General features: G+C 35.6%; 2 protein-coding genes across 2 annotated transcripts; both read right to left on the bottom strand.

Annotated features, from left to right (window-relative positions):
- Positions 1 to 33,285: 33,285 nt before the first annotated feature.
- Positions 33,286 to 50,654, bottom strand: LOC132188755 (uncharacterized). Its single transcript, XM_059603290.2, has 6 exons — positions 50,528 to 50,654; positions 50,264 to 50,410; positions 42,357 to 42,449; positions 41,895 to 42,017; positions 41,313 to 41,399; positions 33,286 to 33,518 (listed from the first exon to the last, which is right to left on the bottom strand). The coding sequence occupies exons 1-6, from the start codon at positions 50,652 to 50,654 to the stop codon at positions 33,433 to 33,435; spliced, it is 663 nt and encodes a 220-aa protein (XP_059459273.2). The 3' UTR covers positions 33,286 to 33,432.
- Positions 50,655 to 52,969: 2,315 nt separating this feature from the next.
- Positions 52,970 to 61,012, bottom strand: ERH3 (P-loop containing nucleoside triphosphate hydrolases superfamily protein). The gene is made up of 7 exons (XM_059601790.2): positions 60,710 to 61,012; positions 59,535 to 60,003; positions 57,897 to 58,094; positions 55,008 to 55,252; positions 54,369 to 54,527; positions 54,071 to 54,158; positions 52,970 to 53,537 (listed from the first exon to the last, which is right to left on the bottom strand). The coding sequence occupies exons 1-7, from the start codon at positions 60,829 to 60,831 to the stop codon at positions 53,256 to 53,258; spliced, it is 1,563 nt and encodes a 520-aa protein (XP_059457773.1). The 5' UTR covers positions 60,832 to 61,012; the 3' UTR covers positions 52,970 to 53,255.
- Between the last annotated feature and the right edge of the window lie 11,077 nt (positions 61,013 to 72,089).

Below are 72,089 nucleotides of genomic sequence, written 5' to 3'. Positions count from 1 at the left end.
AACACAAAAAGGAATTAAAATGGCCTAATTAACTACAACCAAAGGATTAAAACATGTAAGATAAGGGCTGAAAATATGAATATTTTAGCACTTATCACATATGTTGATTAAGCAAACACATATGAGGAATTCATGAAAACAAGAATTAATCAAGTTAAATATCACAATATGATCATCACGAAGATGCTAATATTGAAATATTAAATAAACATAATTAAGGCTTCAATCTAACCCTACTAACAAATTTAGTTACACATGAATTTGATGTTAAACATCTTCGTAAAATAAAATAGAAAGGAAAAGAATAAACCCGAAACTTGAGCTTGAAGAGCTTCAATTCTTTTTCTTGCAAATTATGTGTCTATTCTAGAGGTTTAAGGGTCAATTTGTAGGCCTTAGGAATACTCTATAAACCCTAAAAACGTAGGGTTTGAGCCCTAGTTCGCACAAGGCTTCAATACCTTAAAAGAAACAATTTTCATAACAAGGCTTGCAGCTAGCTTGCTCCTCACGCACGGGTGCGCTCGATTGCAGCCCTTGTACGATCAATCGCAGGACTGCGATTGATCATTTGTGTTGGGTGCTCGATCGTAGGTGCGATCGAGGCGGCTTCTTGTGCGCATGAGCGCACGCCTTTCGCTTGTCTTGGTCCTTGCCTGCAGTGCGCTCGATCGCAGCTCCACTGCGATCGATCGCACTACCAGAGCATCTAGCTTTTGATAAAAATAGCTCTTTCAGTACGAAACTTCCAAAATTGCTTCCTTTTCTTCCAAAAGCCTATAAAAACGAAGAAAGCACATAAAAGAACTAAAATGGCATAAATTAATCAAAATTAAAGGATTAACAAATATAATTTAAGGGCTAAAATATGAATATTTTGGCACTTAACACTTATGGAGTAGACACCCATACCCTCAGGTTGGCAAACATTAAGTATTCATAATATCATTGGATCATTGGCATATTGTTATATTATCTAAGTATGATTAGTGGTCAATATCAATGCCCTACCTTTTATTTATCTTTTCATCTTTTCATAATATCAATATCGTGACAATTTTGATATTTTAATTAATTCTAAATAAAATTAACAATCTCCGTGGGATCGATCTCGTACTTGCTGCACTATACTATCGTTTGATCTTGTGCACTTGCGAGAAAAACGTACCAAGTATTTGCCTATTAATTTAGGTGGGTATTTAGCACAAGTTTTTGGCGCCTTTGCCGAGGATTGTTTAATTTTGTTTTGAATTTTTTTTCCCTAAGTTTATTTCTGTTTTAATTTTTGTATTTTTCTAAAGCTTTTCCCAGTTATTGTTCTACCTCCGAAGGTGCGCTCGAGCGCCCATCCAAGCCGATCAAGCTCACCAGTGCGATCGAGCTCATCAGTGCGATCGAGCTCACCAGTGCGATCGAGCACACCTCACAGCAAGATTGTAGATCTGATTTTTTTTTTTCTTTTATTTCATGCAGGGTCAGTTGAGTCTGCATCTTCGTAAGTTTTATTTTTAATTTTGCTTTTATTTTCCCTTTTAATTTTAACTTTTTGTTATTTTATTTTTAATTTCACACATGTGGGGAGGCAATCCGACACCCCATGGACCATGTTTATTATGTTATGACCCTTATCACCATCTTAGAGAATGTCCTACAATGAGACAAATTTCTAACAAAATTATTGGGCATAAGAACACATCGTTCTCTAGATCGGGGAATGACAACTATCTTGATTCCTTCAACCCAACCTGGAGCCAATAGTGAAATTTCCCATGGCAAGCTCAAGCTCCTAGAAATCATACCCCACAATTTAATGAGCTGCTTCATCATTTAGATCCGCAATTCTATGATCAGATGGCTGCCATGCAAAAGACATTAAATATGATTCTGAACTCCATGACAACTCAAAACATCTCTCCCATTTAGCCAGCCACCCAACTCCAGGTATATGCCATATGTTCTCATTCTGATCATTCTATTGAAACTTGTCCTTTGTATTCATCTTCAAATCAGGAGCAAGAGTCAAAGCTGGATAACCTGGAGAGTATACTACACACCCTAGTAACTTCGCAATAGCAATTTACGACTAATCAAAAACAAATCAATACAAGGTCCAATCAAGCTATTCAAGACTGGAAGTACAAATGGGATAATTGGCCAAGGAGCTGAGTGCATCTCCTATCAATTGGCCTCAACAATACCAAGAAGAAGAGTGTCAAAGTCAATTGATGGAAAACCCCAATGGACAGCACATGGAAGAAGAGTTCACCTACTATCATGCGCAAGCTGTCACACTAAGGAGTGAAGAGGTGGTTGAAAATCCAGTGGAAGAGGGGAAGAAGGAGCAAACCGAGGTTCCACAAGAGCCACATCAGGAAAAAGAAGAGATTACTGTGATTTCTTCAACATTAGCTCTTATTCTTGAAACACCAAAAGGCCAGGAGAGAAGTCTGTTAGAGCTAACACGTGAACAAATTGAGGACATCAAGATAGAAAAGCTCCCTGAGTTTTCTTCCTACTTTATTGCAGTTCATGATTCCCCACCGGATGATAAACTATTTGAGAAAACTCAAAATGGTCCTCCCTGATCTATAGCATTTGGAATCACCTTGCAACAGAAAAGATTCATTCCCTTTGATGCAACAACAGGAAAGATTGGTGCTTCAAGTTTAAAATGCCACAATTTGACTGAAGACGTTAAACTTAGCGCTCATGGGAGGCAACCCACAGCGTATCCTTTTTATTTCCTTGTTTATTTGGTTTTATTTTACATTTATTTCTATTTTTAGTTCTTTTTGTTTTCCATTGTTATTTTAGTATTTTGTTTTGCAGGGACAAGTGTGCTTCAATTCAAGTTTGGGGGTATGCTATGAGCCATGCTATTCCAGACAGTTTCGTCCATTTCCCGGGTAAGATCTTTCCATGTTGTACACACATTGGGGACAATGTGTAATTTAAGTTTGGGAGTATGAAAGACACTTTACACACACCTTGTCCCATTTTTTTTTAATATATAGATATAAGACAAACATGAACATGCATATATATATATATATATATATATATATATATATATATATATATATATATATATATATGCATGTTCATGTTTGTCTTAAAATTTTGGTTGATCTTAAAAATTGTGATTTGATTTTCGTTGGTGAGCTTAAAATTTTGAACACATGATCTGATGATAGGATTTTTCAGTTTGGTTACTTGCTTATGGCAATTGAGAATTCACATGTTGATCTGTTCTTACACAAGCACAATAGCACATAATTTGTGGGGTATGACATGAAAGTCTAATGTGTATGTTTCTGTTTCTTGGCTGAAACTGGATGACTTATTAGATGGATACTTTGGCATATATATGTGTGTGTGTGTGTGTGTGTGTGTGTGATAAAAATAAAAAAATAAAAAAATAAGTGAAAAGCTTTTCACTAAGTAACTGAACCTCTTGCCTCAAAGCATTGAATGTTCACGTCAAAAGGTGAAGAGTTTTGATTTGGTTAAAGTCATGGTTAGTTGGTTTTGTAGCCTTTTTGACTCGAGTTAGTAAGTCCTTATGTAACATCCCGATATTTATCTTCTTTTATCTTGTAGATAAACTCGAATGTTACGCTGAAATAATCTCATATAACAGAAAAACTGTAATTATCAATACAAAACAATACTTGTTAAAATACTTTTCTTTATACAAGAATACCCAAAGCTATGTCGTACAAGGCATTTATACAAATCTATCCGACAGTCTAAACTCTAGACAAAACTTAACCAACTTGGAATCTCTGTACATCTCCATATGAATCTCTAATCATAACTGCATTATTACCTTGATTTTCCATTCTTGCAAGCACTACAAAAAACTGTGAAGTAGTGAGTTAATTGATTTCTGACAATATAAATCATTGTTGAATCATATATATCAAAATCCCAAACAAGTTATAAAACCACAAAAATCCGTATTATTGGATATCAATATCATACTCAGTAAGTCAGAATACTTACAATGGATTACATGAATGGATCATCAAAGGTAATTACTTGAAACCCGTTCTGCTGCAGTTGGTCCTTACCCATAACAATCCCTTCACTGACTTTCTCTCTCTCTCTCTCTCTATCGCCTAAACTCTCTTTCCTCCTCTTCAGCTCTCTTTCTTAATTTCCCGTCTCACTCTCGGTGTCTCTCCTCTCTTTTGTATGAATGAGGCTTTTAAATAAGGAAAAGGAAGGACTAAAAGAGAAAGAAGAAAAGTGGAAGGGCAGTACTGTCGGCAAAGGGAGAAAAGAAAGAAAATAATAGAAAAGAAGAATAAAAAGGAATAAGAAAGAAAGAATGGGAGCAGGTGAGAAAATTGGGAAAGTAGGCATGAATTTCACTCCAATGTATTAAAAACAAATCTAATAAAATCTCCCATATTATTTTCACCTAATTTCCCTTAATAATCTGAATCCCACAAATTCCTCACTCTTAAAGTCAATCACCAATTATTACAATCATACTCCAAATTATATCAATCAATCATCAATTATCATATTTTTTAAATCTCCCAATAAAATAATCAACATCATGATATAATAACTTCAAATCAATATTCATTCCAATAATATTCATAAGATCTAATAAATTCCTCAAGAATAAATATTATTACCTAATATCATCAATAAATATCTCCACCTCAAAAGAAATATCATTACCTAATATGAATAATATATCATCAAATAAATATCTCTAAAATAAGACTTTAAAAATCTGGGACACTACACCTTAGGGGTGTTTTACACCTAATGCCCTAAAACCACTTGGTTTGGGAGTCATTGGCCTAACACTCGCTACATGGATCAATTAGAAAGCTTAAGGGAACCAAACATTGGACAGCCAGACCAAAAAAAAAAAAAAAAAAAAGTTATACCATAGATATTCATTCTAATAGGGATTTCAATGGACTTTGAGATATTGAGACATTGCACATTGGAAATAATTTGAAGCTTCATATTTGTGTGCTAGTTCACTTTACACTATTTCGAACATGTGATGCCTTAGCTTGTCTTTTGTAAGTGATTAGACATTAAAATTCTGAATTCATTATGAAGATGGAGTTTATCTTTTTAAGCTTGCTAATGATGAGAATCATGGCTTTGTGTGATACCTTAAGTTTTGGACAACATGAACTCTTGCATGATATTTGTGGGTAACATTCCTAGAAAACCCTCACGAGACTTCACTTGTCCTCTAGGGAATTCATTTGGATTTAAAAGGCTTGTTGCATATGCTAAATGCAATCATACATCCAATGAAAGATGCATTTATCTTTTTGTTTTAGGTTTTTCCATTTTTTTAGTTTCGTATTGCTAAGGGACTAGCAATATGTAAGTTTGGGAGTGTGTTAAATGCCAAAATACTCATATTTTAGCCCTTAAACTTATATGTGTTAATTCCTTAGTGTTGTTACTTTGTGCTATTTTACTTCATTTTCGTATTTTCTTTGTTTTATAGGTTTTTGGAAGAAAAGAAAGCATTCTTGGAAGTATCAGGCTTAAAGGATAAAATTCGAAAAAAGCTAGAAGACTTGAAACAAGCAAAAGCACTCTGGTAGCGCGATCGATCACAGGAGACCAACAATCGAGCGCACTTCCAGAGAAGTCCAGACAAGCAAGTGCAAGGCGTGCGCTCATGCATACAAGAGAAGACTTGATCGCATTACGATCAAGCGCAGAAGACATATGATCAATCGTAGAGGTGCGATCGAGCGCACCCGTTCGTTGGAGAATTTCAGAAGCTGTGGCCAGACTCCCTTTGCTTTCCATATTAGGGTTTTTCTAGTCCTGGTTGCACTAAGACTAAACCCTACTAGTTTACTAGGGTTTCTAGGCTTTCTAGAGTATTCCTAAGCCTATAAATAGACGTCTAAACCTTGAGAATAAGTATCCTGGAATAGACACAATTTTCAAGGAGAATAATTGGAGCTCTACAAGTTCAAGTTTCGGGTTTATTCTTTTCGTTTCTATTTTATTTTATGAAGATGTTTAACATCAAACTTATGTGTAACTAAATTACTTAGTAGGGCTATATTGAAGCCCTAATTATGTTTATTTAATATTTCAATATTGGCGCCTTTGTGATAATCATATTGTGTTGCTTAACTTGATTAATTCATGTTTTCTTGAATTCCTCATATGTATGTGATTGGCCATTATATGCATGTGGTATGGATTAGTTAATTGAATCAATTTAGATGATCAAGTCCTGGGTTTAATAAGAGTAACAAAAGAAATCTACACCGGGTTCTTGGGTTAATCAACATGGGGAACCGGGAGTCGACACTCATGCCCTAAGCCTCATGTGTTTGTCGATTTCCACAAATTTATACTTTCTTAAAGAACAACTTAGTAGACACCCATGCTAAATCCTTTAAGAAAGAAAAGAATTAGAGTAGACACCCATGCCTAATTCGTTTCTTAGGGAAATCAATAGCTTATGGAGTAGACACCCATACCCTTAGGTTGGCAAAATTAAGTATTCATAATATGATTGGATCATTGGCATATTGTTATATTATGTAAGTATGATTAGTGGTGGATATCAATGCCCTACCTTTTATTTATCTTTTAATCTTTTCATAATATCAATATCGTGACAATTTTGATATTTTAATTAATTCTAAATAAAATCAACAATCTCCGTAGGATCGATCTCGTACTTGATGCACTATACTATCGTTTGATCTTGTGCACTTGCGAGTAAAACGTACCAAATATTTGCCTATTAATTTAGGTGGGTATTTGGCACAATAGCAGGTAAGCTGAATCCCAGATTAAAATATAGCTAAAGGATTAATAGATGTAAATTAAGGGACAAGTGAAGTCTCGTGAGGGTTTAATAGGAATGATACCCACAAACATTGTAGCACTATGTTGTTGAAGAATGAAATTTCACACAAACAATGGTTCTTACTCATGAGCAAACCTAAAAAGATAAACACCATCATCACAATCATTAGGGCATCAAAATCAAATAACACATAAATGGGCAGTCAAGACAACACATGTTCCGATAAGTGCAAAGTGAAAATAGCATATAATCATGAGGCTTCAATTTAACCAGAAACCGCACCTCAATATCCATGGGAATTCCTATCAAATGAAACAATCCAAGGCTTAATTATTAACAAGATATGAACATATTTGTTTCTCTTTTTTATTTTTTATTTTTTTTGTGTAGGCTGTGCAATGCTTAGCTCCCTTAAGCTTTCTAATTGACTCATGTTATGAGTGTTAGGCCAATGCAAGCCAAATGGCTTTAGGGCACTAGACGTGGAAATATCCCTAAAGGCTTATTAACTCAAGTCAAAAAGGTTACGAAGCCAAGTTAGCCATGCCATCAATCAACTTAAACTTCATAGCTTTTGACGCAAACACTCAATACTTAATGAGGCAAGAGGTTTGGTTACTCAGTGAAAAACTCAAAATGATTTTTTCTTTTTCTTTTTATTTTTTTAAACAAGCCAAGGTAATTCATCAATAAGTCCTCCAACAAATCTCAAGATCAACGTTATTTAGTTCAAATTTCATACCTCACAGACTATATGCTAATGTACTCATGATGATTCTACTCAAAAACAAATGAAGTCTCTTTTGCCCAAAAATATGTCAAAGGACTCAGATTCCTAATGAAATGATCATGTGTTCAACACTTTAAGCAAGCCAATGAAATGCAAACCATAGTTACAGTTTAACTCAAACTTAACAACAACCTAGCACATTTTTTTTTTTTTAGAACAATCAGACAGATAAAAATAAACAAATAAAAACAAACAAACAAACAAACAAACAGACAGAATGTCTTTTCATACCCCCAAACTTGAATTACACATTACCCTCAATGTGTAGTATAGAAATACATTACCGGAAGTAAGGAAATATCTGAGTGTGAAAAAGGCCAGGGCGTCCCCCAAACTTAAACACTAGAACACTTGTAAAAAACTTACAGCAATATGTTCTCACAGAAATAGGCATCATAAGATTAATTGCTATTAGAAACAAAAATAAAATGAGAAGAAATAAAATGAAAAAGGAAAGAAAGAAAATGTGTCGAAAATAAAATGGAAAAGAAAATTTACCGTACTTTCCCCGATCATTCGGATGTCCAACCAATCCTTTCCACCCTTTCCTCTTTAGAATTTCATAGCACTCTGGAAGGATGTTTTGCCATCTTAGGTAGCCAACTTGTTGCTTTGAAAGACCTTCTTAGGAAGATGATTCCTAGATTTGTGTGCATAAGTCCTTGAAGATCTTGACATAAGATGGCTTTTTTAGACATTGAAGAGATGAAGGTTTGGGTTCATGTTGTGTCTCAAGAGGGACTATAAAGAAGGAAGGAGCTTCAGTACTCAATTCCTTGTCCTTGGAAAAACTTGTATCTGTTGGGGACTCAATTTGCTCTGGGTGCTCCACTTGTTCCTCATTTTCTTCCTCCTCATGGTTATCCACAATTTCCTCACTCCCAAGTGTGGTGGAAAAATAAGCTTTGACACGCTCCTGATAAGAATTACTAGCATAATCCTCATCAATCATATAGTATCTAATGAATTGACACTTTCTTGCATAGTGATAAGGATTAAAACAATATGAACATGACTTATGTGGTGCGTAAGTAAGAGGAAACTGGGCATGGGCAAACTTGGCTACCATGAGTTGGTTTGCTCTCCTAGCTAAGTCATCGATGTGAGCAGTTGGAAAATGCTCCCCACCACTAGTGGAATCATGTTGCACCCAATCAATAGAATGGTTGTTCTAGTTCGGATTGTAAAAATTGAAATTTGATTTAAACCCTGGGCTGGAGGATTTGGTCTTCATTTGTTCACAAAATCATGATATGGTCTTAAACAAGATGAACCTAGTTCATGTGAGTTGAAAATGTGAGTCGTTGGTAGGAGCAAGTGTCCTATAACTAGGCGAAGCATGTTGTACTGAAAAAATTGTTAAACTCATCAAACGGAAAATCCATGCTTGTTGTGCCAAATACCCACCTAAATTAATAGGCAAATACTTGGTACATTTTACTCGCAAGAACACAAGATCAAAAGATAGTACAGCATGCAAATACGAGATCATTCTCACGAGGATTGGCAAATTATGTTTAGAAGTAATTTCCTATTTAATTAACAGATAAAATTCAATTGTCATGATTGAATTAAAATAAAGAAATAAAATAAAAGATAAACTACAACTAAAAAGGATTAGGGTTTTGATATCCACCACTAATCAGACTAATTAAGATAACAATATGTCAATGCGCCAATCATACAAGTATATTTAATGTTTGTCAACCGAAGGGCATGGGTGTATACTCCTTAAGCTATAGATTTCCCTAAGCAACGAATTAGGCATGGGTGTACACTCTAATTCTTTTCTTTCTTAAAGGATTTAGCATGGGTGTATACTCTAATTCTTTTCTATCTTAAAGGATTTAGCATGAGTGTATATTAAGTTGTTCTTTAAGAAAGCATAAATCTGTGAAAATCGACAAACACTGAGGCCAAGGGCATGGGTGTATACTCCTGGTTTCCCATGTTGATTAACCCAAGAACTCGGTGTGAGATTCTTTTGTTACTCTATTAAACACAGGACTCGGTCATCCAAATTGATTTAATTAACTAATCCATACCACATGCATCTGTTGATCAGGCAAACACATATGAGGAATTCAATAAAACAAGAATTAATCAAGTTAAGTACACCAAAATATAATTGTAGCAAAGGTGCCAATATTGAAATCCTAAAAAGACATAATTAGGGCTTCAATCTAGCTCCAATTAAAATATAAACTACATAACAAAAATAAAAGGTTGAAGAGAAGAAAAACCCAAACTCCTCTTGATCTAGCCTTCAGTTCCTTTCCAGAGCTTGTGCCTCTTTCTCCACCCCTTTCCCTAGAAGCTAAGAGGTCTATTTATAGGCCTCTAGAAGTCCTTGAAACACTAGTAAACCTAAAAAATTTGTAGTGTTTAGTCCTATTACAAGTGTGACTTGGAATACCCTAATATGGAAGGAAAGGGCATTCTAGCCGCAGCTCACTGTTCTCCAGTGCACGGGTGCGATCGATCGCAGCCCGTGTGCATTTGATCGCACGTCTACGATCGAGTCTCCTTGTGTACGCACGAGTGCACACCTTGCGTTTGTTTGGTCACTCCGCTTGTAGTGCACTCGATCGCAAGTCTCCTGCGATCCATCGCACTACCAGAGCCTTCAGCTTTCCCAAATTTGCTCTTTAAGCCCAATACTTCCAGATTTGCTTCATTTTCTTCCGAAGGCCAACAAAAACATAGAAAATACAAAAAGGAAATAAAATGGCATAAACTAACAATAGTAAGGAATTAACACATATAAGTTTAAGGGATAAAATATGAATATTTTGGTACTTAACATACCCCCAAACTTACATATTGCTAGTCCCTTAGCAATACGATACTAAAAACTAAATGAAAAAACATAAAATAAAAAGATAAATCCATCTTTCGTCGGATGTACGATTGCATTTAGCATATGCAACCAACCTTTCAAACCCCTAGGAATTCCCTAGAGGATGAGTGAAGTCTCGTGAGGGTTTTTCAGGAATGTTACTCACAAACATCGTGCAAGAGTTCATGTTATTCAAAAATTAAGGTATCACTCAAAGCCATGATTTTCATTCATTAGCAAGCTTAAAAGGATAAACTCCATCTTCACAATAAATTGGAATTCTAAAGTCTAATTACTTACAAAAGACAAGCTAAGGTATCACAAGTTCAAATCAGTGTAAAGTGGACTAGCACACAAATAGAAGCTTTTCAATTATTTCCAATGTGCAATGTCTCAATATATCAAAGTTCACTGAAATCCCCATTAGAATGAATAACTATGGCATAACTTTTTCTTCTTTTTTTTTCTTTTTGGTCAGGCTGTGCAATGTTTGGTTCCCTTAAGCTTTCTAATTGACCCATGTAGCGAGTGTTAGGCCAATGATTCCCAAACCAGATGGTTTTAGGGCATTAGGTGTAAAACACTCCTAAGGACTTCCTAACTCGAGTCAAAAAGGCTATGAAACCAACTAACCATGACTTTAACCAAATCGAAAGTCTTCACCTTTTGATGTGAACACTCAATGCTTTGAGGCAAGAGGTCCAGTTACTTAGTGAAAAGCTTATCAATGATCATTTTTTTTTTTTTACATATATATATGCCAAAGTATCCATCTAATAGATCATCCAGTTTCACCCAAGACATAGAAACACACACATTAGACTTTCATATCATACCCCACAAATTATATGCTAATGTGCTTGTGTAAGATCAGATAAAACATGTGAATTCTCAACTGTCCTGAGCAAGTAACCAAACTGAAAAATTCAATTCTCAGATCATGTGTTCAACATTTTAAGCTCACCAATGAAATCAAATCATAATTCTTCAGATCAACCAAAATTTGAAGATAACATGAACATGCATAAATTTTTCTATTTTTTTTTTTTTTTTTTTTTTTTTTTTTTTTTTACAAACAACAAAGATGAAAACAAAATAAAACTGGGACAAAGTGTGTGTAAAGTGTGTCCCATGCCCCCAAACTTAAATTACACATTGTCCCCAATGTGTCTATAACATGGAAAGAATTTACCCAGGACATAAACGAAACTGTCTGGAATAGCATTGCTCATAGCACACCCCCAAACTTGAATTGAAGCACACTTGTCTCTACGAAACAAAACATTCAAACAAATAAAAAGAAAACAAAAACAAAAACAAAAATAAAACTAACGATAAACATAAAAATAAATTGAAAAACACACAGAAAAATAACAGGATAAACTATGGGGTGCCTCCTATGAGCGCTAAGTTTAACGTCTTCAGCCAAACTTTTGTTCTCCTTTTATTCTCTTATTTATGTCCCAAAGAAGATGCTCCTGGATTGGGTATTGTTTGGGATGGAAATCCACCCTGTTTTCTTTCACTCAGCTCCTTAGCCAATTGCCCCATTTGTTCTTCTAGTCTTTGCATAGCTTGCTCGGTTTTTTGCATCATTTGATCGGTTTTTGCATTGATTTGTCTTTGATCATTCATGAATTCCCATTGCGTAGTTGCCAAGGTGCATACCATACTCTCTAGGTCATTCTGCATTGATTCTTGCATTGGTTGGCTTGCTTGTTGGTCGTTCCTCTGCAACCCTTGATGGTTCAGAGCATTCTAATTATTACTCCATGAGAAATTAGGGTGGTTTCGCCACCCTGGATTGTAGGTGTTGGAGTATGGATTATTCTTGGGAGGATAATTGTTATGTCCCATATAATTTACTTGCTCTTGATCTGTAAATGAATACAGAGGACAAGTCTCAGTAGAGAGATCAAAATGGGAACATATGGCACATACCTCAAGTTGTGTGGCTTGTTGACTAGGCGAGATGTTTTGCGCAGACATGGCTAGCTTTCTTTCCACAACAGCCATCTGATTTGGAGGTCCACCACTCAAGTTCACTTCATATGTGCCCTTGCTCTTTACTCCTTGCCTCTCTTTGGACGAGAATTGTTGGGAGTGTTCACTCAATGTCTCAAAGAGCTCTATGGCTTCCACACTGCTCTTTTCCATCAGCACACCTCCACAAGCTGAATCAACAATACCCTTGTTAATATCATTTAAACCTTCATAAAAAGCTTGTACCTGATCATCGTTAGGCATATTGTGATGTGGGCACTTGAGAAGTAGCGTATTGAAGTGGTCCCACACTTCAAAGAAAAGATCTCCGTCTCTTTGTTGCAACAATTGAAGCTCCCTTGTAAGTTTCCTTGTCTTTTGAGCTGGGAAGAACTTCTTTAGGAACTTACGGGAAAACTCTTCCCAAGTATGAATTGATTTTGCAGGCAAGGAATTATACCACAACTTAGCAATGTCTTTCAAGAAAAAAGGGAATAAGACTAACCTGAGTCTCTCTGGAGTTAGGCCTTGAACGTGCTGAAGCTTGCAGAGATCAAAGAACTCCCTGAGGTGCAAGTTTGGATCCTCAATAGCTGTACCTCTGAAGTGAGTCAAGGCATTGAGTATCTGTGCGGATATATAGTAATTGCCTTTCACCTTCGGTTGATAGGCTATGCAGGATGGCTGGTTGAGGTTTTTCGGGATGAAAGACTACTTTATGGGCCTCTGCACTGGTTGCGGGTTTTCTAGCAGCTCTTCCATTGTTTCCTCAACTTCTTCTTCTTCTTCTTCTCTGTCAGAGTTGTCTCTATGCCCTTGTCGAATGGTCCGCTCAATTTCTAGATCAAGTGGAATGATGGTTGAGGCTTCAGATCAACAACCTTGCATAAGAAGATTTGCCCTTGCAATCACAGCAGCTTCAATACTGCTGTTCTGATGTCCTTTGGAATTGTGCTCGATCGCAGGTTAGTGTGCTCGATCACAATAACAAGATGCAGGATGCCGCAGAGTTGAAACAGAACAGTAACAGAGAAGTAAATAGAAAACGAAAAAAAATATGTTTGATTTTTGATAAAAACATAATTAAAATTAAAAATTAAAATAACCAAACTAAAGGAAAATAATTCTAAACAAAATTTAACACAATCCCCGGCAACGGGGCCAAAAACTTATTGTGACAAATACCCACCTAAATTAATAAAGCAAATACTTGGTACGTTTTACTTGCAAGTGCACAAGATCAAACGATAGTATAGCAAACAAATATGAGATCATTCTCATAAGGATTTGTAAATTATGTTTAGAAGTAACTTCCTATTTAATTAATAGATAAAATTCAATTGTCACGATTGAATTAAAATAAAGAAATAAAATAAAAGATAAGCTAAAACTAAAAAGGATTAGGGTTTTGATATCCATCACTAATCAGACTAATTAAGATAACAATATGCCAATGCGCCAATCATACCCGTATAATTAATGTTTGCCAACCTAAGGGGTCTATTTATAGGCCACTAGAAGTCCTTGAAACACTAGTAAACCTAAAAAATTTGTAGGGTTTAGTCCTATTACAAGTGGGACTTGGAATACCCTAATATGGAAAGAAAGGGCATTCTGGCCGCAGCTCACTGTTCTCCAGCACATGGGTGCAATCGATCGCAACCCATGTACGCTCAATCGTACGTATGCGATCGAGTCTCCTTGTGTGCGCACGAGTGCACGCCTTGCCCTTGTCTGGTCATTCCGCTTGTAGTGCGCTCGATCACAGGTCTCCTACGATCGATCGCACTACCAGAGCCTTCAGCTTTTCCCAAATTGGCTCTTTAAGCCTAATACTTCCAAATTTGCTCCCTTTTCTTCCAAAGGCCTACAAAAACACAGAAAATACAAAAAGAAAATAAAATGGCATAAACTAACACTAAGGAATTAATACATATAAGTTTAAGGGCTAAAATATGAATATTTTGGCACTTAACAATGCTTCACTCTCACTCTCTAGCATGCAAATATCCCACATAAACCATTAACCATTCTCTATTTATTTTTATTTTTTTAAGAAACAAAAATAAGTATTACGAAATAAAAAATGGACAACTAACACAGAGGCATAAAACTAAACAAAAATACCACAAATTAGAATTGAAAAAGTCACAAAAGGGATCAAAATAAATTTTTTGAAAAATTAAGCTATTGCCAGTCTATTGGTGCGCTCGAGCACAGGCTAGATAGGATCGAGTGCAGGCGTGCTGATCCATCAGTGGTGCTGCCTTCAACGTTGGTGCGCTCAAGTTGACGTAGGAAGTTGTCGAGTGCAGGCGTGCTCAACTGGACTAGATGCTGCCTTGGCCACAAATGCACTCGATCGCACTTGCATTGGTGTGCAGAAGGAGCTGTCTGCTGTGCACTGGTCTGTTGACTGGTGCTTCTTGCGATATGAGTGCACTCAAGCATGCTACAGGTGCACTCGATAGCACTCGAGTCAGTGTGCAGATAAAAGTTAGTCAGAAGCTGCCAAACAGGCCAACAAAAAAAAAAAAGAAAAAAAGAAAATCTTTTTTTTTATTAGCGGGATGAATTAAAAAAAATTAAAATTAAAAATTAAAATGCTAACGATAACTAGTAGAAAGATAAAATCAATTTAGAAATAAATTGTTTTCAAAAATCAAACAACTCCCCAGCAACGGCGCTAAAAACTTGTGTCAAAATTTAATACTCGCAGGTACACGAATCGTTTTGCAATATAGTGTGGCAAGTGCGAGGTCGTACCCACACGAAATTGGGTTTTTAAAGAACAAATTATATCTAAACTAATTAAATCCTAACTTAGTTCCAAAATAGATTTGATTTTTGTTTGCAATAAAAAGAAAACATAAACTAAATAAAAGTAAAATAATCAAAAGATAAAGTACTAAGGTTTTGGAATCCACACTCACCAAATCATAGCAACATGTTCCATGTTCATCAATATCATCAAAGTTCTCACAATAAAATCTTATGTATGTTTTACTTTCGCTTCAAAAAGTTAATCAAAACCATCTTATGTATCCATTCTTTTACACAAATCACAAAAGAAATCCAATTTAAACTAAATCATCAAGTGTATTCGTAAATCATAAAAGATATCAAATTTAAATCAAAACATCAAATGTACCCTTGAATCACAAAAGATATCCAAGAATCACTCCACAAATTAATTAGAAGTAAAACACTTAAAATATTAAAACTCAATAAAATTGGATAATATTAACTTACACGAAAACAATGTTGCTCTTCATTGATGAGGCTTCATCCTCAACCTTAGTTGAGAATTTAGCTACACATGAATATAAAAAATAAAACCTAAACCTAAGGAAAAACTAAGCTAAGAGGGGAGAAAAGCTGTGGAATTTCGGACTTGGCCTCCAGCCTCCTTTCCTTGAGGCTTAGCAGTCTATTTATAGAGGTTTCTAGGGCTTTAAACCCTAAAAACGGGGCTGGTGCCAGCTGTCAGATGAGTGCACTCGAGCGCATGGCCAATGTGCTCGATCGCACTCGTGCATGTGTTCTTCCATCTATGATACAGCGCTCACGCGCCGATGACTTGCTAGTGGACGTTGGTGTGCTTGAGCGCAAGATAGTGTGCTCGATAGTACTTCCTCAGATGGCTATTTTCATCTTTCTTCCAAACTCTACATTTTTCGCCTTAAAGCCGCCATTTTGCTTTAGCAACCTACAAAACACTCAAAACACAAAACTAACACAAAACATCAAATTAAAACACAGCAAAAGGATTAAAAGATGTAAATTAAGGGGCTCAACTATGCAATAGTTGACACTCAGCATAACTTTTTTGACTCGAGTGAGTAAGTCTTTAATGTTGTCTTTACACCAAATGTCCTAAAACCAATTGGTTTGGAAGTCATTGGCATAACACTCGATACATAGGTCAATTAGAAAGCTTAAGGGAGCCAAGCATTGCAGAGCTTGCAGAAAAAAAAAAAAAAAAAAAAAAAAAAAAAAGATTATTATGCCTTGGTTGTTTCATCTCATAGGAAGTCCAACAAATTCTAAGATGTTGATTCTAAGATGGGATGGTTTTGATTAACTATTGAAGCATAGTAAAACATATCTAAGATTTTAATTGTGAGAACTTCATATTAATATTGATAAACATGGAAGTATGTTATGATTCGATGAGTGTGAATTCCCAAACCTTAGTACTTTATCTCTTGGTTTATTTTAATTAGCTTATGTTTGTCTTTTAATTTTTAAAACCAAAATTCAAAACCCTTTTGGAACTAGGTTAGGATTTAATTAGTTTAGATTTAAATTGCTCTTTCAAAACATACAATTCTCTGTGGGTTCGACCTCGCACTTGCAATCCATTATATTGGAAACGATTCGTGCACTTGTGAGTATTAAAAGTTGTATCTCAAAATGACATTTGTACGTGACTTGACTTGTGATTTCTTATAATTTTGAAGATGGAGTTTATCTTTTTAAGCTTGCTAATGAATGATAATCATTATTTCTGTGATGCTTCATTCTTCTAAATAACATAATTGATAGAATACAAGGATCGTGTTCTACCCCCAAATCAAACACATAAGCGATTTATATATTAAAATCAAATGCATAAGCGTTTTATATAAGGAAAATAAATATATATGCTTAAGATTAAACCAACACAACAATAAAGAACATACACACAACCACAACACAATATTTGTTGACGAAGTAGAAAACCCTTTGAATCAATTAGGGAAAAATAACTCCGGGGCAGCCAAACCCGAGAAATCACTATATGAAAATTCAAAGCTACAAACTAGACGATACTCACAACCCTGGAGGACCTTTAGACTTAGTAAGAACAACAAGCTCCGTGCTTGTCTCCATCCTTGCCATCTTCATGGAGTGCATCTCCTCACTGACCCTTTGGTAGAGTTCTTTGCGGTTGAATGAGGTGTATGGTGTGGTTTGAAATCAACAATCAAAAAACCCCAAGTGGTGGAAAGCTTCAAGCTTTTTAGGAACTCCACTTGGTACAACAATGGTGAAGCATGGAAGAAAGCTTCACAACCATCAAGTATAGGAAAGCAACGATGGCTTCCAACCCAATCCCTCTTGGATCAACATAGAGAAATAATCAGCCTTCTCTAGAGACTCTCCCTTCTTATTTTCGTGCTTGGAGGTCCAACCTTCCCAAATGAGCATCATTTTCTATATATACAAAAAGAAATGACAAACTTGTCATAAAGCTGAAAAGTCATTTGGAGAACCAAATCAATCAGAGTATCATAGCCATTACTTTTTAACCCGAGCTCCAAATGATAAAAACTCAATGTCCTTGGAAAGCTCTTTCCCTGATCTACAAATTTGTCTTTAATGAGCTTCTTCAAATTCAGACGTTTGCTAGGTTAAAAAACAGCTTTAAACTTTCTGCAGAAACCAGCCGGGTCCTAACGGGAATTCAGCTTCGTTAGGATGGGAATTGTGCAGTAGTTTATTGTTTTCCCGCTAGGAGGCGTGCCATGACGCCCCAGTGACGGGAAAAACATTCCCAAGTGACCCAATCACTTCCAAGTGATGCCCAAGGGATGTCCGGGTGATGTACAGGTACCGAAACATTGTAGAATATTTCTGTAAACACATCCAATGCTTTTCCAAGAGCAATGGGAAGATAAATCATGGAAGAAAACCAAGTTACCATGGAAACTATACCTCACGTCTTGACAGGCATCCAACGGAGACAAAATCCTTCTTCACGTCTTAACGTGGAGAGTAAAACCAACTCAACCTCATTATGAGTCTGTCCTGACAAGGCATCTAATGAGGAACCAGGGAGTTCCTTCTTTAGTTCCATCAAATCCTTGTCCTGACGCCTATCTGATGAGAAATCCGAGAGCTCTTCACTGTGTCTCGTCATGAGCCCGTCCTGACGTGCCATCTAATGCACAAGCTGAGAGCACTTCTCGAAGTCTCGTCATGAGCATATCCTGATGTGCCATCTGATGAGAAGGCAGTGAGTGATGAGTGCCAAATATTGCATATTTGAGCCCCCTACTTTACATTTGTTAATCTTTTAGCTGTGTTATAATCTGATGTTTTGTGCTAGTTCTATTGTTTTAGTGTTTTGTAGGTTGCTAAGGGAAAACTGCAGGTCTAAAGTGAAAAATGCAAACTTTGGGAAAAAGCTACAAACGGAAGTCAGATTGAGTGCACAGCCCTACACTCGAGCGCATCTGCACTCGAGCCCAATAAGGGTGCACTCAACCGCACCCCCATCTATGCCCAAGCAAGCGGCGCCCAAACGCTGCATCGGAGGAGAAGAAATGCATGCTCGAGTGTGATTGAGTGCACCTAGTGAGCAATCGAGCACACTTGTCTGACCTAGCACCATTTTTTAGGTTAAAACCCTAGAAAACCCTAGGCAAAGCCATATAAATAGACCCCTAAGCTTCGAGAAAGAGGGGGAGGCTACAGAGGCTGCTTAGTACGAAATTTCAGAGTAACAATCCCTTTAGTTTAGTTTTTCCTTCATGTTTAGGATTTAGTTTCCCATAACTATATGTTGCTAATTTCTCAACTAAGGTTGAGGGTGAAGCCTCACCAATGAAGAGCAACAATAATTTCATGTAAGTTAATACTATCCGATTTTATGAGTTTTAATATTTCAATTGTTCTACTTCCATTCAATTAGTGGGATGATTCTTAGATATCTCTTGTGATTTACGAATACATGTGATGATTTGAGATGGTTTCATTTCATTGATTGCTTGGGTTTTTCATTTATTACAAACATTGAATATTCATTGTGTTTCATTCTACGGATACATTTGATGATTTGGTTTGAATTAGACATCTTTTGTGATTTACGGATACATTTGATGATTTGGTTTAAATTGGATATCTTTTGTGGTTTGTGCAAAGAACGGATTCATTGAATGATTTAATTAATCTTTGAAGCATAGTAGAACATACATAAGATTTTTATTGTGAGAACTTCGGATATATATTGATTAACATAAGAATATGTTACTATGATTTGGTAGTTGTGGATTCCGAAACCTTAGTGCTTTATCTTTTGATTAATTTAACTTTGTTTAGTTTATGTTTTCTTTTTTATCACAAAAAATCACAAATCTTTCAGAACTAGGTTAAGATTTAATTAGTTTAGATATAATTTCTTTTCATAAACACAATTCCCTGTGGGTTTGACCTAGCACTTGCAACACTATATTGCAAAACGATTCGTGCACTTGCGAGTATATTAAAATTTTACAACAGGGAGCTATCCTTGAGTCCCGTTACATACCCGTTCTGACGCCCCATCCAATGGGAAAGGAAGTGACCTCTATCAAACATCCAATCTTCACCCCGACACTTGAGGAAGAATGGAAAATTACAAACAAATGTTTTGATTATTAAATAAGGCCAAATTAAACCTAACAATAATGCTAACAATGTTTGTGGGTACCATTCCTGTTAAACCCTCAGGAGACTTCACTCATCCTCTAAGGATGCCTAGGAATTTAAAAGGCTTGTTACATACGCTAAATGCAATCATAAATCCCAGAAAGGAAGGATTTAGTTAGTTGTTTTTCAATTTATGTTCTGTTTTGTATTGCTAAGGGACTAGCAATATGTAAGTTTGGGGGGTATGATAAGCTCCGAATGTTGCACATTCAAGCCCCTTAACTTGCGTATGTTAATTCCTTAGCATTGATATCTATTTGATTTTCTAATTTTTTATGTTTTCAGGTTCTTAAAGAAAACTGCAATTAATTTCATTGAATTAGGGCTTAAAATGCATTTCAAGTTATTGTAGCAGGTTACTGTAGTAAGTTACTATAGTTGCGCTTGAGCACACTGTAGCTAGGCTCGAGCGCACTTGTGCTAAAAAGTCCAGAAGATGCTGAAATTGATAAGCAAAGCTTTTTTTAGGTCTCCCAATCTGACCAGGAGACAGAATTACGATTTTTATGGGATTTTTAAGGCTTTTAGGGTTTGTTTTACACCCTATAAATAGGCCTCTAAGCTTTGAAGAGAAGGTGTGCTTGGTTTTAGAGAGATAATTCACACAACGATCTTCTTGGAGGCTTGACGAGTTGAAGAGAAGATGAACATCGCAGGAGGCCATCCCAGGACCAGCATGAGCAACTAATTCTGTAATAGGGTGTTGATGTAGTCCTTTCCAAGTAACAATAATTGTATTTTTAATTTTGGGTTTTTCTATATGCATGATGGTTGTATAACTATGAAAATTGACCTTAATGTTTATATTCAATCATTATTAAATTCTTATCTTGTCTTAGAAAGTCTTTTATATTGATTGAACTCAACCCTTCAAATTTTTTGTGATTATATGAATGATTGTTATACAACATTTTTAATCGATACATGATCAATATAATTTGATAGACCATGCTTAGGGAAAGCAAATTTGTCTACACTCTATTTTAGTGTAATTTAGGTAGACAATTCGTACTAACCTAAGATAAGTTATGCTTATCCATTGATTATGTGTAATTTATTAAGATATTTGATAGTCCATACCTAGGAAAAAGGGATCGTACCGCATCTAGAAATTACGCAGATGGTCTGTGCCAACCGAAGATAGATACTTATTTCTTAATGACAGTATTTTCTTGACTACTCGAGTGAGACGAGCCCTATATCATGCATACTATGAATTTTCCTTGCTAATTTACGATTGTCCATTGTTATGCGGTTAGTGGTGAAATCAACCCCCTATTCTCTCTCTCATCACAATCTACTCTTACTTTTACTTCTATACATTTAGTTTCCAAACAAAAACAAGCAATCATCTTTTAATTAAGTTATATTTAATTTAGAAAAACTTGATAACAATGCATGTTCAGTCCTTGAGGTTCGACACCCTCTATATAGCCCTATCCTATAAGGATTCGTTCTATTGTGAGTGGTATTTTATTATTGATAATTTTTGCACACAAAAAGACCACATCAAGCTATTGCCTCTCTTAAAGTGCTATTGTTGTTGTGACGCCTTGGTATTTGAACCAGCAAAACTGTAAGCAGAAACCTCTGGTTTTCATGTGACATTACTACATTAAAGATATAATCTCAGAGCAGAAAATTTTTTCTATCAATATACTAGGAGTTGAACATATAACACATAAGAGCTTGCTGAAATACCTTAGAATGATATGTACATATAACATGGTTGTATAATACATCACACTAAGTGTACCAAGTAAGTGCCATAGGCGACATGTAACTACCTATGATTATACATAGTTATCAAAGCTAGAGTTTTAGACTTAATACAAACCAGAATAAAATAAAAAATAAAAAAAATAAAAAAATAAAAAAATAAAAAAAAAACTATAAGCAATACAAGCTAGCTCCTCAAAGACTAGTACAAAACACTCAGAAGATGGTTTAGTAACCATAAAAACTAGCGAAAGGACCCTCGCCCTCTGCCTCAAGTCCTGCATCATATTTTATGTAAATATGACATTATTCCCTCTCTTGAAGTGCTATTGTTGTTGTGACGCCTCGGTATTTGAACCAGCAAAATCGTAAGCAGAAACCTCTGGTTTTCATGTGACATTACAACATTAGAGATATAATCTCGCAGCTAAATATTTTTTTCTATCAATATACTAGGAGTTGAACATATAACACATAAGAGCACCTCAGAATGATATGTACATACAACATGGTTGTACAATACATCACACGAAGTGTACCAAGTAAGTGCCATAGGCGGCACGTAACTACCTATAATTATACGTAGTTATCAAAGCTAGAGTTTTAGACATAATACAAACCAGAATATAAAAACTATAAACAATACAAGCTAGCTCCTTAGAGACTAGTACAAAACACTCAGAAGATGCTTTTGTAACCATAAAATCTGGCAAAAGGATCCTCACCCTCTGCCTCAAGTCCTGCATCATATTTTATGTAAATATGACGTTATCATGTTTACACAGACAAACAAGTGAGTCTACTGTCTTCATGAAAAATGAATTAGACTAATAAAACATTAATAAAAAAATATGTATGTATCAATATGCAACGTAGTAGCCATTTAGTTTAGTCCTATAAATCATCTTCTTTAGCACTCCTCTCATATCGAGGCTCCAAGCCCGTTTTGCGTCTGTTGCACCTCCCCCTCTAAAAGGTTTACTTGTTTGCCTGAATCCCTTGGACTCAGCTTGGTTACTTACTGACATAGCGGAAGACTAAGTAACCACAATCAAAAGCGTTTGCGTCTTTTGACCAAAATATAAACTAAGCCAGCATGCTGAAAGAAAGAAAAAAATATGCAAAGTATTTGTGAGAAAATTCTCTGATTTGATAATAATTTAAATTGAGTCTATGTTTTACATTACAAACAACATATATATATATATAGAAGAGAACTACTTGTAGAGAAAGTAAACATAATTCTAGTAGTAATGGTAAACAAATATAAGAAAAAGAAATAATTAAAGCAAATATAATCCTAATAAGGAAAGCAAATATAGTCCTAATAAAAAAAATACGATACTAATAAAATAAAATAAAATCCTAATATCAAATAGAAAATTAATCATATTTAACAATCAGCTAGAATCGTGATAGATATTTCATTTTGTACTCCCATTGTTTGAGAACGGGCAAAATTCTAATCAAACAACGCTGCTCCAATATTATTTTTGACTTTTTTTGTATTTTCATTTTCACCAAAAATATTGGTAAATGTCTTCCTACATCAAACACCCCATCGCCACTTGAAAAAACAAATCATCCTCGTGTTTTCTTTGGGACATGGCACACGCAGCTCATCTGAAGAAGGGTACTTGGAGAAATCTACGTCGATAGCACCAAGACATGATTTTTCCTTTTCGTCTACTTCCACTAAAATTCCTCCAACGATTTCTTCTTGGATGTTATCCTCAACTTTACCATTTTCTTCAAAGGACTCGCTGTTGATCTTTATTTCTGTGGTGATTGTGATGAGTTGCGGATGTGATGGAGGAGGTGGCATATGTTCTTCCACTGATGTTGTTGTTGGAACCAATGGTTGTGGCTGCACATATTTTTTCTCTGACCAACTCTTTTTCAACCAAATTAACAGCCTCCACATCCTTTTACTATAATTAATATTATCTTCATAGACAGGTTGCCTATTCAAAGATTCATGAATACAGTTCTGGACAGATCGAATGCAACTTACGTCATCGTCAAGGAACCTGTCAACATAAGGAAACTGAACAGGTTAAACTTGGATCTTATCATCATCTTGGGCATCATTTTCCATGTGATTACAAATAGGACTCATCTGCATGCGCTCTATCATCTCTTGCAACTGTTGTATCGCTTGTTGTGTTGTCTGTTGGAAATCCCAAAATTCAACTCTCGAAACAATATCTCTCTCACAAACATCATCGTTATAGAAGTTGTTGCAGTAGTACAAGTTGGCCATCAAATTCGAATGACATCGGCTTGAAAGAGCCCCTCCCCTACAAGCAGCGTTGTTGGAAAAGGTCGCCACAGTTGCGCTGATTGGCCATGATCAGGATAATGCCTTGTCTGATACCAATTGATGTAGCGATGTCTTCTGTCCAAAAAATAAAATAAGCCTGCATGCAAAAAAGAAAGAACTCCACAGAGTATTTGAGAGAAAATTCTCTGATTTAATAATAATTTGAATTGAGTCTATGTTTTACATTGCAAACGAACATATATATCGAAGATAACTACTTGTAGAGAAAGTAAACATAATCCTAGTAGTAATAGCAAACCTAATTCTAATAAGAAAATGAAATAATTAAAGCAAATCTAATCCTTATAAGGAAAGGAAATAAAGTCCTAATAAAATAAATAAAATCCTAATAAAATAAAATAAAATCCTAATATCAAATAGAAAATTAAACAAAATTGACAATCATCTTGAATCCTGACAAATATTTCCTTTTGTACTTCCATTGTTTGAGAATGAGTAAAATTCTGATCAAATGGCATTGCTCCAATATTATTTTTGTTTTCTCCAAAAATATTGGTAAATATCGTCCCATGTTACTTATTAGGATCTTTGGACTTGCTAGTGACACTTGCCAGTCCAGTGGCTTGCCATACACCCCCGCAGCAATCACCAGTTTTGTTCATGGCTATCCTTTCAGCCGTCTTTAATATTTAGACACAATATGCATTTCATGAAAAATTATCAATCAAAGTCAATTAAATCAATAGACATAAATAATGAAACCCAGTATCATGTCTCAATAAGTACTTCCACACTTACTCTTTTTAGTGTTGAATCCAACTTCACTTTTGCATATAAATACATCCATAGAATATATGTATCAGCTCATCCTCAAATAATTCATTTGTTTAAAGACCCTCATCGTTTTATATTCATTATTATCTATCACTTCATTTATCTGATATACTCACTTATAATACTCTTTAAAACCAAGATCGATGTTTAAACACTGAAACAAGTTAAAGCCATCTAATAATAACATTTGACTATGAACCCGAAGAGGGTAAGATATGTCATAAGAAAGAAAAGTAATTGCGATCACTTAGGATAATATTAAAACCTTAATTTGTAATTAGTGGTGAGGCTATGATCAATACCGCCAAATACAAATCTTAAAGGTTAAAATATATCATAAGGAATAAAAGTAAATACGATAACTCATGAAAGTCATAAGATCAGTCATGAGGACAGAAAAATAAGACAACCTCTCATAATCATCTTACGGATTGATTATGCGGATAAGTAAAGTAAAGCACGATCAACTCATGCTTCATGAGGAAATTGTAATAAAATGCAATCACTCAATAAATCTCTTAATTAAGGATAATTCAAAGGTGTAACGCCCCGGAAATTAATTAATTGATAATTAATTTCACGGTTCGTCTCACAACCTTATGGCTCGCGGAACAAGACTCAAGGACCTCTACTCCTCAAAAGACAGGATACTAAACAGCGAAAACAAAAAGATTCTATAAACACTAATCATAACAACCAGAGCAGCTACCAAAGATCATCAAGTAACTAAAATCACATTAAACAAGTAATCTTTACAAGGGATTCATGCTATACCTTAATATGCAGTGGAAAACTTTGTAAAAGGTATATTCAAAGTTGATAACTTTTACAATTACATTGGTGTAATATATATACAACTTGACATAAGACACAGCTAACCCTAAAATCAGAATTTGCAATAAATCAATTTACTACAAGGAAAATGAGATCTTCTCATTGGCTAGCTTGGTCTCCAAGTCTTTCAATTCTTGAGCTTCTTTCCTTTTACAAACGATTTGATTACAGCCAGTTGATACTCCCAAACCTACTTTACATGCTGTCATAGGAGGTTGAGGAATATAGAGAATCTTTCCATATTGAGTTTCAGCTTTCCTACAGCTGTGAGATTGCTTTGAACGCCTATCTGCGCTTGATCGCATCAGGCCTGCGATCGATCGCAGATTACCCTGATTCTCAACTGGAGCTTCTAGTACTGCGACCAATCCTGCGATCAATTGCAGATTACCCTGATTCTCAACTGAAGCTTCTGGTACTGCGACCGATCCTGCGATCGATCGCACATGACCTGCGCTCGATCCCCTGAGAGCATTACATGCTTTAACATGCAGGCATGTATAAAAGCTCTAAATCTACAACACAACTCATAAGTACTATTTACCATGAGTGCTCGCCTAAGCTTGCAATAAGTCCTCAAGCATCTCCTAGATCAAATCCTCCACAATAACCGGATGCTTCGCGGTACCCATCTTCTGCTAAACTATCTATAACAGCATAGTTGTTCATATGGAGAACAAAGGGAAATAATACAAGGATAAGTCCGACAACTTAGTGAGTATAAATGCACATTACATACCCGTCATTAAATAATGAACTCAGTTATTTATAAAGCACATGCAACATTAGGAGACAACAGTTTATCATGAATGTGATATAGATATAATTTATGCTTATAATCATGAGTAACAGTAATAGTTCAACTGTATGGTCTACCCGAAATATTAACCCATGCTCAGTAGGGTTGGCGCTATCCCGAGAGACCTGTAATACAACACCAATGCCCCTGATATTGTATGCTACCGTCCATCTCATTAGTGGCACGACCAAGTCCGACCTCGGGTGGCCCACACCACTAATGATGTCTGTCTTATAGTGACCATCCATTAGGGAATGGCAGTGCCTCGTCACGAAACCATTGGATCCAAAGCCCACACACACACACATTTGACCATAAAATAAACCTGTATAGTAAGCCCATGGCCGTTATCCCGCATGTACCAGTGTACCATGTTATACAATGAAATTAACCTTATCAGTCTTTTACATGCATAGTTTTACAAGCGTCATTGTTATCTAATTAATCAACACACATTTTCACAAAAGAGAGTTCACAGTAGTTCCAAAATGTATTTCATGAGAGTTGCAAAATATGCATATTTGATATATATAAAATAGACGTGCAATGCAGGAAAAGTAAAAACAAGCATCCATGTGAGTTTGTACTCACCCAGGTTGTAAGGCTCCTCCATAAAATTTCCTTGACGCTCCCTAACAACAAATACTAAGAAAAGACCTATCATTAGTTCTAAATCCAACTAAAACGAACCTAGAACATGAAAACAGAGGCTATTGGACGACTGGCCAAAGTGGCGTTCACTAGAACACTTCTGACCATACGTCCGGGTCCGTGGCTGTACGTTCTCATGGCCGTACGTCAGCCCAAAAGGTTCAGGTAGAACCTCATTTGGTTCAACTATCCTCCTATCGTCTTAAACTGGTTCTAAAACTACCAAAAGGATTCTTAGGACCTCCTATCTCAAAATAGTGCCTCTATGCAATAAGAAATATGCCCAATAAGAATTAAACGCTAACCCATGCTTCAACCAAGATTAAGGGCAACAACATAACTAGAAGCTACAAACTACCAACTAAGCTAACTATGAAAAACACAATGACTTAAGGAATAAACTAAGCATAGAAGATTACCTCCTTGAAGCAAAACCTCCACGAATCACCTCTCCTTCTCCAAGGACTCACAAAATCTCTCCCAGCCTTATCCATTGTAGAACAAAACTTAGGGACCTCTACTCCTCAAAAGAGAGGATACTAAACAGCGAAAATAAAAAGATTCTATAAACATTAATTATAACAACTACAACATCTACCAAAGATCATCAAGTAGCTAAAATCACACTACACAAGTCATCTTTACAAGGGATTCATGTTATATCTTAATATGCAGACATGCATAAAAGCTCTAAGTCTACAACACAACTCATAAGTACTATTTACCATGAGCACTCGCTTAAGCTTGCAATAAGTCCTCAAGTATCTCCCAGATCGAATCCTCCACAGTGACCAGATGCTTCGTAGTATCTTTCTTCTTCTAAACTATCTATAATAGCATAGTTGTACATATGAAAGAAAAAGGGAAATAATACAAGGGTAAGTCCAACGACTTAGTGAGTATAAATGCACATGACGTACCCATCATTAAATAGTGAATTCAGTTATTTATAAAGCACATGCAACATTATGAGATGACAGTTTATCATGGATGTGATATAGATATAATATATGCTTATAATCATAAGTAACAATAATAGTTCAACCGTATGGTCTACTCGAGATATTATCTATTCTTAGCAGAGTTGGGGCTGTCCCGAAGGACCTATAATACAACATCGGTGCTCTGGATATTGTACACTACCGTCTATCCCATTAGTGGCACGACTGAGTCAGACCTCGGGTGGCCCACACCACCAATGTATCCGTCCTATAGTGACCTTCCACTAGGGAATGATTGCGCCTGGTAACTAAATCATTGGATCCAAAGCCCACACACGCACACATTTCACCATAAAGTTTACCTGTATAGTAAACCCGTGGTCGTTATCCCGCATGTACCGGTGTACCATGTCATATGATGCAATTAATCTTATCAGTCTTTTACATGTATAGTTTTACAAGCCTCATTGTTATCTTATTAATCAATACACATTTTTGCAAAAGATAGTTCACAGTAGTTCCAAAATGTATTTCATGAGAGTTACAAAATATGCATGTTTGATATATATAAAATAGATATGCAATGCGGGAAAAGTAACAATAAGCATCCATGTGAGTTTGTACTCACCTGGGTCGTAAGGCTCCTCCATAAAATTTCCTTAAGGCTCCATAACCTCGAATACTGAGGAAAGATCCATCATTAGTTCTAAATCCAACTAAACCGAACCTAGAATATGAAAACAGAAGCTATCGGACGACTGGCCAAAGTGGCGTTCCCTGACACGCTTATGACCGTAAGTCCGGGCTCGTGACCGTACGTCCACTGAGAAGGCTTGTACGTCCGGTCTCGTGGCCGTACGTCCGCCTAGAAGGTTCAAGTCAAACCTCATTTGGTTCAACCGTCCTTCTATCCTCCCAAAAAAGTTCTAAAGCTACCAAAAGGATTCTTAAGACCTCCTATCTCAAAACAACACCTCCATGCAAAAGGAAATATGCCCAACAAGAATTAAACGATAACCCATGCTTAAGAACTTTTTTTTTGGAGGATAAAAGGGAAACAACATAACCAGAAGCTACAAACTACCAACTAAGCTAACTATGACCTCCTTGAAGCAAAACCTCTCCTTCTCCAAGAACTCACAAAATCCTGACAAAACACTCACAAAGGGGTATCAAAGAGCCTAGGGGTAAGAATGGGCGTGAAAGAGTGAGGGGTAGGGGGTATTTATAGGTGAGAAAAAGCAGAGGGCGCTACCAACTATTCTAAAAAGTAGCAGACATCCAGTACTATTTGAGCGTACGTCTGGTACTGTTTACCCAGCGGTTCAAAGGCTGTAGCATATGTCCAGGTATTATCCAAGGGTTAACCCAAAAGTAGCGTACGTCTAATACTATTAGAGCGTACGTCCATGTACTATTTGCATAGTATGGCGTACTATTGTGAGCGTACGTACGGTGGTCCCTAGGCGTATGTCTAGTCTAAAAGTCTAAAATTCTCAAAATGCCCTTCCAGCTATTCTTAGTTACCCAAAGTCCAAATTAACCCTCTAACTAAGCTACCTAAGCTTAGTTAATTATTTGGGTCACTACAAAAGGACAATGAACTTTAAGCATTATACATCATTACTTATTTTATACCATAAGCTTATTGGGTCTTTAAACAATTAATTGAGAACAAAGAATACAATCAAAAGCTTATTCTAGAATACTATTTTGAAGCTCACTCTTAAACCATATCTTTTGTGTTTTAAAATTTGATATGGTAGAGGTGATTCAAATAGATTTCAAAATAGCATTTAAAAACCATATTATACAAGAAACACTTACCAAATAAACCTTAGAAGTAAGTTTCCACCCAAAAATCCTCAAGGTAGCGAAATCCTCTCTTAGGAGATATGACTTCCAAAACCAACCTATAATCAACTCTACGCTTTGTTTTAACACTCTAGAACTATTTTATGGTGTTCTTGGATTGTGATTTAAACAAGAAGAGAAAATCATCCAACAAAACCATAGTGGCCGAATGGTGCTTAGTGAGAAAGCCAAGAGAAAATCTTAAGAAAACTAAGAAATGAGAAGGAAAAAGGCTTTCACGGTTTCTTAGATTGGAAGTGGGGTGAGAATGTTATGAAGCCAAGCCTTCTATTTATCCAGACATCAATTCCTGCATGCAAGACAAGGTGATCGGCCAAGGGGGATATTTTGTGCAAGATTGAACCAGAAATTGCCACCTTTCATGCCTTGTCAGAAGTCAAGGTCTTTAGTCCACTTTGAATGCAATTTTTAATTGAAACTAAAAGTCACATGTTGGTGGAACTGAAGGGAGCAGCCGGCCCTAGTGCAAAACTTTACCAGTTTTTAGTTTTCTTCCAAAGTTGGAAAATTTAAGACACTATTTTTTATGCCAAAAATTAAAAAAGCTCTTAAGTAAATTTAAACTTCACCAAACACTAGTAATAGCCACTTATTTACTAAATTGAGTTTACTTATGGCAAAAAACATATTTTCAAAGCTCAATTTTAGAAATAAAGTGATATACTAAAAAACGTCATTTTTTGTGTTCAAATAATGATTTCCATTCAAGTATGGAGTTTTTTCGAAATGAAATTCTTTGAAATTTTATCATTAGGTAGAGGACTCTGAAACAAACACAATGGGATTTCGTTTGACTCAATTCGAGTTCCTGTAATCTTGTTTTCCTTTGGTCAAAGCTTACAGGTTAAAAAGTCAACATAAGTCAACTTACCCTTTAAACCTTGTAATAAAGTAAAAATGTTTCCTCAACACTATTATTGACTCTTATAAGTAACCTTTAAGACGCTTTTAACATTCTACATGTTACAATTGTTGTGCTAACCACACTCATTCACTACCTTGATCCGCCGAAGAGTTTATAGAAATGGTGCTAAAAGAATATTGCCGAGCTATGAGGCAAACATGTTGCTTGTTGTCCTATAGAGTATAGAATTTATATCGGGTTGTAAGTTTTCTTCTATGTGTATTATATATCTTCTTTGCTAGTGATTTCCTATATTTTGCTGCTCTGAAATAGTTTTTCCTTTTGAGATTCTCAAAAAGTTTCCATTTCGTAATTAAAAAGGAAAAAAACTTGTCTTATGTTTGTGACGTTTTAAATTATTTGATGTGTTGTTTGTTTGTATTTGATGTGCTCTTTGTGGCACCTTTTGATAAACTCGTTTAAAGTTGTGTACTTAAAGTTTGTAATATAAGAATGTTAAAATTTACTTGACTTGAAGTTTGTTTATATAGAAGCCATCTTATGTTTATTGAGATGAGATTGTGATGTCAAAAGAAAAAGAAAATTTTATTCTGAAACAAGATTTCTGATGTTATAAGATGTAGTCACGTGAAAAATTCATATATTTTTCGCTTGCGACTTAATAATATGTCGGAGTGTTACATAAATGGTAGTTTGGAAGAGAAAGTTGCAGTGAGTTAAAGTGTAAGGGTGTATGTGCAAATAGGATGCTAATTTAGGGAGCAAAGTGCAACTAACCCATTTTTTTTTTTTTTCAAATTTCCCTTAAAAAAATTTAGTTGTACTTAATTAACAAAGACTTGTTGGAACCATTATAGGAGTATAGAAAGGACAAAAATTGCAGAAAAGCAATCCATAGGACGAGCAATCTAAAGGAACGTATGACTTGTCCCCTAGTTAGGGATGCAACACACATGATATGATTGGTCACTGCTCTTGTGTTTTCTCTTCTAGTTTTTGATCTTTTCCTTGTTATGTGTGTTAGGTGGTCTTGGGCCTATCTCAACCCCAAAAGTTAGCTTAAGAGGTGAGGCTTTCCCTCACACTTATAAAGTGACTACCAGCCCCTTCCACAACCGATGTGGGATAACCCCAACAATCTCCCCCTCACACATCGGGCCCTGGGTCGGAGAAGCGACAACCTGTTTCTCCCGTAGAATGTTGGGCCGAGACTTGTTGGTAAACCTGGGCTCTGATACCAGTGTTAGGTGGTCTTGGGCCTATCTCAACTCCAAAAGCTAACTCAAGAGGTGAGGCTTTCCCTCACACTTATAAAGTGACCACCAGCCCCTTCCACAACCGATGTGGGATAACCCCAACAATGTGTAAATATCTTGGTTAACCTGAGTATTTCACTCCAATGTATTCTCAGTTACAACTTAAAACTTTGAAAGAATGTCATTAAGGAATACCTCAATTGGTAGCAAAAGTTATTAATTCGAATTTCTCTTCCCCTTCTTCTTCTCTTTGTGCGGACATTGGGTGTCAAAAAAGAAAAAAAGAAACCTTTGAAAGAAGGCAAGAGCCATTTGCACTAAGAATTCAATAGGGCTAATTATTTTACCAAGCAGTGAATTTTCATAAAGAAATCCTTATTCTACATCGACCAAATGTACTCATTCATACCCTCCTAATGTTAAGTACAAAAAACATTATCTTTTCACCAAAAAGATGCTGCTAATTCATTTCTTATGAAGCCATATATAATCATTTCAAGGAATATATTTTCCCTTCATTACTGCCTCCTCACCCCAAACTAATTATAACTGAGCAACCAACTATATATATATATAATCTGTCAGCATGTCTCAGTTGTACTTATCGATCCATTCCAATATAACAGGAAAGTATTTTATATTTTCCATGGAAAGAAGACAAGAAAATGAGCAAAAAAAAGACAGAAAGAAAGCCATTAACGCAACTTCCATTAAAACATATATGGTTCATATTTTAGCACATGCCTTGTGGCCCTCGATTCCATGAATGCCATCAAAGCACACAGAAGAGAGAAGTAAAGGAAACCAGAAAATAAGACAATAGAAAGAACAAGAAAAAAAAAATAAAAACAATAAAAACAGGCAAATGATAAGAGAAATCTACCCTATCTTTTGTTAAGGACAAGAGAAATCTTCCTTGCGCACATGCCTTGTCCTTTACTGGGTAAAGCAACATGCCCGATTCAATTGGTCACTATTCCTGTACTTTTTCTCACAAATTCAGGATCCTTTCGTTGTCAGTTTAATAGTTATGTTTTTTGTACCTCCATGCGAAAATCCAACCTAGTTTATTAACATGCCAGTGGGAACCTAAAAGTGCTTGTCCTTTTCAGTTGAAAGATTAGTACTACTCCAATGTTGAATCTGTGAAAAGCAAGAACTTTGGCCAACTACTCCCAATAAGCGACAGATCAAATGGGGGCCCCAATTGAGCTTCTTAACACATCTATTGCCATTGATCAGTTCATAAATAGGGCCTTAATTTATTAAGCTTGTAATCTTATTTTCCAAGCTTAGGTGGAGGGCTTAGAAGAATGTAAATTTGGAAAACATCATCAAGAAGACAAGAGAAAGAGAATGATTTTTGTATAGACGCTAAAAAGAGTATATCATGGCTGGATCTACTGATACAATTATTGTTATCACTATGATCATTGCACATGCGTTCATTGTCCTGATCGCTCTTCTTTGTTTGCCGCTTAGATCCAAGTTATAAAGATTACAGCTAACATTATTGTGGATAGTGTATGGAGACTCCTTAAGCAATTTGGCACTCCACTAGATCCTGTCACATGAAGCATATAAAAAGCACGTGAATAGGCATAATATAAGTGGGAAGGAAAAAGAGCAAGTTCAAACAATTAGGTATATTAGAAGACAATATATCCAGATCACACTATGCAGGCATTGATAAAGATCAAGGAACATGCAGTTTCTCTATAATGGCAGCCATAACACTAAGTCTAGGAAATAGCACCTTTTACCCAAATCCCACTATCCAATAATAGAAATAAAGATAAAATAAAATTATAAAGTTATATTTTTTAGAGTCTCACTTAGCTAGCTTAAGAGACTACCACCAAGAAAAAAGTTCAATTTAATTACAACAACCAAATGCAATCTCAATTTAACAAGAAACCAAAAAGTAAAAAGTAAAAATAAAAAGAAGGAAAAAAAAACAACCTAGAAATAACCCTTTCCCTGACACTCATCCAAAACATCAAACAAAATCATATATTGTTAGAACTTGATAGGTGTTATGTTGGCAAATTCTAGGTGTTAACACTATAAGTGATAAAATGTCTTATTCATAGTTATTTCACGAGAAGATTCAAACGAAGTTCTATGTGTGAAATTGTAAGGGATGCATAGGACACTTTAGAGGTCACTCATGAAGGTACCAAGACTGTCAAAATTCAAAACTTGAAATGTTAATGTTAACATCTAAATTTGAAGAAATTGCGATGAAAGATGATGAGACCTTTTATGATGCATGACTTGAATTAATGACAATGGGCCCAATTAGTGTGAAGGTATTAATCAATCCGTGTGAAGGTATGGTCCTATCGGTGGAAGGTACCGATCGATCAATTTGACATAGCAAAAACCTATTGGTCGACCGATGAAGCTGATCGATTGGTTAGGTGATCATACACTGTGAATTTTAGATCATTCGGCATAAAGTCACTGGTTGATCAGTGGGGCGCGAAAACATGCTAGATACAAATTTAAGCCCTTGTAATTGATCAATCTTCTCCCCCATTTGTTAGTGACAGATAAGATAAGTCCAAAAATTGTGAAAACTGGAGGGGGCTTATTTAAGCCTTTTAGAGCATCTCCAGCAAGTGTTTTCATTTTACTACTCAAAATATAACTTTTTTTCATTTTAGCTACTAGTTTTTCACTATACACTCCAACAAGAACATCTATTTTAACTATCTACTCTAATTAAATATTATTTTTCAGTATTATTTTACTATTTTTTTTATCATTTCCTTATATTCCCCATAAAAATAGATAAAGAGAGAAGGAGAGAGAAAAGATTAAAAAAATAGAAAGAAAGAGAAAATATAATAAAATATTACTTACAAGTTGCTACAGTTACTTGTAAATATGAAGTTCAATGTAGCAATAGTAGAAAAACCTTCTATTTTACAGTATCTATTGGAGCAAGAAAAGTTAACAAAATAGCTAAATTTAACTAAAAAGTTAGTTTAGAAACACTGCTGAAGATGTTCTTAATGGGACCCAAGCAACCATTTGGTTGTCTAGAGCCTCAAGAACGTGTAGGATTGAGAGAAAGTGAAGGAAGAAGAGAGGGAGGAATAAAAGAGAACTCTTGTCGCAACTCTAGTAATTTGTCCCATGACAATGGATAAGATCAAGGAAGCGCAAGACAAAGGATCTAAAGTGCGCAAAACTCACGACCAAGGTTAGTAAAAGGGAGGCACCCAAATTTTGTGTGTTGCAAGACAGTTTGACATTTGAGGACGTCGTTGTGTACCGAATGTTGAGATGTTGAAAATGGACACCATGGGTGAAGCTCAGCAAACTCTCTACATGGTGCACAGGGTGTAAAATCTCATTTTTTAAACTAGGGTTAAGAAAACCTTAACGAGGACTTACATAATAGATAAGGAACAAAGAATGATATGGAAATTAGGAAATGGATCTCCACAACACTTAGTCGTAATTGTCTCGGGCCAATCTATTGGTGAGAATATATTAATCAATCGGTGGAAGGTATAGATCGATTAGTTTGACTAAGCGAAAACCTATTGATCGATGATGAAGCTAATCAATCGATTAGCTGATCGCACACTGTGAATTTTAGAAAAAGGTACTCGGTCTATCAGCATACAATTAACTGATCCATCGGTGAGGTGCGAAAACACACCAAATAAAACATTTAAGCCCTTGTAATCTATTGGTCATGTCACCAATATATCAATGATAGACAGTATGCAATTTAGATAAGTCCAAATATTGTGAAAACCGAAAAGCGGACTTATTTACGGCTTTTAATGGGACCCTAGCGACCATTTGGTCATTTAGAGCCTCCAAAATGTGTAGCAGAGAGATAAAGTGAAGAGAGAAGAGAGGGAGGAAGAAAACAGAGCTCTTTTCTTAGTTCTATAGGAGTTCAAATCTCTAAGAGATAATCTCTCAGCTCTAACTTGTGTTTTCATTCCAAAAAACACTGTTATATCAAATGACAAAATTGCCCCCCTAAAAATAACTAAATGGATCCCCCTCCATTTCATTTGAAATGGAGAGGATCCTTCTCTATTATTTCAAGGCTTTAACACCTTTAATACCTAGGGCACATTTGGAATGCAAAAAGTACTAGACTTATTTGGGGAATGACTACTGCAAAGAATACAAGAATCTTGAATTGAATAACCATTCCTATTCATTTTTAAAAAAAAAAAAAAAAAAAAAAACCCAAAAATGACAAGATTTCATAATTGGAACTGAATCAAATTTCAACCAAATTTCCTAAAATACCCTTACTAGAATCAGCTTTGGTTGCAACTCTAGTAATTTCTCCCATGATTGTGGATAGGATGAAGGAAGTGCAAGAGAAGGATCCAAAGTGCACAAAACTCACGGCCAAAGTTTGTAGCGCTCTAGATTTTAAAAGTCTTATTTTAGAGATATTAATTTGATGCTAGGATTATATTAATATTCATATTAGGCAATGATATTAATTCTTGAGGAATTTATGATATTGTATGAATGGTAATTGGCGATTGGTAGTTGTATAATAGCAAATGGAATGTAGAATAGTATTTGGAATGTAGAATAGTATAGGGTAGGTAGAATAGTAAATGGAAGGTAGAATAGTAAATGAAGGGTAGAATTGTAAATGAAAGGCGGAATAATATTTGGCTTTTTTCCTATAAATAGAGCTTCCCCCTTCACAAATTTCACCACTCCTCTCCCTTCTCTTCCACATATTCTTCCTTCTTCCGCTTTCTACTCTGTCTTTCTTCTTTCTGAGAGTGTTTACACAGAGTAGAGAGAGAAAGGGTGAGACAAAGCGCTGTAAGAAAGAAAGAACATGAGAGAGAGAGGGAGAGAGAGAGAGAGAGAGCTAGCAGAGAGATGGTGAATGGCAGAGTTAGAGGGAGAGGCTGTGAGATGAAGATAATTCAGAGAAAGATGGAGACAGAGAATCAGAGGTTGAGAGGGAGTTTTTGGAGACTGTGAGAGATATTGAAAGAAAGAGACTGTACGAAGCAGAATGGGTTTCAACAAGTAATTACCTTTGATGATCCATTCATGTAATCCACTGTAAGTATTCTTACTTACTGATAGTGATATTGATATTCAATAATATAGATCTGTATAGCTTTATTAAATGTCTAGCATTTTGATATAATTGCATCAACAATGATTTATATTATTATGAATCAATTGACTCATTACTTTACAGTTTTTGTAGTGCTTGCCGGAATGGAAAGTCAAGGTAATTATGCAGTTGTGATTAGAGCTTCATATTTGAGATGTACAAAGATTCTAAGTTGGTGAAGTTTGTCTAGAGTTTATACAATCAGATAGATTTGTATAAATGTCTTGTTTGGCATAATTGTGGGTATTTTGTATAAAGAAAAATATTTTTAAGAGTATTGTTTTGTATTGATAAATTTCAAATTTTCCACTATATAAGATTATTTCAGCATAACACTTGATTTATTTACAAGACAAAAGAAGAGAAATATCGAGATGTTACAAAGTTAGTAGAGGAGAGGCACCCAACTTCTGTGTGTCGAAAGACAAGAGTTTTGAGATTTGAGGACTGTCGTTGTATACCAGATGATGAGATGTTGAAAATAAACATCATGGGTGAAGCTCATCAATCTCTCTACATGGTGCATAGGGTGTAATACCTCATTCTAAACTAGGGTTAAGAAAACCTTAATAAGGACTTAAAGAATAAAAAAGAAATAAAGAAGGGGAAAGTCCACATAACCTCCTCAAACTACCACTCAATTGACAATGTCCCCCCCAAACTTTCAATTGTGACAATGCCCCCCCTAAACTACCAAAAGTTGTCAATGTTCCCCACAATGACGAAATTACCCTTAGTAAAATTACAAAAAAAAAACTAAAAACTAAAACTTCTAGAAAAAACCTAAAACTAACAAAAAAAAAAAAAAATCCAAACGTTGAATTTTTTTTTTTTTAAATCAATTTTATAAGAAAAAAATTTTAAAAATTTCGATTTTTTTTATAAAAATTGAAAATTTCCATTTTATTTTATTTTATTTTTGTTTTATAATTTTATTTAAATAAAAATTTACGTTTAAAAAAATAATAAAATTTTCGTTTAATAAAATGAAATTTTTTGTTTTTTAAAACTAAATAAAAAATAGTTTTTTTAAAAAAATAAAAATTTCTGTTTTTTTTAAAAAAAATATTAAAATTTTTTGTTTAAAATATTTTTTTTTCTAAAAAATATTATTTTTAAATTAAAATTTTTCGTTTTTTTTTTTAATTTATAGGGGTATTTTTGTCTTATTGAGAAATCTATAGGGGTATTTTTGTCTTATTGCTAGTCTTGGGGAGGACATTGACAATATTTTGGTAGTTTGGAGGGGACATTGTCACAATTGAAAGTTTGGGAGGGACATTGTCAATTGGGTGGTAGTTTGAGGGGGGTATGTGGACTTTACCCAATAAAGAATGATGTGGAAATTAGAAAAAATGGAATCGAACAACACTTAGCGGTAATTGTCTTAGGCCAATCTATCAGTGGTGGGAATGTACTAATCAATCGATGGGAAGGTATGGACCTATCGGTGGAAGGTATTGATCGATAAGTCTAACTCAGCAAAAACCTATTGATCGATTCGTGGTCTAGCTGATAGATAAGTTAGGTGATCATACATTGTGGATTTTAGAAAAAGGTACTTGATCGATCGGCATAAAGTAACTGATCGATCGGTGAGGTGCGAAAACACGTTAGATAAAAATTTTGTACAAAAATTTACTCCAATCTACTCTAATAAATACAAAGTGATCTGACATGTGAGAGACACGTACTTGTTTTTAACATTATTAACAACAATTAACTCTCCTACATATGTAATGCTCACCCAATGTCTAAAATTTTAAGAAACCTAGAATCCAAGAGTCCACCTACAGACCTTTCTTCTCCCTTTTCTCTTTCTCACATGTTATGAGAAGGGAAAAATATAAAAATGCTCTCCAAACTAACATCCGTTTGCGATAGAGCTCCACAATGTCTAAAAGGTACTAAAGTAGCCCATCAAACTACCAAAATGTATCAAAAAGGTCACTTATTTTTTTTATATTCGTATAATACCCCTATTCTTTTAACAAATAAAATAATAAAATATATAATTGTATAGAAAAAAAAATAAAAATAAAAAATAATGGGCAAATAAATACAAAAAAAAAATGAAATAAATAAATAATTAATCACTGTAGTTAGCCTAAATTACAAATTGCTTCATGTCGTATGAAAGTATAATCAAAAGTTCTTGAGATATTCAAAAAAAAAAAAAAACAATTTAATCACTAGAGTCTGTTAAAAAATTGTTTTTATTCCCCCATTGGTTTTTTTTGTATTTTTATAAAATTATTTGGTTTTTCTTTTATATTATTTTATTATTTTATTTGTTAAAAGAATAGGGGTATTATAGGAATATAAAAAAAATAAGTAACATTTTTTATACATTTTGGTATTTTAATGGGTTACTTTAGTACTTTTTTAACATTATGGAGTTCTATTAGAAACGATTGTTAATTTTGGGGCTTTTTTATATTTTTTCCAAAGAGAAATTGCTAGTGGTGAAAGATATTGGGTTTTTTACCTGACAGAGTCATTCTACCATCATCTAAACCCTTTTCCAACACCCACTAGTTGTATGTTTTTTGTGCTATGTTTTTCATCACTTTTATTTATAATATTGACTTTCTAAAGCCCACGTCCATAAGACATTTTGTATAATTTCTTCCCTTCTTTCTTCGGTTCTTCCATGGAATATTGTTTAGTTGTTTGCACCATAATTTCATGGCTTCCTCACATCAAAACCAACCAAAAATCATCACCAAATTGAACAAAAAACCCAATATCTTCCACCGTAACAATTTTTCATAACATGTGAGAAAGAGAGAAGGGAAAAGCAAATTTTTGAGGCCGACTTTCTCCTAATTTGGGCCCCTCAAAATTTTGAACCTTTTTTTCTTTCTTTTTTTATTTTTATTTTTTTTCTTAATTGAATAAGGGAAAAAAGGCTACAGGAAATTTTGAACCTTGGGTGAGCATTACAAACGTTAGTAGAAGAAAAGTTAACAACTACCGAGAAAATTAAAGAAACATATGCCTATTACATGTTTATAGGACACTTGGCATTTTGTAGAGCGGTTTAAAAGAAATTTTTTTCCAACCAGATTGAAAAAAAAAATTTATTCTCAAAAATTTAAGCCCTAATAATCGATCAGTCATATCACCGATATATCAGTGACAGAAAGTGGGGGATTTAGATGGTCCAAAAATTGTGGCAATTGGACGGGGGCTTATTTAAGGATCTTAATTTATGGGACCCTAGCGACCATTTGGGAACAAAGAGAGGGAGGAACTGAGGAAGGAAAGAGAGCTGGTTATTTGGGAGTTCAAGACCCGGAAAGGTAATCTCTCAACTCTAGCTTATGATTTCGTTCCTAAAATCATTGTTAGTTCCAAGGCTCCAATACCTTTAACTGACGTCATGCACGTGTGGAATAGGATCGTACTAGCCTTATTTGGGAATAGGAATCAGTATTATCGAGAACACAAGAATCCAGAATGCAATGACCATTCCATATTCATTTGTGTGATGAAACTCTAGATCGACCAAATTTTTTAATCGGAATGAATGCACTTACATTATGGGAGTAACAACCAAATTTCTTAATTAGAATGGAATCGCATAAAAAGGATCTAGACGGTGAGAACTGCAGACGTTTCCTCAAGTCTGTTTAAACCATAGTTTGACTCAGCCTCATAGGGCATCAATGGAAATTTAAGGCGGCTAATACTAATCAGGTATACGTGAAAATTCTCTATTATGAAGATTCGAACTCACGCCCTAATACATGTCCTGATCACTTGAAAAAATTTCTTGGGCCATTGAACTACCACCCTTAATAGTAGGAATATGTAACTATTACTTACGAATGAATACTTCTAAGATAAAAATGTAACTAAACAACTAAATAAGTATTCCAAATGAATAGCTATTCTATTTTTTAGCCTATTTTTGGGTACCAATAATACCCTTATAGGCATGAACGGCGTGGACCAAAACAAAATGGAGCTCAATTAACAAGCCCTGCCCAAGAGCATGTTCCTTAGGGCAGAAACTTCAGTCCAAAAGGTAAGAAATCAAGTCAAGTCTCGAGAGAACAGTTTGAGGCCAAGGGTCCATAAAAGACCCTTAGGTGGACTTTAGCCTAATTAAGTTTTACATTATTAATTACTATATGCATGGAAGAGACATTGTATTAAAAACTAGAAAATATTTAGGATATGGCAATATAGTAATTAAGCAACTTTGCATAAATTTACCCCCATGGTCTATGTCATTTCTTGACGAGCTAGAAGAAGTAGGTGGGGAGCCCAACGAAAGATCATTGCAATCTGCTCCAAAGTAGCCTGGCAAAAAATATTTGCAAGGAGTAATTTAATTTAAGAAAATTTCAGAAAATTTGGTAAACTTTCACGCGTTTTGAAGCTACCATTTTAAAGTACAAGAACTCTCAATTTAGGATATCCCAAAGCTTTCAATTTTTTCCAATGACATTCACTCATTAGGATTTTTCACTAAATATTTTCAAAATTCTCAAAATATTCATGTTTTTTTTTTATAATAAAAATTTCAAAGATTCAGGTTAAAATTTAAAAGTTCTTTATCGTAAATTAAGAGTTTTTAAACTTTAGGGATATAGTTTCAAAACGAGTAGAAGTTTATAAGGTTTTCTGAAGTTTCCCCTTAATATTTTCTTTAATTTGTTATGTCCGAGGAAATAATAATAATATTCTCAAACTCTTTTTTGAAATGGAGATAAAGAACATTTTTTTTTTTTAAACCTTTTTTAATTATTTGGAGATATTCAAATTCATTCAAGTAAATTCTGGTAATCAGCTTACATGGCTTGAAACAAGCTAAGCCCGTTAAATTCATCAAATTTGACGATCCTTCATTGCAATTGCATGTGTATCCAGCTCCATTGGCCATGCACGTTCCGTCACCGCACCAAACTAGGGCACAAGCTGTAACCCATATATAAATAAATAAATCAAATTTTGAATAAGAAAAAATACAGTTTCTCAGTTTATTTGCATAATTTTTTTTCACATTCATTTTTGCTTGTGCCCTTTTTTAAAAATAAAAAATAAAAGAGAAATGCTTGGCTTCATTAAAAAGTCCATCTTTTGGCCATTTTAATCCTAAGTAGCATGGTCAATTTTAAAATTAATAGATTTTAAACAATAAATTAATAGATTTCTAGAAAATAGGTCATGCCACCTAGGTTTAAAATGACCAAAAGATGAACCTTTTAATGAAACCAAGCATTTCTCGTTAAAATATGCTATGATTCATGAGTGTACGGTTAGTCAGGTTCGGAAGAGATGGGAGAACAGGAGGAACTAGCGGTGGCGGAGGCGCTGGAGATGCATTACCACATTGGAAATCAAGTGTGCCTGCAATGTCATTGGTAGCCCAATTAGTTATTTGTTTTGTCTTTAATTGTATGTGAAAAAAAAAATTAAAAATAAATAGAAGTTCATATTTTGAACATTTTAATTGCCCAATTGGGATAAATATTAAAAAATAATTATATGTATAGCAGATTGAAATCTTATTATTTGTTTCAAAGCATTTAACTAACTCTCCTTGAAAAATGGAATTAATAAAATCTTCTACGTCTAGATATTGTTTCCCCCTTTTTAGCTTGAAGCTTTTGTGTGAGAAAATAGCAAAAACAAAAATAAAAATCCTTTCGAACCCAAATTTGATTCGTTGAGTTCCTAATGCACTCCATAAGTTATGCAGGGGCCCATTTCGTACTCCATATCAACAGCAAAATGGGTGAGTCATAATTAAAAATAGGGTAAAGTCCACTTAACTCCCTCAGACTACTATCCTAATAACAATTTACACCCAAACTATCAATTGCAACAATTTACTTCGCAAACTACCAAAGCAATGATAATATACCCCCAATTTAAAAAAAAAAAAAAAAAATTACAAAATTACTCTTACTAAAATAAAAACAAAAATACTAAAATTTAATTTTTTTTTTAATTTTTAAAGGTATTTTTGTCTTATTGAAAATTCTATAAGGGTGATTTGGTCATTTTGCTAGCATTTGGAGGTACATTGTCGTTGCTTTGATAGTTTTGAGGGTAAATTGTCGTAATTGATAGTTTAGGGGGAAGATTGTCATTTGGCTGATAGTTTGAGAGGATTAAGTAGATTTTACCCTTAAAAATAAATAAATAAATAAATAATTGAAATCTTTTCGGTTCATGGGAGATCTGCGGAAGAAGTTTTGGTTGAGAGAGCTACCTTTTTCACTGTTTCTAATGGCCTATTATTTCACAATCTTGTTGGAATTGCATATTTTGTGACACAAAGCAAGGAATAGCCAAGAAATTTAAAATTCCAAAGTGACCAAAATCCCATTAAGACATACACAGAATCCCCCAAAAGAACTAAAAGCCTGAAATCATTAGCATCAATCAAAACATTTAAGAAGTGAAATTAAACAAAAAAATAAATTGAAAATATAGATTTTTTTTTTTTTTTTCTCTGTTTGACAAGGAAAAGTGAAGGGTCTATCGAGTTACACTTTATAGAGGGTCTTTCATATCTTTGTATGCACACAACCCACTTAGAGGAATGAGTAACGTTAGAATTTCTTTCTGTATTTTTCTTTTGTGACTCTAAAAATGATGTATTTTTTAAAATCACTATTGAGCTTATGATTAATGACTATTGAATTTTGATCAAATGGTAATTTTAAAAGCCAATACATTTTTTGAATGATACGATTCATTACTCCACTTACACTACAAAAAAATGCAATATTAGTGACGTGGCAACTGTTCACTAATTTTTGCTACGTCAGTATTTGGTGACATGAAAATTTCGGACACGTTACTAAAATCTTTAGTAACGTGTCAATTTTAACATGTCATCATTTGGTGACGTGTTAAACCTGCCACGTTACCAAATGATTGACACGTCATCTTTTAGTAACATGTCACTTTGGCACATTACTAAATGGTAACATGTCAAATTGACATGTTACACTTTTGGTAACGTGTCACCGTTTAGTAACGTGTCACATTGACACGTTACCATTTGGTAATGTGTTATAATGACACATTACTAAAGCATGACGTGTCACATTGACACGTCACCAAATGTTGACATGTCAATTTAATACGTTACTAAATTTAATTAATTAAATATTTAATTTGTAGACACAAAACTAATTAACTGAATTATTGAACAATCGATACATATATATACCTGTATAAAACTCGGCTCGCTCGTTTAACGTTCGCGCGAATACTAGCGCAAGTTGTACATTTTTTATTATGTATATATAATAAAAATATACATGTACGACTTGCACTAATATTCGCGCGAACGTTAAATGAGCGAGCCGAAAATTAGTAACACTAGCATATGTATGGACACGAAACTAGGTAATTTTTTTTTTTTTAATAACAAAATTAAGAAAATTGGAAATAAAGCTGGCATATGTATTGCATGCATGCAATAGAAACAAGTTTTCTTAGCAAGAAATTCCAAACTACTATATCGGCTTGCTTGTGCCCAACTATCTGATATAAGTGATCCGCTCATGCATGGACACGAAACTAGTTAACTCAATTATTAAACGATTGATATAGATATACCCGTATAAAATTGGGCTCCCTCGATCATTTAATGTTCGCAAATATTAGCGCGACTCGTATATATTTATTGTATATACACATAATAACAAGTACTAGTAATATATATACGTACTTATAATTAAGTACTATACAATAATTTGGTGGTCTATATTATTGATTAAGTATTTGGATTTACTAATTACTAACAGTAAGTACCACGTGCTTACTGTTACTTAATTAGTAAATCCAAATTCCAAATACTTAATAAATAATTTTATATATATATATATATGGATCCATTCCATATATCTATAGACTAAATTTAATATAAATGGGTGCATGCAGTACTTATTAATGATATTTGGCACTAGAAATTTAATATACATAATCATATCGATTCATATGTATATGATTTCTCGAAAATCAGGATACTTATTGATATTGGCACTAGAAATTTAATATATATAATCATATCGATTCATATAATGAATATGATATATACCATATATGCATGATACTGTGGCTTGAATAATCTCTAATGAAATGATTACCATTAATATTGTTAAACCATAAATATAATTATATTATTGTATTGATAGTTACAATATTCAAATTAATATAATTATGTACTATCGATCAACTTAGTCCCATTGTTATTAAAAAATGAAAATGTGGTTCTTAGTATTAAAATTATATTCTAGACTATTAATACATATATTATAGTCTATAAGGGCTTGGTGCATGTTCGATCTCCTAATCTTAAGTATATATTGTTTTTAAAAACTAAGTTAGCAAATTAAGAGCTAGCCTTTTTTTTTTTTACTTGGTAATAAAAAAGAAAATTAGTATATCGAGGATATTGATTACGAGCTCAACCCTAGATCTTCATTACCTTCATATAAAATTATGAAAAATTAAAAAGCTATAGCTAGGGCTGGCTAAAGCATCAATATATATACTTGGCCCCTAAGGTTTACAAAACCTATGAGGCATATTAATTGCATGCATGCTGCCCATGCATAAGCTGTAGAACAAGATTTCTTATAACCCTAAGGTTTACAAAGCCTCTGGTACATGTCTACATACATATACTAGGTTGGGGTGGGAAATATTTTACAAATTAATTTATTTTTGTTACTTTGTTTTCATTTTTGGAAATTAAATTAAATCGTGATGTGTCATGTTTGCCACGTCACGCTTTAGTAACGTGGCACATATAGCACGTCAAGGTTTAGTGACGTGGCACATATGCCACACCACCCCATTGGTGATGTGCCATGTGGTCACACGTCACATGTCACCAACGGGGTATTGGGACCCACGCCTACAGCTGGCCCACACTCACAGCACTCCTTCTTCTTCCTTCTCTTTCTTTTTTCTTCTCCCTCCTTTTTTTTCTTCTCCTCCGGTGCGCACCTTTTTTTCTTCTTTCTTTTTCGTCTCCGGCTGGCCGGTGATCACTCACTCTCTCCCTCGATCCCACTGATCTCTCCTGGCATGATCACAACTCTCCGACAGCACTATCTCCCTCCGACGGTCTCTCTCAATCTCCGGCACTCTCTCCCTCTCCGACAACGTACATGTATATATATTTACACTTTATATATATATGCTTATAATTTTTTTTATTTTTTTTGTTAATTATTGTATATTAGTTTGAAATTTAATTATTCGTTTTACTTTTTGTATGCTAGGAATTTTGTACATATTGTTTATAGTGTAAATGTTTAAAAAATGCATTTAAATAATTTGTAGACCAATAATTTTGTTTAACCTAGATTTATTTTGTTTAGGGTCATCATAAAAAAAATGCATTTAAATAATTTGTAGACCATTAATTTTGTTTAGGTTATTACAATTATATTAGTGTAAATGTTATTAAATGTTACAACTAACCTAGATTGTTTTATTCCTTAATTGTTTAGGGTCCTCATAACAAATGCATTTAAATTTGTAGACCGATAATTTTGTTTAGGTTATTACAATTATATTAGTGTATATGTTATAATAAAATTTAAAAAAAAAAAAAAAAGAAGAAGAAAAAAAGATGTCAAGAAAAAAAAATATTTAAATTATTTAGATTTTATGTAACAAATGCGATAACTCAATTTGGACTTCAATTTTAATTTGTTTAGGTTTTGCAGATTTAGATTACGTACATGTAAATAAATAATAAAAAAAAATGCAATAATTTAAATTTGTAGTGGTTTTAATTTTGTTAGGTTTTGCAAATGTGGATTATGTAACTAACCTAGATTTAATTATTCCTTGTTAGGGTCCCCATAACAATGCATTTATCTATGTGTTTAGGGTAATATAATGTAGGGTTCCTAATTTCTCAATTTGTAACTTATGCAGACACAATTCTACATCTTGCCTGACTCGAATATTGAGGCAATCAAGGACACGTTCAAAGACATGGACAAGAAGCTGAAGCTTTGGAGACATAAGTTAAAAAAGAAACTCGAAATTCAGCGCGGTGATACTCCTGCAATAGTGAGTGTGAGGATGGGGAAGACCCTTGGAAAGTACGACCCCATAGACATGGAAATATTGTTAGAGAAATGATGTGATTACTCGAATCAAGTAGGCCACGAGTTTAATTTTATTTGTGTATTTTATTAATTGTAATTGTTTGATGACTCGCAGATTAATAATGTAAGTTGTGTATGTAGGACTGTGCTCAACATATGAGAGACATACAAGCATTGAATAAAACACCACACTGCACTAGCTCGACGAGCTTCGCAAGGGTGTCACATGAGGAAGTATGTTTGTCATTTACCAAATATATATATATATATATATATATATATATATATATATATATATGTGTGTGTGTGTGTGTGTGTGTGTGTGTGTGTGTGTGTGTCATCAAGAGTTTAATATATATACCAACATATGTTTATGTTGTGGGTTTTTGCAGGTAATTACTTCGGGCAAGGCTCCTACGCGAGTGAAAAGTTATATCAAGACCCATAAAAAGAAAGATGATAGCTTCCCAACTCCGGAGGTCGATGAGAGAATTGTATGCTGCTTACACCTTTATCTTAAATTTTTATTTGTGTATTAACTTATTTCGAATTAAAACTTAGCTAACGATAATCATGTCTAATGTAACATACAGGTAATGATGGAGGAACTATTGGAAACTGAATCTGCAGAATTGATAGATGGGCCCTAGGGGACGGTTTGGTGGGCACCGAACGACGCGTACGCCCAGGCGTGCACAACAATAAGCCTAAACATGTGGATCGTGTTCGAGGGGTTGGTAAAAATATTCTACTTGTGCGCGGCAACATCCACTCCTATTATACATTGTCCCAAGCACGGTCACAAAACCCTAGAAGCTCGATTGTCTCGCAAATGATTGAAAGAGAACTCGAACTTGAAAGGGAGCAACACATGGCACAGTTGGCTGCACAATTGGCCCAGCAGAGGGAGCAGATTACTGCGGAGGTTACCGCACAGATGGTTGCGCAGATTGCTAAGCAGATGGCAGTGTATGAGGCCCGGGTTTGTGTGCTTGAGGGCTCAAGACATGTCACCTTCGAATCGGAGGTGACTAATGTTAGGGCTCCGCACGACACAGAGTCTCTAGCCCATGTGATTGTGAGATCCTTAGTAGATAGTCGATCAGGTAACACTATATTATTTTTTGTTTCTCTTTTAGTAATACGATCACCTTCTAAAATGACTATCATTTTAACGGTTAGTAATTTTGTTTGATAATCACACTTTGTGCGTATCTTTCTGTCACACATGCATGTGCATAACACATTTGCAACGCAATATATATAGAGGACGTAAGAGTAGAAGCTGAGGACGGCGATCACAATGAAAGCCAACAACGGACCTCAGCTAGACAAAAGTCTCGTTTATCAAGACATTGTACCCCTGGTTCAGCATCCCCGTACATATATATATGACTTAATAAAAATTGGTTGTCGAATAATCAAATAGCGTATATACTTAATTCAAAATACTTGAAAAATAGGAAAACCAATTAACATGTTTTGTGGTTGTGGAAATGCTGGATATATCAATCATATATATGCTTCATAATTTTGTTTCACTCCCTATTTTGTGTAGATAATTGCTTGGTAGTGGGAATGAGTGAATTATTATATGTTGTGCCATTTCAAATTATGTGTATGGTTTTCTTCATAGCCATGTAGCGACATGAATTATATATATCCCAACAAATATATGTTATACTCAGCTTCACCTTATTTTCACCTTTCGTATGGATTATCATTGAAACTTTATTGTTCTTGGTTGGTTTGGTGGTGGCTGCTGGTTGGAGCTTTGCATATTTAATGTTGCAATATTTGTTGAAGCTGATTGGGTTGGCTGCCTCATTTTGTTTTAATTCAATCCATTGAGTATAACACACACACACACATACACATATATATAAAGTCATGTGTGTGTTGATAGTGTAGATATATATCTTGAAATTGTTTATGTGACGTTTATAGATTTGTTAAACCTGAATATTGTTGAGTATGATGACCTTCGTATACTTTGACGTTGCGCATCGCTTAGGACTTGATGTTTGCTAATTAGTTGATTGTTTGCTATCATGTTTGCTAATTGATTGTTTGTTTTATCATTTGCAGTTAGTGCGAAGAACTCAGGCGGTTATGATGGTGTTTACTCGGATTTGGTTTGGGTGTTTGTTTGAGTCATATATTCGCGAATAACTTAAGTTGTATATTTCTTATGTTTTGTTGATATATATAGTGGTGTATAGAGACAATTTTATTTAATTGATAGATTATTTGTGATAGTTGACAGTTTTTGTCTAAATTATTTATGACAGGTGATAGATAAGTGATAGTTATCTTGATGGATAGTTAGTGTAGTCTACATGTGTAACTCGTATATCAGGTGTGGCGGCGCCTAAACTCGGGTATAATGACCCGAGAAATTTTTTTCCTGCTAGAATTGGTGATGTGTTAACTCTGACACGTCACTACATGGTGACGTGTTAGAGAGTTGACACATCACTAAAGGGGTAACGTGTCTAGTTTAACACGTTACCTATTTGGTAACATGTCATATTAGACACGTTACCACTTTGGTGACATGTCAAATATGACACATCAATAAACGTTAATGATGTGTCAAGTCTGACATGTCATTAAAGTTTAATAATGTGCCATATGACACGTCACCCTTTGGTGACGTGTTAAATATGACACGTTACTAATGTTTTGGTAATGTGTCAATTTCTGACACGTCATCAAATGGTGACGTGTCAAAATCAATACGTTACTAAATTCCCATTTGTAATATCCAATTTCTTAACCAGCCACACACGTCACTAACGGTCCATTACCAAAAATATGTTTTTTTGTAGTGTTAGAGAGACATGCATCCAATCGTGTGCATATTCATATATATTGTAAACTGAAAACCTAGGATCAAAACTCGTAAAAGATTAATTCTAAATACTCAATGCCTATCGGCCATCAATTAAGTAAAATGAGAACTGGATATATAAGAAATGAGCATATAGCATTACTCTTTGTAAAAAAAAAAAATCAAAATACCACATGTAAGTCATATTTAGAGGTGGAGAAAGAGAGAGAGAAACTCACAGTTAGGAACAACACAAGAGGGGAAGGTCAAAGGACCAATCTGAATTTTCTTCCAACCAGGATTACACTCACAATCAAAACCAATGATTGAAGCAGTGGAGGGTATGCATGTTCCTTGGCCACAATTTATTATTGGACACACAGCATCTGCACACACAAACCATTATCACCCACAAACAAAACCATCCAAATGAAAGAAAAGTGAAACAATATTTTGGTTTTCTGTTATGTTAAGAATACTAGCTAGAATATATAGGTTGTCACCTTGTATTGGGTCTGACATCAACTGTGTGGAACTGGCTGTCAGATTGCTGTGGAAGATCAAGAGAGTAAGGAGAAGGAGATTGAAACAGATTAGATTGACATTTTTGAAACTGAAGGCTTCCATCATCAAGGCTAGGGTGGGGCAAGGAAGGGCTACATGGTTGGTGGTGCAAGTTTAAATGGCATTTATAGAAGAGTTAACAAAATTATGATAACCTCACCTGGAAGTCACCTGTTTTCTTTTTCTTTTTTTTCTTTTTTAAGTTACTTGAAGTACTTCAGGATCATTTTTTCCTTTATAACTCAATTTTATTAAACTGATTTTAACATGTATTTTTAATTATTTAATGCATTATTAATAGAGCATTTCCTCCAACCTAATTTATAACATTAACATTTGTTATGTATTTTTAAAAATATATATAAGAACTTAAGAATAGATTTTAGTTTAATAAATTATTTTTAACCCAATTTAAAGAAAAAGAAAAATTATCCATATTTGTAGCCATTAATCTTACAGCCTACTATAGCATAAATTCAATTAAAGCAATTTTCATATAAAAAAATATAAAAAATTAAAGCAATCTTGATTCGAATATCTACCGAACTTTCTTTATGGCCAAACTCTTTAAAACATTTGAAGCGGTATTGTTTGGACGAAAAAGAGAAAAGAAAAAAAAGCAAGGGAAGACTTTCCAAATTCCAAGTGGTCCAACATAGGGGCAGAGGTACCAAGAAAAGTATACCCTTGTGGGTGATGGGATATCCGCTCTTGTGTTTCAAGTGTAGTTAATATTTTTTTCTCGAGGAAAAAAAAAAAGGAGTTTGAATGGGGCGGGGGAAACGATGGAGGGAAAAGGAGGAGACAGTGAGATAAATTGGTCGTGTCGATTTACAATTGGTGGTTGAGAGTTGAAGACGGACAGTCCTGCCAAGGCATTGTTTGGCCCGTCTTTAATTAAATATGTCCTACCTCATGACCGATCCTTAGGGAATAGGAGCCTCTTTGTTAAAAAATTAACTAAATATTATTTATTTTATGATTCAAATTTAAAATTTGTATGTATATGATTTTATATTATTTAAGTTTTTTAATGACATATCAGTCGTTAAATTTACCAATTTTAAATCTTGACCAATAAGTAAAAAAAATACTTTTCGTACTCATTGCTACTTCAGACTTGTCGCTCAAGGCTTCTCTCCTCTTTTTTTTTTTTTTTTTTTTTTCCCTTTAATTTAAAACGTGTTTAGTATATGAAAAAAAATGCAAACTTAATCTATGTGATTGTCAGATTTGTAGATTCGAATCCTCTCTAGTCCATTTTGGACCGGAGAATGTCCAATTCATAGATAGAATTTTTTGAAAAGAAATTTTAGGGCTATAAATGAAATACGTGTACCACTACTTAAATATAATAATAAAATATTATTTAGAATAAAAATAATAATAATAAAAATAATGGAGTGGCTGACCACCCCATCTTAACCCCTGCCACCCCCATTTTTACCCTAGGGGGTGGCTTCGGCCGCCCCTAGACCGGCTAGTCTGGGGCGGCCCAAGCCACCCCATGACCCTCAAGGGCCAAATAAATAAATTAAGGCAAAACCCTTTAATTTATTTATTATTTATTTTTTATTTTTTTATTTGGCCCTTGTGGGTGGCCCAAACCACCCCCAAGGACCGTAGGGTGGCTTCAGTCGTCAAAACCGGCCGGTCTGGAGCGGCCGAAGCCACCCTTAGGGCAAAAATGGGGTGGCTGGCCACCCCCTAAGGCCAAGATAGGGTGGCCAACCACCCCATTATTTTTTATTTTTTTTTGTATTTTATTCTAAATAATATTTTATTATTATTTTTATGTAGTGGGACACTTGTCCCATTTATGGCCTTAGAATTTCTAAGAAAAAATCTTAATCATGAACTAGATACTCTCTAATCCATTTTGAATTGGAGAGGATCCGAATCCCTGATTTGTAATCAACTCCATCTAGTATCAAAATAAACTCAAAGTTTCTTTAGGTATACTAAAAAAAAAAACAATTTGCTTCCTACTATCAAATTTCATCCACTAACTTAACAACTAATTCTAATAATGTGACACATCAAAACTAATAAAATTGTAACAAGTATTCTATTTAAGTCAATGTCATATTAACAAAATCTGTTAAATTAATAAACAAAATTTAATTGTAAAGAGTAAATTATTTTCTTAACATACATCATGTACCTCTAAATTAATTTTGCTATCACAATAAGTTAATTATAAATCAAGTAAACCGCATAAATTGATTTTGTATTTCGCTTTATTATTAAAAGTACTTGCATCCAATTTCATCCAATGTCCTTGCCTGCTTTCCCATTGCCCAGGGCGTAAAGAGAGATTTATTGGCAGCAAACATTTTTTTTTTCTTTAATATAAATTCATTTCATCTTTTAGATAGTCAGATGATTAAGAATTGAATGAATAAAATTTGAAGAATAATATTAGTAAAAGTAAATAAACAAGGGTTCTGCCATTATGATCAAGTTACATATTACATTGAGTGGGTTACACAGGCAAAAAACACAACAAATAGAAACCTTTTCCAACACTTGGGATTACAATCGATCGGCTGCGAGATAAACAAATGGAATATCGAGAAACAATTAGAAGACACAATCACAAAGCAAAGTGACTAGTTAGGAAAACGGTCTACTATCTTCAGTATGATGGCGGTGGCACCATCATCCTCATGCCGACCCAAATTCTGAAAACCACTTCTCATGCTTTTCTATATCAGAAGGAGAAACGCTGCGTTGGACCTTAATCAAGGCTTCTTCAAAGTCGCACATGGCAACAGGGTCCTTTGAAATCTCATCCTTGGGCATGTTCTTAATCTCATCGCGAGTCTTTCCAGCTATTTTGCGCCTCATGCCATTCAAGGAAGCATCCCGGCAGACGTTCGTCAAATCATCTCCACTGTACCCATCTGTTCGGCGAGCCACATCATCAATATCTACATCGGGGGCCACCTGATACATGATCAACATGATCAATCAGAAAACATACAAAATAAGTACAGGGAAATATATACATGCATGCATATGATTGGCAACTATGATGGAGTTACTTCATCAAGACAATAACAGAATCAGAACGGTGTGGGAGTGAGGGCACAAGAAAGAAGACCAACTTGATTATTTTTTGATTTGTAATCACAGTATTATAGAAAAGAGAAGTACACAGTGCGTACAAAAGTTCTCCTAAATTAACAGATCCTTTAAGTTTGAACCATATAGACTAGACAAGTGATCAAACCTTCCATGCAACATATTTTTCATCTTTAGTGGTCATTTTCTAGTCAGCAAATTAAAGCAAACCATGCAATATGCCAATTAAGTTACTTCTATGTTAACAATCCAGGAGACAAATGACCTTACATTCTGAAATTAACCAAGAAATGCAATGTCAAATGTGATACAAAAAAGAAGATAAATTGATGACCAAAATAAAATCTTAATCCAGTACTATGGGCAGATAAAATACAAGTTATAAACTCATTTACCTCTACAGTTTTCAAATTGATTCGGATAAGTTCTTTACGGCTCTCAAAATTTGGAAGAGGAATATATATTCGCTTTTCGAGCCGCCTCCTGCATTAGATTACCACAAAATTAGATATAAAAAAAGAAAACCAGAAATTCAAATGGTAAGATCTTTTTTTTTCTTGATAAGTAATGCATATTATTAAAAATTCAAATGGTAAGATCTGAGGTGCGTATACCCATAAAGATAGTTACTGTAGTTAATAAATCAATGGGTGAAGAAAACCCATACGCAAACACAACAAAATGAGCACCAACCTTAACGCTTCATCTATGTCCCACGGAAAGTTGGTAGCTGCCAAAACCATCACTATTTTACGGGTACCATCTTCACTGGTGGAACTATTGTTCACACCATCCACCTGAACTAGAAGTTCAGATTTCACCCTTCTGGATGATTCATGCTCCCCTGATGCCCTGAAGAAATGAAGTTATTTGACTTTGGGTTCAATAAAAATACAAAAAATTTGTTAAAAATTTTTTTTGATCGAATCACATTTTAGTGAAGAATGAAGATATTTGTGAACTCGGTTCAATGATACACAGAGAAACAGAAAATAAAGCCATACAAGAATAGAGAGAAGAGTGGAAGGGGGAAGAAAGAGAAAGGAAGGAGGGGGGGGGGGGGGGGGGGGGGCAGCTCTATTCAAAGCAACAGTACATGCATATTTAAACATTCAACTTATAAGGTTGAAAACAACATAATATTTATATCACTAGTATATATCAATAAATGCACAAAACTTACATGAGCAGCAACACAATAAATGAAGGAATAAAACATAAGAAAAAAGATATGGGAGAAAAATCAAGATTTATTGAGATCTTAAACTAAAAGCAGCTGGGCAAACATGAATAGGCTTTTCAAACCTCTACAAGAAGTGGCAAAAGACTTACCCCCGGGCATTGCAGAGAGAATCAATCTCATCAATGAAAATCGTACTTGGCGCATAAGCTCTTGCCAGATCAAACAAACACCGGACCATGCGCTCACTCTCCCCACGCCATTTTGAAGCTAGTGTAGCTGAGGAAACATTGAAAAATGTTGTGCCACACTCAGTAGCAACTGCCTTGGCAAGTAGTGTCTTCCCAGTTCCAGGGGGGCCAAACATGAGGACACCTTTCCAGGGTCTCCTAATTCCCTACAAGTAAAGAAGCAATAAATTTAACCCAACCAATAAACCTTGTCAGCAAAAAATACATATCATTGCAGGAGAGAATCATTCAACTCAAGGAGATGCAGAAATGTTGGATGGGAACCAGTAAAAACCTTGCACCCCAATTTTTTTTTTTTGATAAGTAATGATGATATATAAAAAGAACGCAGAGGGACGCAACTCACATACACGGGAAGTATAAACAGAGAGCGCCTAGGAGGGAGAGAAATGAAAAAGAAAATCAGAGAAACTAATCACTAAAGGAGCTAGCTAAGCGGCCGTCCAGGAGTAAAGAGTAAAGAAGAAGAAATAAGTCAATTCCTCTATGGTCCTAGTGAAATTTTCAAAACATCTAGCATTTCTTTCATTCCAAATACACCACATAAGACACAGAGGGATCATCTTCCACACAACCGCGCTTCGAGAACGTCCTCCCGACCACCAGCTAGCAAACAAGGCCCTCACCCTGCAAGGCATGACCCAATGCAACCCAAATCGCTGAAAAATCATGTGCCAAAGAGCACTTGCGAGCTCACAATGGAGAAGAAGGTGATCGACTGACTCTCCGGTCTTCTTGCACATACAACACCACTCCACAACCACTATGCTCCTCTTACGCAGCGTATCATGAGTCAAAATTTTGCCTAAGGCCGCAGTTTATCCGAAAAAAGCCACCCGCTGAGGCGCCTTAGTACGCCAGATGCTCTTCCAAGGAAACTCCTCTTGATTAGGAATGGACAAGGCCTTATAAAACGACTTAACCTCGAACTTGCCCTTCTTGGACGAAGACGAGTAAATACGATCTACACTGCCTAAGGAGACCTTGCAAGAATACAACCGATCAAAAAAAGGAGAAATCAAATCCATCTCCCAATCTTGGACCGATCGAACGAAAATGACATTCCACTCAACAACCCCATTCCTCCCAATAAAATTATCCTTCACCCAAGCTTCTTTATGTCTGGCGATACTGTATAAGGACGGGAAAGCTTGCTTCAAAGAGTTGTCCCCACACTAAATATCATGCCAGAATCGGACTTTCGAACCCTCCCCCACCTCAAAACGAATACCTTTGGCAAAGAAATTCCACCCTTTACGAATATGCTTCCATAGACCCACACCATGAGAGCCCGAAACCTCCTTCGTGCACCACCCACCTTCTTGATCTTCATACTTAGCTTTGATCAAATTACACCAAAGAGCCCCGTTCTCATTTGCGTATCTCCAAAGCCATTTCTCCAAGAGAGCTTGGTTAAACTGGTGCAACTTCCGAATGCCAAGACCACCATAACGAAGAGGGCTGCAAACTTGGTTCCAACTTACAAGATGCAACTTGGGCTCATCCCCCATTCCTCTCCACAAGAAATCTCTTTGGACTTTCTCGATCCTTTTAGCTACACTTACAGGAATCGGAAACAAAGACAAAAAGTAAGTCGGAAGATTAGCCAAAGTACTCTTAATGAGGGTTAAGCGACCTCCTTTAGAAAGATACATTCTCTTCCAACCTGCCATCTGACGCTCCATCTTTTCAATCACATCATTCCACATAACCGTATCCTTGAACGAAGCCCCAAGAGGGAGACCCAAATACTTCATAGGCAATTCGGCAACACTACACCCCAGGATGTTAGCTAAACCCCCAATGTTCTCCACCTCACCAATGGCCACAATTTTTGACTTTCCAAGATTTACTCTCAAACCCGAAACAACTTCAAAACATAAGAGGATGAGACGAACGTACCGGATTTGCTCAATAGAATCTTCACAAAAAATCAAAGTGTCATTCGCAAATAAGGAGTGAGAGACCATCAACTCCGACAAGACCCTATTTCCCACCGAGAACCCAGTCAAAAGGCCTTGGTCAACCGTCGCGTTCACCATCTTACTCAAAGCCTCCATAACAAGCACAAACAATAACGGTGAGAGAGGATCCCCTTGCCGGATTCCCCTCGAACTGTTAAAGAACCCTTCTGGAGAACCATTCACAAGAATGGAGAATCTTACCGTCTTAATACACCATTCTATCCAAGCCCTCCACCTCCCACTAAAACCACATCTATGCAGCAAATACAAAACAAAGTCCCAATTTACGTGGTCGTAGGCCTTTTCCAAGTCCAATTTACAAAGGACACCTGGCACCCCTGATTTCATGCGACTATCCACACATTCATTTGCAATAAGAACAGAATCTAGGATTTGCTGACCCCCAATAAAAGCATTTTGAGAATAGGAAATGACCTTATCCAAAACAGTTCTCGTCCTATTGGCAAGAACCTTAGACACAATTTTATACACCCCTCCCAATTGATAGTCGAGAATTAAATTTTAGCGATGAAATCCAATTAAACTTCCATGTCGGTATTTCCTTTTTACTCATTTAAATGGATTTAGAACTATCCTAACATATAATTCCAATTAAAATCAAAAGAGTGACGGAGCATAAAGAAATATGCTACTAAGCACATAGAAAATGTTTAATAAGAGATTTATGACCAAAATGAGAGATGAACTGGATCATGTCTCAATACCAAGATTACTTCCAATTGCTCACAAAAGTAGTATAATTTAATTGTGATCAAACCCGATGCAATATACTTTAACGCTAACTCCGCTTTAACCAGTCACGTACCTGGAAATATTCAGGCATCCACAGAGGAAGAACAACAGCTTCTTCAAGTAGTCTTTTTGCTTCACTCAGCCCTGCAACGTCATCCCATCTCACTCCAGGACTTGTTTCCAACACATCCCTTTCAAGCATTGCAGCCAAATCAGGATCAGGCCCCTCATACTGTGCCCTCTTTGACTTTCCATCTTCAGCATCACCATTCTAATAATTCCACACACACAATTTAGCAGAATACAGACAGCCTCAATCTAATATAATTACTCGTACTAGGAAAAGGATATGAGATACAGGTGTTTCAGAGGTTGGAAACTAAAGAAGAGTATGGACCACTATTTCCTTATCAGAAATACCATTTAAAACTTGAAGACAACACTAAGAAGTAGCCAAAATGTTGCTACAGCTTACAGACTTTTTAATTCCTGAAAATTTACATGATAAGCATCAAAAAGTTGAAGAAAAATATAAGAAGTCTTGGATAGACATGTGATAGATTGATTCATCCCTCTCATTCACAATTTCTTATTAATATCATGATTGATAATTAAACCATTGTGAAAAGACAACCCAGCCTACACCATTACTTGCCTACAAGTCGGCAAAATCCTAAGACTTTCAAATATTTCATATACTTTAATGGAAAAGAATAAAAATTAGAATTTCAAAGGAACATCACATCTCCCACAAAACGATAAATGTTTGATTTCAGTAAAACTAACTTATTGCATTGAAAATTGCAATTACTCCTTTGTGATCAACGCCTTATCTACTTTAGGCCGACTTGAAATGGACCCAGCATCATGTCACTTCCTTGGAACAACCAAACATAACTTTTTATCACATGTCCATTAAAAAATGGGGAAACTTCACTAAGGACCCCCAAACTTCCACCCGTTTTGAAATACCCTCCCTGAACTTCAAAATCTCTCAATTTAGTCCCCTAAACTTTCAATTGCTCTCAATTTGGACCCTTCCGTTAATTTTAGCTGTTAAAAATTCAAAAAAAGACCAAAATATCCCTGATTTTTGTTTTTTACGTTTTAGAAGTTGGAATTTAATACAAAAGTCAGGGGTATAAACGTCATGTGATGTTTAAAATCTGACGGAGGGGTCCAAATTAAAAACAATTGAAAGTTCAGGGGACTAAATTGAGAGATTTTGAAGTTCGGGGGGGTATTTCAAAACGAGTGGAAGTTTGGGGGTCCTTAGTGAAGTTTCCCCTTAAAAAATTTCAAAAGAAAACCCTGACAGTTTACACATTTCAATGTCAGCAATTCCAGAATTTGAAACCAACACCTCTACAAAATTTCCATATCATAGGTAAACTTCCAAATAAGACAGATTCTGGGGTTTCAATTTCATTTCAAACCTGGATAATACCATGAATTCAAACTTCGGCACTAGCATAAGAGAGTAAAGTATAGTCATCATTAGCAAAATGAAGATAAATTTTGGGACAGCATGTTCTATGGAAAAAGGGCTGAAGAAGCCAGTTATATGATAGTATACTTACTAAATTGGAGATAAAACTCCACCAACCTATTTTGTTACTAGCAATAGGTCCTCTACACAAGAAAAAATAAGATTTATATAGTAGTTCCAAACCCCAGTTAACAATAAACTATTTTTCCAACTACAACTTACCGCTGAATCTCCCTTGCTAGATTTTCCAGAACCAGTGCCTTTCTTTCCAGTAGTTGATGCTCGAACACCCGAGTTAACCCTGCTTGAACCACCAGCCTTTGCAGGGCGGCCAGTTGTATTTGTTCTAGTAGAACCACGAGCCCAAGTTGCATCTTGTGGTGACTTTCTCATGCCCACTTGACCAGCCCTAGCTGGTCTTCTACCAGTTGTATCCCGACTAGGTGGCCGCCATACATCAGGATCATCCATTGCAGCACCTGAGGAAGTTGGGTACTCATCCAACGGTTGAAAAACAAATGATGATTTAGCATGTATTGGTGGTGAAGAAGCGCGTCGGCCCATGGAACTTTCCTTGAATGCCCTTCTCTCCGCATCTAGTTGTTTTACAACTTCTGTTTCCTCTGAAAGGGCTTTCTTGACGTTCATCCATTTTGCATGAAGTAAAGGGTCATCAAGACTGTTTAGGTGCCTGAAATAGGAACAGGAGTTTGAAAGCTTTACTAAGTGAACTTACGCAAACACCAGAAAAGCAACAGATCACGCTCCAATGTTTTACCATCTTATAAGACACAATTAAAATTGCAACATAGTGTATGGAACAACTCCATGTATCTCTTACACAGCTTTTGACAGTAAAAATTGGTAAAAATATATCATGTGTCATCCACTCAATTTAATCACCACGCAGATTTAAGTAAAAGAAAAAAAAAATAAAACGCAAAACTATGTCTCAGCTAGTTAACACATTTCCAGTTAATGACGAAATCCCCAAAACTAAGCCAAATACCTGCAGCTGTTTCAGTCAGTAAATGTTATTGTTTCCAGCTTACCGATTACACATTCACCATATAGTTGAAAAACACAATCTCAACTCAACCAAGCTTTCCCACGGCAACCAAAAAATGCTACCACACTACGATCCCTTTTTTCCATTTGCCATTATCTATGTATTTTTTAAAAACACCTAAAAAATTTTCCCTCCTTTATGGTTAAAATTTTCGATCCAAAAATAGAACTTCCGGAAAATCTCCCATGAAAAATCCAAATCCAAATAAAAAAAAAAACATAAGGGTCATAAACTAATAGAAAAAACAACATTCACACCTACATTATCTCCAATATTTCCGAATCAAAACCCTAGCAAATGACAGAATTCTAGAGAGAGAGAAAATTACTTGTTGATCTGAGCAACGGCGCCGTCGAAGAAGATAATGGAGGTGTCGTAGAGGCCTTCGAGCGCGTACTCCCTCGCCAATTTCAGGTGGTCCTGCAAGCCCGCCAGTGAAGCCCCTCCCATTCCCCCCAAAAAATTTTGGGTTTCGCAGACCCAGAAGAAGAAAATAGCTCAAGTATGTTTTGTTTGATGGACCAGTGGGCTCGACGGCGACGTTTAAACGCCGAGGGACGGAGAGGGTGGGGGGAACTCGAGAGCGAATTGACGGAACTGTCCTTCCGCTTTACCCGATTTTACGTTTCCGGGAAAGTGAATGGTTAGAACTTAAGAGGCATGGCCATTCGGGGCTTTGATTGTGTCTGGGAGTGGGGCCCATGTGGTGGACCGAATTCGACGGGTTCGATTTCGCCCAAAACCAAGTGGGCCCTTATACTCGAGAAAAAGTAGTGGGCCCATTTCAACATAAAGCCATTTCCTCTATTTCGGCTGGGATTTTTTTTTTTTCGGTTGGCGTGGGATGGGGTGTAAAATGTAATTTTCTTTTTTTTTCGTTTTTTTTTTTTTAACGTGTAAAATGTAAATAATAATAACGATAATGATCCCTTATTTGATTTTATACTTTAATTACCAAAATAGCCCTACCAGAAATTCCCTCTATTTATGGTATTGGTGGTGGTAGCTAATGATTTTACCTTCCATGCTAATCTTGTGGGAGAAGTCTTTTCACATAAAGCTTTCTATAATTTCAATTTTTTAAATTCAAATCATTTTTTTTAGGGTTAAATACTAAATACCCTATGAGGTTTTATTACTTTTCGTTTTTTTTTTTTTTTTTTTTTTTTTTTTTTTTTTTTTTTTAGGGTTTGATTTTTATTACAGGAAGTCTATGTAGTTTTGATAATAGACCAAACTAATCCTTCTATCAAATGACCGTTAGTTGACTTAACGGAAATCTGCGTGGACCAATCAAATGTTGATACATGGCACTTAATATTTTTTTTAAAAATAAAAAATAAAAAAAATTGGGGGTGGCTTGGCTCCAAGGGGTGGCGCCACCCCCTTGGCCATTTGGGGGTGGCTCGGCCACCCCCTTGGTGCCTAAGCGGGTGGCTGAAACTACCCCCAGTGGGCATTAGAGGTGGCTCGGCCACCCCCATGGAGCCTAGGGGGTGGCCAAAACCACCCCCAATGGTGGTTGGGGGTGGTTTCGACCACACCTTAGAGCTAAGGGTGGCACACGGCCACCCTCAGGTATTGGATTGAGGTGATTCAAGCAGCCTTAGAAATGTAACACAAAATACTACAGTTAATTGTGAAATAGTATTTTCCAAATTTAGACGTTTACCATGCCAAAATCGCCCCACAATAAAAGGATACAAATCTGGACGAATCTTATTATGATTTCAGACTTCTATTTGGACTAAAAGACAGACCTCTGAATTATCTAGATTTGCTAGGGCTTCTAAGACTCTCACAAGTCTATAAATAGACCTCTTTACATTCAAGAAAAGGGGGAGAATTCCAGAGACTAGTTTTGGGAGACAAGTCTGGAGACAGAATGTAATCCACGACTTTTCTCTGTAGTTTAGTTTAGGTTTTATTTTTATGTGGAGCTAATTCCCAACTAAGGTTGACGATGAAGCCTCACCAATGAAGAACATCAATACTTTCATGTAAGTCTTTATTTATCTGATTTTATTGGGTTTAATATTTCAATTGTTTTACTTATTTTCAATGTTTGGAGTGATTTTTAAATATCTTTTGTAATTTAAGGATACACTTGATGATTTAAGATAATTTCACATAATTGATTGCTTGATTTTATTTGCCTAAATAATTGGATATCCCTTGTGATTTGTTCTACGGATAGATTTGGTGTTTCAATTAAAATTGGATATTTTTTGCGATTTACGAATACATCTGATGATTTAATTGATATTGGATTCCTTTTGTGATTTGTGCAATGAATGGATATATGGTATGGTTTTGATTAATTGTTTGAAGCATAGTAAAGCATATCTAAGATTTTAATTGTGAGAACTTCAGATTAATATTGATGAACATGGAAGTATGTTGTTATGATTCGGTGAGTATGAATTCCCAAACCTTAGTATTTTATCTCTTAGTTTATTTTAATTAGTTTATGTTTTGTCTTTTAAATTTCAAAAATCAAAATTCAAAACCCTTTTGGAACTAGGTTAGGATTTAATTAGTTTAGATTTAAATTACTCTTTCAAGAATACAATTTTCTGTGAGATCGACCTCGCACTTGCAATCCATTAACTACAATCGATTCGTGAACTTGCGAGTTAATATAAATTGACACAACACCAGGGGGTGGCTGCCGATTGAAAGCCAGCCTCAATTTTTTTTTTTTAATTTAAAAATAATTTATATATTTATTTACTTTTAATTAAGAATGACATGTATCATCATTCTATTGGTGATGACGTGATACACTAATGGAATCCGTCAAGTATTTTGACGGAATTTGATTAGAGGGTCTAAATTGTTATTTTGGCTTATCTTGATAATCTCTGAATTATTATTATTTTTGTTTTGATATCACACAGATGTATTTTTAGTTTAGGACAACCACATTGACTAATTTTACATTTATATATATCTTTTAGTTTAAGTCTTTTTTAACTGTTTTTTTAGTTTTTTATATTTACTTTTTTATTTTTATAAATTAATTTATAAGTGTTTTTTAATTTCAATATATTTATATTTTTTGTTTTCATTTTTATTTAGTTTTTTTTTTTTTTTTTTATGGTACGTATGCATTAATAATATATATCTATTTTTTAATTTGTTTAATTTTAAGGGTATTATTTGTAAGTTTTTGTTTATAAAGTTAGGGTATTTAGGTCATTTCAAATTTTTTTAACGAGTTTGACTGATGGAATGGGAATTTTGGAAAGAAAATGGTAGTCTGATGGGGTTAGGCAGTAAGGTTGGTAGTTCATGTAGGGATATTGACATAGCATTATAGTTCATGGGGAAAAAAAGTAATTACCCAAAATAAGTAAGATAGCCACTAATTAACCCACCATGAGAAATGATTGTTAGATTAGTATGCAGAGGTCTTTCTCCCATCCTCCCAATTTTCAAAATCACCATTGAATCTATGGGATCTATGTGGGTCCTACACATGGGTCCCACATATCCAAGATGGTTTTGCAAAATGGGAGGATGGGAAGAGGACCGCAGCATATTGTATAGCACGTCTCAACCCGCAATAGAAAATCACTAGAGTTTAAACTAAAGTATCAAAGATAACATAGATATCCATCAGTGTTATATTATTAGTCATTAGAGTGTTAAAGATAAATATTACAAACCAAAGTTAAAGTACTAGAGCATCTAAATATAGGATAATCATCACATAACCCAAGTCTCAGAATATGTATTAGCAGACATGAATGTCTAATCTTAAGAATAGGGGTGGGCGTGGGTCGGGGCGGGGCAAATATTGGCATTTTCCCCAACCAGCCCCACACCTAGCGGGTTTGAAAATTCCAACCTGCTACCAGGGCAAATTGAAGCTTATCTGCGCAGGTTCGGGTAATGAGGGGCGAGGCAGATCAGGGCAGGTATTGCGGGTTGTACGGGTTGGGTTCTTTTCCATCCTTCACTTCCTCAGAAAAGGAAAGCGAAAGAAAGAACCTGAGGAGCTTTCTCAATGAGCTCTTGAATGTAGTTTTCGCCGAAACAGCGATGGCCGGCGTCGTAGACTTGGCGGACAAGAGAAACCGGTTTGGTCTTGCTTACGGCCATCACTCGGACCTGGTGGGACTCGCTGGTAGCTCGTTGGACTCGCTGGCAGTTCGTTGGACTCGCTTCAAGATAGACCAGAACGTTGCCGCTGCGATGCCGTCGATGGGGGCTACTGAGGTGGCCATGTTAGAGAACAGAACAGAGAGAGCAAGAGAGACGAGAAAGAGCAAGAGGGGGAGAGAGCAGATGAGAGACGAGAGAGAGAGGAGAAATGGCTCAGAATAGAGAGAGAGAGAGGGGCTGAAATGATTAGGGTTAGGGTTTTTTCTTTTTATACCTTTGTGGGGCGGGACGGGTCGGGACGGGTACCCACAGAGAAAAAATTGCTATTCCTGCAACCTGCCCTGCCCCACACAGGTTGGAAGAAATCCAACCCGTACCCACAAAAAAACACTTAAAATCCGCGCGGGACTAGGCAGATCGAGGCAGGTTTGCTAGTTGGGAGTGTTTTTCCCCACCCTTACTTAAGAAGATAAACTAGGTGAATAATCTCAATCATATCATAGCGTGCATCGTTATTGCCATCCCACACAGCCTTAAGCCACTCAGAGTGCAAATCCTCAAAGATGATCTTGATAATATCCTCTAGGCAAACATATCGTCTTCTGGGGTCTGTCATCCTCAAAAACTTCGACTATAAAACAAAACATGTTTTACAAGTGGAAAGAAACAAGCATAAGTCCACAACTTAGTGAGTAATAATATATATGAATGAAATGTTATTTATGCAATGAACTCAGTGGTTAACAAAAGCCTATAAATTACAAACAAGACTAAAGTAAGCTTCTTAGTTTTGTAGATCGTGTGACATAAGGATGCAATATAGATATAGTTCATGATAATTAAAGGAAACAGTTATAGTTCAACTCCATATGGACTATCTAAGTCCTTAATCCCTTCTTGGTAGGGTTGGATTTGTCCTGAGAAACGTGTAGTACAATACTGGTATACCAAATATTGTTGCATACTATCATATCCTAGCAGCCTAATCGAGTCTGACCTTGACTGGCCTACACTACTAGCAAATCCATAATAATGACCCATCATTTCATGGTGCATTTGTCACAAATAACCATTGAATCCAAGGCCAAACAATAAAAGTAAATCTATTTAACCATAGGGCTAACCTTTATAATAGTAAGTGTATAGTCGTTATCTCGCATGCAGGGACAGAGGGAGGGGGGGAGTCTTCTCCCGGGAAATCCTTCCAACTACCTATGATGTTTAAATTTGTCAATGAATCTAAAATTAAGCCCTAATCTAGCCAAAATACCCTTAAACTAAAATAAGGGTTAAAGTGGTTACTCTGTCTAGCAGTCGAACATTCAGCCACAAACGTTTGGTAATTCCCCTGGAATATTTGAAGGTCTACCAAAACCTCTCATTGACAAAAAGGTCTAAACTCTACCTACCCAAACACGATTTAAGGTCTTAATATCAAGCCTATATTGTCCTAACCACAAATAACATGTCTATGCACCAAAAAGTACGTCCACGATTATTAACTCACAAACACATTACTAATATCAAAATAAAACAATAACAACTAGTAGATTGGTAACAACCTTTGCATTTATAAGGTACTTACAACAAAACTAACAACCTCAACATGCTAAACACATTTTAATGTAAACAAAACACAACTCCCAACTCGTATTACCCAACATAAAACATAAACCTCTTAAATAAACTCAACGTAACACTTCAAAGCTTAATGAGAGAAATAAACTCAGAGAAATTTTGGCTAGAAGGTAGTAGACATGAGATTAGGGTAAAGATGTTACCTTTCTTGAGATAAAACTCAAGACCAACGTTCTTTCCTCCTTCCTTTCTCCTCTCTCTTTCTCTCTCTCTCTCTCTCCCTCTCTCCCCCTTAGGGTTTTCTAACTGGAGAAGGGTGGAAATGAAGGCCAAGTGGTGTAGAATTCTACTCATAGGTGAGCCAAATGAATCAGATGGGCTTACGTGTCTTAGGTTTTAAAAAACAATATGTTGTAAACTTCAAACATTCGAATCTAACTTCAAACGTTCCAATCCCACTTCGATTGTTCCTTTGCAAATGTTCACATCCAACTTTGAACGTTCACAACGATCATTCGAGGGAGCCTTCGAACATTCTCTAGGCATAAATTTTCTGTTGGGTTTTACCTAAACCCTAGTAAAGGCCAAGGTATTACACCCTCAAATTCGTCCAACCTGTGGACAATATCCTATATCATGGAGATAGGGCCTCTTCATATCACTCCTAGGACAATATCCTATATCATGGAGGATAGTTCACATCCATAGTCTCTATAGGCACTTGGCATCGACAATGAGGTCGAATGTAACCAACTTTGGCACAAAAATGACAAGTAAGAAGACTTTTTTGAACAGGTTGTCTCTTATGAGGGTTAGGACCTCTTGAACCCTTCAACCCATGACTCTTATCACTGGACCTAAGGTTCATGAACTCTTTCCTACCCTTACTATCACCCTTAGGAGCATGAGTCAAAAACTAGGAAGGGTGAACAAAAATCATTTATCCTTTATTGACAAGAGAGCCTTGCAAAGTAGAAGCATTTTGATAAAAACTAAGCCTACACTTGTCACTATAAGGTTTTTGAAAACCAAACATTTTGTTCAATTTAGAGATGGGAGACTCAACACAGGCGTCAACATTAGAGGTATCCTTAGATTTCCTAGAACATCCATCTATCCAACAACAAAGAGTTCTTGATTCTCAATTTATATAAGGCACAATCTAGCCCAATCACCCTAGTACTCATGGAATCTCTTTCAGTCTTCAAAGAACTTTCATTCTGGTTGGCTGCATCCAAAAGATCATGAAGCCATACATTTTTCTTCTTCAGCCATGATCAATCTTTTGAGAAGGTTCCAACCATTCTTCTTGGAATCCACACACTCCTTGTAGAGTTGATTATAGGCCACTTGGAGACCTTGACCATCATCAAACTCCCCTTGTGAGCTATCTTCACATGTTTCTCCATTCTTCAAAGTCCCTGAAATAGAAACAACATCAACATTTTTCACAATTGCCGGGAAAGCTCTATAGACCACTTTCTTACTCTTGGAGTCCATGGAGTCATCAAACTTAGACTCATCACTAACAGAAGCATTTATGGCATTATCCTTGGTGTTTTTAAATTTACGACAATCAACCCTTATATGCCCATATGTAACTTCCTGACTTTTTATATCATTTTAAAAAGAGTTTTAACTCTTTACTCAACAAGTTATTAGCCTCTAAACAAGCCCATACAGTAAACCCTAGACCTTCCTTAATGGGCCTAAGCCCTTGGGGCCTTTTGGCAAGCAAAAGCCCAAGACCACCCCCACTGGACGAGCGCTCGTTGACCATTTCTATACCGCTAGTTTTTACCCGCGTATGCCACCTACAACTCTAACCCCTTTGTGTTACAGTACACGAGCGCTTGACACTATAGTACACACAAGCGCTCGCCCCTTTTCAGAAGTTTTCCCATTTTGCCCTCAGCTTCCTTCCCCTATAAATACCCCCACACCCCATTTGACCTAGCCTTCAAAATGCTCTTTAAAACCTTGACAAAACTCTGCTTCTTTGTCAATTGAGAGTGTGTGAGCTTTATGAGTGCCTTTGAAGAAGGAGGAGGAGCCTTGAATAGCTTGCTTGTTGAGGTAACCACCCTATCCCCTTATATTTTGTTGATTTGATTATGCTAGCTTAGTTGTTAATATCTTGAAGTTAAGCTTTCCAAGTATTGCAATTTACTCTCTTAATGTTACAAGCTTTAAAGATGTTGTCCTCATATCCGTTTTCTTGTGAAAACAAAGAATGACTTCGGAAGGGTTTTTCAAACCACTTCTGTTTCCTTTTAAAGTTGCTTGATAAAATGTTTTGCACTTAGATGTGCCTATTCCTTAAAAAGAAAGATAAATGTTTTCAAAGGCTTTTAAACACCTCTTTGATTTCTTGTGTTGCAATATGCATGTTTATTTTAGAACCTAGAAATAGAAGTACCAAGCCATAGCTTTAGATAGAAGCCTAGACGCATTTTTAGGGTTTCTTGGCCGAGTCTTATTCACTGGCAGAATGCTTGCCCTAGGGAACGAGCGCTCGTCCAGAGAGCAAGTCACTCGTCCCCCTAACCACAAATGTATGATACGAGGTTTTAACAACTCTTTCTGTTAGATGGACCCTTGTAGAGTTCTCTAGTACTGCTTATAGCAATATGTCGTGTTTCGTTATAGCGTGGATTCGTGATGTCGGAGGACTCGAGTGAGCATACGAGGTAAGTAACCACTTACGGGCACTTTCCTTAAAAATGTGGTATATGCCAGTTGACTAACCACGTGTATGATATGAGCAGAGGTAATATCTTGGGTAGACTATACATGATAGTTATGACCTATAAATCATTAGTTTGCTGCATTAAAATATTTGGGCAATTACTGCTGGGAGTACACCACTCTTTTGTAAACCAAACAATACTTTTATGGTATATTAACGGAGACAACACCTTATTTTTAATCATTATCAAAATTGCACGCTTAATTCTGCTTAATAATGAGCTTCATGTCATGCCTAATTGTAAGGTTTACTTACTAAATTTTAGACTTACCCTGTTATTACCCTTTTAGGAAGCTTGTAGCTAAGACCCCAGCGTGGCGCAGTTGCCACCACAGCTTTATCTTAAGATTCTTCAAATTGTTATCAGGTTTGCCTTTTGATAACTAGTTGCTCCATGTCTTAACTTGAGGAATATAATTGCCCTTGTAATGATTTATAGTTTTCTCAGGGTTTCTTCACCTTCCTATGCCTTAACTCTTATAATGCTTAGAGGGACGATTTTTCATTTGGCCAAAGTTGATTTAACTGGAGTAATTGACAGTAACCTTGCCAAGTTAGCCAAGGCTAATTTTGGGGACCTTACACCATAGCCAGAGCATTCATAGCATTGAACACCATGATTCTTCTTGTTCATTGTTTCTCTCGTATTTTTATCACAGGCATCACTTTGGGAGTCCTCTTGGAGGGAATAGCAAAAGAAGTCCTACCGGTCCTTCTTGTGATCTTGAGAAACTTATGAAAGTTCTTTGTCAAAAGGGACATAATCTCATATTTAGAAGACTCGTCATCAGAAGATTCAACAACAAGCTCATTATCCTTCTTGGAGGATCTCAAAACCAGATTCTTCTTTCTACGCTTAATCCTTCTACTCTCATGGGTTATTAGGGAACCTACAAGGTCATCCACTTTTAAGGAGTCCATATGCTTGTTCTCTTCAATTGCAGTCGCTTTGGAATCAAAACGTTGAGAAAGCGATCTCAGAATTTTATTAATCACTTTGATCTCAAATATTTTCTCACCAAGGCTAAAACTAGAGTTAACAATATAACACAATTGGGCAGAAAACTCACCAAAAGGTCTCTTCTTCCTTCATCTTGATTTCCTCAAATCTAAAGGTCAACATTTGAAGCTTAGACCTCTTTACACCTTTGGTTCTCTCATGGTTAGTTTCAAGAGTATCCCATAACTCCTTGGAATTAGTGCACATGGAGATTCTACGAAATTCACCACTGGATCTACGATTAAAAATTGCACTCAAACCCCTATTGTTCCAATTGCTCTTAACAACATAATCCTTGTGCCAATTTTCGTAGTCACCATCTGGTTAAACCGAACCCTTCTCATAAACAAACCACACATTGTCATTCAATCCTTTCAAGTGAGCTCTCATATGCACTTTCCAATATGCATAGTCAATCCCATCGAAGATTAGGGGTGTAATTGGACAAGATGAAATAGAACATTTCATGACTAAGGGGATAAATGACCACACTCTCAAGACGTGAGTCAAAAACACGAGAGAACTCACCAAAAATGTCCAATGCTTGCTTGAGAGCTATGGGAAAAGAGATGAGCCAAATGATTCAAGATGTAGAATTTATGCTCAGATTTTTTCCTTCGTGTTACGATGGGGTCACCAAGACTTCTCTGTGGCTCCATGTCACATTCCCGTTGTGATGGGCTTCGAACAGAATAAGGTCGAGACCTCTCAGTGGCTCTGCATCACTTGTCCATCTTGATGGGACCTTCGTGTTACGATGGGGTCACCAAGACTTGGCTCCATGTCACATTCCCGTTGTGATGGGCTTCGAACAGAATAAGGTCGAGACCTCTCAGTGGCTCTGCATCACTTGTCCATCTTGATGGGATGTCAACGAGAGAAGGTCCAAACCTCTCTATGGCTCTATGTCACATTGTCCATCGTCATGGGCTTTGAAGAGGAGATCGGCTACTCAAGGGACACGACCGGGTGGAGCAGATGGAGGTTGATATGAAGAACATCATGTGGATGATCTCAAAGGATGCGCATGAGCAGTGACTGGATGCTAGCTTTTTTGGATTTTTATTTATTTATTTTTTGTATTTGCATTTTATTGTTGGTTGATCTTTCCCTTTGCCCGTGGTGACAAAAAAGATGAGATATTTTGGGGATGATTTTGACTGGTGTTTTTTTTTTTACTTTATATTAGTTATGGATATGGATGATAATTTTTCCATGATTGATGTAGGTGACACATTAGATGATGTACTGAATTTTAATATATCATAACAACATTACAACCACCCAACTATATGTGTAATGCTTGTTCATGAGTTTGATTTAACTTTCATGATTTTGAGCTACTTCTATTATTTGTCAATTCCCCATACGTTTTATGAGTTCGCGTATGATTTCAAGAAATAAAAGTTCAAGAATTCAAATCTAACCTAGTTTAGTGGTTTCATAGGATTAAATTGAGTCTTGAGTTTAATTCTTGTAAGTAGGTTTGGTTGTATAAGGTTTTGTCATGAAATGGCTAAAGGGAAAGTGTGTTGAAGTCTTTTATTAACCACTTCGGGGATCAAAACAAGGGCATACATGTAATTTGCAGTTGGGTACATTTGTCCTTAGGTTTGGAGTTGAAAATCCTTTAAGAAATTCAAGAACAGAAGAGCTACGTTCACAAGTCCGTCCGCAAATGTCTGGACGGATTGGTAAGGTAGAACGTTTCGTCTACTGCTTCATTCGCAGGTGTTTGGATGGATTGGCCAAACAATATGTTTCCTTCACAAATCCGTTCACACCTATCCAGACATTTTGGAGAGACACAATGTATCATCTGCAGAATCATTCGCACATATCCAAACAATTTGAACAAAGGCGTTCATAGATATTTAGACATCTCAAGGGTTAAAGACATGAAACACTAAAAATGTTCAGACAGCCAACTTATGTGTCCAACTTATGTGTTCGAATGTCAGAACAAAAAACCTAAACCGGCTTTTGGTTTTGAAGTTGATCTTTCAAGTCTATAAAAAAACCTAATACGCACAATTTTCAAGAGACAAAAAGATTGTATACCTTAAGCTTAGCTTATAATTTATTTTGTGAGCCAGGAGAGAACAAAAAAAGAACTGAGCACGCAAGAACAGAAGATCATTGGCTCAAAGTGCAGCACATCTTACTAAACCTGCCAGCAACTTGTCAATAGTCAACATGTCTACCAAATTTCATTGACATCTATTTTAGCTCTCAACCCTTTTTTGCCTTCAACGGCATAGATCATCTTGA

The sequence above is a fragment of the Corylus avellana genome, chromosome 6 (assembly GCF_965113065.1).
Source record: "Corylus avellana chromosome 6, dhCorAvel1.hap1.2, whole genome shotgun sequence".
NCBI lineage: Eukaryota > Viridiplantae > Streptophyta > Magnoliopsida > Fagales > Betulaceae > Corylus > Corylus avellana.
The sequence above is the reverse complement of the archived record's forward strand: the minus strand, read 5'-3'. Positions and strand labels throughout refer to the sequence as shown.

What these genes read in the sequence shown, in the direction of transcription:
- LOC132188755 (XM_059603290.2), bottom strand. Translation starts at nt 50,654, where the DNA reads ATGATGGAAGCCTTCAGTTTCAAAAATGTCAATCTAATCTGTTTCAAT. An exon ending in GATGTCAGACCCAATACAAG is followed by an intron (nt 50,411 to 50,527) that starts GTGACAACCTAT and finishes TTGTGTGTGCAG; the next exon opens with ATGCTGTGTGTCCAATAATA. An exon ending in CTCTTGTGTTGTTCCTAACT is followed by an intron (nt 42,450 to 50,263) that starts GTGAGTTTCTCT and finishes ATGACATTGCAG; the next exon opens with GCACACTTGATTTCCAATGT.
- ERH3 (XM_059601790.2), bottom strand. Translation starts at nt 60,831, where the DNA reads ATGGGAGGGGCTTCACTGGCGGGCTTGCAGGACCACCTGAAATTGGCG. An exon ending in TCTCTCTGCAATGCCCGGGG is followed by an intron (nt 54,528 to 55,007) that starts GTAAGTCTTTTG and finishes TCATTTCTTCAG; the next exon opens with GGCATCAGGGGAGCATGAAT. An exon ending in TCAATTTGAAAACTGTAGAG is followed by an intron (nt 53,538 to 54,070) that starts GTAAATGAGTTT and finishes ATCATGTATCAG; the next exon opens with GTGGCCCCCGATGTAGATAT.